The sequence below is a fragment of the Narcine bancroftii genome, chromosome 13 (genome assembly GCF_036971445.1).
Source record: "Narcine bancroftii isolate sNarBan1 chromosome 13, sNarBan1.hap1, whole genome shotgun sequence".
NCBI lineage: Eukaryota > Metazoa > Chordata > Chondrichthyes > Torpediniformes > Narcinidae > Narcine > Narcine bancroftii.
In genome coordinates, this window is record NC_091481.1 from 90,913,606 (window position 1) to 90,984,073 (window position 70,468).

Consider the following 70,468-nt stretch of genomic DNA (forward strand, 5'->3'; position numbering starts at 1 on the left):
ATTCCCCGCCTCAGATTCCCCGGCTCTGATTCCCTGCCTCAGATTCCCCGCCTCAGATTTCCCGCCTCAGATTCCCCTCCTCAGATTCCCCGCCTCTGATTCCCCGCCTCTTATTCCCCGCCTCTGATTCCTCGCCTCTGATTCCCCGCCTCTGATTCCCTGCCTCTGTTTCCCCGCCTCTGATTCCCTGCCTCTGATTCCCCGCCTCAGATTCCCCGCCTCAGATTCCCTGCCTCAGATTCCCCGCCTCAGATTTCCCGCCTCAGATTCCCCTCCTCAGATTCCCCGCCTCAGATTCCCCGCCTCAGATTCCCCGCCTCAGATTCCCCGCCTCAGATTCCCCGCCTCAGATTCCCCGCCTCAGATTCCCCGCCTCAGATTCCCCGCCTCAGATTCCCCACCTCAGATTCCCCGCCTCAGATTCCCCGTCTCAGATTCACTGCCTCTGATTCCCTGCCTCTGATTCCCTGCCTCTGATTCCCTGCCTCTGATTCCGCGCCTCTGATTCCACGCCTCTCTTTCCGTATCTCTGATTCCCCGCCTCTGATTCCCTGCCTCTGATTCCGCGCTTCTGATTCCACGCCTCTCTTTCCGTATCTCTGATTCCCCGCCTCTGATTCCCTGCCTCTGATACCCTGCCTCTCTTTGCCTGCCTATATTTCGGTGCCTCTTTCTCTGCATCTTGTTTCCCACATCTCATTTGCCCCCTCTGATAACCCGCCTCTGATTCCATGCCTCTGATTACCCGCCTCTGATTCTCCGCCTCTGATTCCCCGCCTCAGATTCCCCGCCTCTGATTCCCTGCCTCAGATTCCCTGCCTCAGATTGCCTGCCTCAGATTCCCTGCCTCTGATTCCCGTCTCTGATTCCCCGCCTCTTATTATCCGCCTCTGATTCCCCGCGTCTGATTCCCCACCTCTGATTCCCTGACTCTGTTTCCCCGCCTCTGATTCCGCGCCTCTGATTCCCCGCCTCAGATTCCCCGGCTATGATTCCCTGCCTCAGATTCCCTGCCTCAGATTCCCCGCCTCAGATTCACTGCCTCAGATTCCCCGCCTCAGATTCCCTGCCTCAGATTCCCCGCCTCAGAATCCCCGCCTCAGATTCCCAGCCTCTGATTCCCTGCCTCAGATTCCCTGCCTCAGACTCCCTGCCTCAGATTCCCTGCCTCTGATTCCCTGCCTCTGATTCCCCGCCTCTTATTCCCCACCTCTGATTCCCTGCCTCTGATTCCCTGCCTCTGATTCCCTGCCTCTGATTCCCTGCCTCTGATTCCGCGCCTCTGATTCCACGCCTCTCTTTCCGTATCTCTGATTCCCCGCCTCTAATTCCCTGCCTCTGATACCCTGCCTCTCTTTGCCTGCCTCTATTTTGGTGCCTCTTTCTCTGCATCTAGTTTCCCACATCTCATTTGCCCCCTCTGATAACCCGCCTCTGATTCCATGCCTCTGATTCCCCGCCTCTGATTCCCCGCCTCTGATTCCCTGCCTCTGATTCCCCGCGTCTGATTCCCTGCCTCAGATTCCCTTCCTCAGATTCCCTGCCTCAGATTCCCTGCCTCTGATTCCCCGCCTCTGATTCCCCGCCTCTTATTCCCCGCCTCTGATTCCCCGCCTCTGATTCCCCGCGTCTGATTCCCTCCCTCAGATTCCCCGGCTCTGATTCCCTGCATTAGATTCCCTGCCTAAGATTCCCTGCCTCTGATTCCCCGCCTCTGATTCCCCGCCTCAGATTCCCCGCCTCAGATTCCCTGCATCAGATTCCCCGCCTGAGATTCCCCACCTAAGATTCCCCGCCTCAGATTCCCCGCCTCAAATTCCCCGCATCAGATTCCCCGCCTCAGATTCCCCGCCTCAGATTCCCCGTCTCAGATTCCCCGCCTCAGATTCCCCGCCTCAGATTCCCCGCCTCAGATTCCCCGCCTCAGATTCCCCGTCTCAGATTCCCTGCCTCTGATTCCCTGCCTCTGATTCCCTGCCTCTGATTCCCTGCCTCTGATTCCCTGCCTCTGATTCCCTGCCTCTGATTCCCTGCCTCTGATTCCGCGCCTCTGATTCCACGCCTCTCTTTCCGTATCTCTGATTCCCCGCCTCTAATTCCCTGCCTCTGATACCCTGCCTCTCTTTGCCTGCCTCTATTTTGGTGCCTCTTTCTCTGCATCTAGTTTCCCACATCTCATTTGCCCCCTCTGATAACCCGCCTCTGATTCCATGCCTCTGATTCCCCGCCTCTGATTCCCCACCTCTGATTCCCTGCCTCTGATTCCCCGCGTCTGATTCCCTGCCTCAGATTCCCTTCCTCAGATTCCCTGCCTCAGATTCCCTGCCTCTGATTCCCCGCCTCTGATTCCCCGCCTCTTATTCCCCGCCTCTGATTCCCCGTCTCTGATTCCCCGCGTCTGATTCCCTCCCTCAGATTCCCCGGCTCTGATTCCCTGCATTAGATTCCCTGCCTAAGATTCCCTGCCTCTGATTCCCCGCCTCTGATTCCCCGCCTCAGATTCCCCGCCTCAGATTCCCTGCATCAGATTCCCCGCCTGAGATTCCCCACCTCAGATTCCCCGCCTCAGATTCCCCGCCTCAAATTCCCCGCATCAGATTCCCCGCCTCAGATTCCCCGCCTCAGATTCCCCGCCTCAGATTCCCCGCCTCAGATTTCCCGCCTCAGATTCCCCGCCTCCGATTCCCCGCCTCAGATTCCCCGCCTCAGATTCCCCGCCTCAGATTCCCCGCCTCAGATTCCCCACCTCAGATTCCCCGCCTCAGATTCCCCGCCTCAGATTCCCTGCCTCTGATTGCCTGCCTCTGATTCCCTGCCTCTGATTCCCTGCCTCTGATTCCCTGCCTCTGATTCCCTGCCTCTGATTCCGCGCCTCTGATTCCACGCCTCTCTTTCCATATCTCTGATTCCCCGCCTCTGATTCCATGCCTCTGATAACCTGCCTCTCTTTGCCTGCCTCTATTTCGGTGCCTCTTTCTCTGCATCTAGTTTCCCACATCTCATTTGCCCCCTCTGATAACCCGCCTCTGATTCCATGCCTCTGATTCCCCGCCTCTGATTCCCGGCCTCTGATTCCCCGCCTCTGATTCCCCGCCTCTGATTCCCTGCCTCAGATTCCCTGCCTCAGATTCCCTGCCTCAGATTCCCTGCATCTGATTCCCCGCCTCTGATTCCCCGCCTCTTATTCCCCGCCTTTGATTCCCTGCCTCTGATTCCCCACCTCTGATTCCCTGCCTCTGTTTCCCCGCCTCTGATTCCCCGCCTCTGATTCCCCGCCTCAGATTCCCCGCCTCAGACTCCCCGCCTCAGATTCCCCGCCTCAGATTCCCCGCCTCAGATTCCCCGCCTCAGATTCCCTCCCTCAGATTCCCCGCCTCAGATTCCCCGCCTCAGATTCCCCGCCTCAGATTCCCCGCCTCAGATTCCCCGCCTCAGATTCCCCGCCTCAGATTCCCCGCCTCAGATTCCCCGCCTCAGATTCCCCGTCTCAGATACCCTGCCTCTGATTCCCTGCCTCTGATTCCCTGCCTCTGATTCCCTGCCTCTGATTCCCTGCCTCTGATTCCGCGCCTCTGATTCCACGCCTCTCTTTCCGTATCTCTGATTCCCCGCCTCTAATTCCCTGCCTCTGATACCCTGCCTCTCTTTGCCTGCCTCTATTTCGGTGCCTCTTTCTCTGCATCTAGTTTCCCACATCTCATTTGCCCCCTCTGATAACCCGCCTCTGATTCCATGCCTCTGATTCCCCGCCTCTGATTCCCCGCCTCTGATTCCCTGCCTCTGATTCCCCGCATCTGATTCCCTGCCTCAGATTCCCCTTCTCAGATTCCCTGCCTCAGATTCCCTGCCTCTGATTCCCCGCCTCTGATTCCCCGCCTCTTGTTCCCCACCTCTGATTCCCCGCCTCTGATTCCCCGCGTCTGATTCCCTCCCTCAGATTCCCCGGCTCTGATTCCCTGCATTAGATTCCCTGCCTCAGATTCCCTGCCTCTGATTCCCCGCCTCTGATTCCCCGCCTCAGATTCCCCGCCTCAGATTCCCTGCATCAGATTCCCCGCCTGAGATTCCCCACCTCAGATTCCCCGCCTCAGATTCCCCGCCTCAAATTACCCGCATCAGATTCCCCGCCTCAGATTCCCCGCCTCAGATTCCCCGCCTCAGATACCCCGCCTCAGATTTCCCGCCTCAGATTCCCCGCCTCCGATTCTCCGCCTCAGATTCCCCGCCTCAGATTCCCCGCCTCAGATTCCCCGCCTCAGATTCCCCGCCTCAGATTCCCCGCCTCAGATTCCCCGCCTCAGATTCCCCGCCTCAGATTCCCCGCCTCAGATTCCCCGCCTCTGATTCCCCGCCTCTGATTCCCCGCCTCTTATTCCCCGCCTCTGATTCCCCGCCTCTGATTCCCCGCCTCAGATTCCCCACCTCAGATTCCCCGCCTCAGATTCCCTGCCTCTGATTCCCTGCCTCTGATTCCCTGCCTCTGATTCCCTGCCTCTGATTCCCTGCCTCTGATTCCCTGCCTCTGATTCCCTGCCTCTGATTCCGTGCCTCTGATTCCACGCCTCTCCTTCCGTATCTCTGATTCCCCGCCTCTAATTCCCTGCCTCTGATACCCTGCCTCTCTTTGCCTGCCTCTATTTCGGTGCCTCTTTCTCTGCATCTAGTTTCCCACATCTCATTTGCCCCCTCTGATAACCCGCCTCTGATTCCATGCCTCTGATTTCCCGCCTCTGATTCCCCGCCTCTGATTCCCCGCCTCTGATTCCCCGCCTCTGATTCCCTGCCTCTGATTCCCCGCCTCTGATTCCCTGCCTCAGATTCCCTGCCTCAGATTCCCCGCCTCAGATTCCCTGCCTCAGATTCCCCGCCTCAGATTCCCTGCCTCTGATTCCCCGACTCTGATTCCCCACCTCTTATTCCCAGCCTCTGATTCCCCTCCTCTGATTCCCTGCCTCTGATACCCTGCCTCTCTTTGCCTGCCTCTATTTCGGTGCCTCTTTCTCTGCATCTAGTTTCCCACATCTAATTTACCCCCTCTGATAACCCGCCTCTGATTCCATGCCTCTGATTCCCCGCCTCTGATACCCCGCCTCTGATTCCCTGCCTCTGATTCCCCGCCTCTGATTCCCTGACTCAGATTCTCTGCCTCAGATTCCCCGCCTCAGATTCCCTGCCTCAGATTCCCCGCTTCAGATTCCCTGCCTCTGATTCCCCGACTCTGATTCCCCGACTCTTATTCCCCGCCTCTGATTCCCCGCCTCTGATTCCCCGCCTCTGATTCCCTGCCTCTGATTCCCCACCTCTGATTCCCTGCCTCAGATTCCCTGCCTCTGATTCCCCGACTCTGATTCCCCGCCTCTTATTCCCCACCTCTGATTCCCCGCCTCTGATTCCCCGCCTCTGATTCCCTGCCTCTGTTTCCCCACCTCTGATTCCCCGCCTCTGATTACCCGCCTCAGATTCCCCGGCTCTGATTCCCTGCCTCAGATTCCCTGCCTAAGATTCCCCGCCTCAGATTCCCTGCCTCAGATTCCCCGCCTCAGATTTCCCGCCTCAGATTCCCCTCCTCAGAATCCCCGCCTCAGATTCCCCGCCTCAGATTCCCCGCCTCAGATTCCCCGCCTCAGATTCCCCGCCTCAGATTCCCCGCCTCAGATTCCCCGCCTCAGATTCCCCGCCTCAAATTCCCCGCCTCAGATTCCCCGTCTCAGATTCCCTGCCTCTGATTCCCTGCCTCTGATTCCCTGCCTCTGATTCCCTGCCTCTGATTCCCTGCCTCTGATTCCGCGCCTCTGATTCCACGCCTCAGATTCCCTTCCTCAGATTCCCTGCCTCAGATTCCCTGCCTCTGATTCCCCGCATCTGATTCCCCGCCTCTTATTCCCCGCCTCTGATTCCCCGCCTCTGATTCCCCGCATCTGATTCCCTCCCTCAGATTCCCCGGCTCTGATTCCCTGCATTAGATTCCCTGCCTAAGATTCCCTGCCTCTGATTCCACGCCTCTGATTCCCCGCCTCAGATTCCCCGCCTCAGATTTTCTGCATCAGATTCCCCGCCTGAGATTCCCCACCTAAGATTCCCCGCCTCAGATTCCCCGCCTCAAATTCCCCGCATCAGATTCCCCGCCTCAGATTCCCCGCCTCAGATTCCCCGCTTCAGATTCCCCGCCTCAGATTTCCCGCCTCAGATTCCCCGCCTCCGATTCCCCGCCTCAGATTCCCCGCCTCAGATTCCCCGCCTCAGATTCCCCGCCTCAGATTTCCCACCTCAGATTCCCCGCCTCAGATTCCCCGCCTCAGATTCCCTGCCTCTGATTGCCTGCCTCTGATTCCCTGCCTCTGATTCCCTGCCTCTGATTCCCTGCCTCTGATTCCCTGCCTCTGATACCCTGCCTCTCTTTGCATGCCTCTATTTCGGTGCCTCTTTCTCTGCATCTAGTTTCCCACATCTCATTTGCCCCCTCTGATAACCCGCCTCTGATTCCATGCCTCTGATTCCCCGCCTCTGATTCCCGGCCTCTGATTCTCCGCCTCTGATTCCCCGCCTCTGATTCCCTGCCTCAGATTCCCTGCCTCAGATTCCCTGCCTCAGATTCCCTGCATCTGATTCCCCGCCTCTGATTCCCCGCCTCTTATTCCCCGCCTTTGATTCCCCGCCTCTGATTCCCCGCCTCTGATTCCCTGCCTCTGTTTCCCCGCCTCTGATTCCCCGCCTCTGATTCCCCGCCTCAGATTCCCCGGCTCTGATTCCCTGCCTCAGATTCCCCGCCTCAGATTTCCCGCCTCAGATTCCCCTCCTCAGATTCCCCGCCTCTGATTCCCCGCCTCTTATTCCCCGCCTCTGATTCCTCGCCTCTGATTCCCCGCCTCTGATTCCCTGCCTCTGTTTCCCCGCCTCTGATTCCCTGCCTCTGATTCCCCGCCTCAGATTCCCCGCCTCTTATTCCCCTCCTCTCTTTCCCTGCCTTTATTTGTGCCCCTCTTTCTCTTCCTCTCTTTCCCCACTTCTCTTTACCCCCCTCTGATTCCCCACCACTGAATCCGCGCCTCTGATTCCCAACCTCAGATTCCCCGCCTCAGATTCCCCGCCTCAGATTCCCTACATCAGATACTCTGCCCCAGATTCCCTGCCTCAGATTCCCTGCCTCAGACTCCCTGCCTCAGATTCCCTGCCTATGATTTCCTGCCTCTGATTCCCCGCCTCAGATTCCCCGCCTCAGATTCCCCGCCTCAGATTCCCCGCCTCAGATTCCCCGCCTCAGATTCCCCGCCTCAGATTCCCCGCGTTAGATTCCCTGCCTCTTATTGCCTGCCTCTGATTCCCTTCCTCTGATTCCCTGCCTCTAAATCCCTGCCTCTGATTCCCTGCCTCTGATTCCCTGCCTCTGATTCCGCGCCTCTGATTCCCCTCCTCTCTTTCCGTGTCTCTGATTCCCCGCCTCAGATTCCCTGCCTCAGATACCCTGCCTCTCTTTGCCATCGTCCATTTCCGTGCCTCTTTCTCTGCATCTAGTTTCCCACATCTCATTTGCCCCCTCTGATAACCGGCCTCTGATTCCATGCCTCTGATTCCCCGCCTCTGATTCCCCGCCTCTGATTCCCCGCCTCTGATTCCCTGCCTCAGATTCCCTGCCTCAGATTCCTTGCCTCAGATTCCCTGCCTCTCATTCCCCGCCTCTGATTCCCCGCCTCTTATTCCCCGCCTCTCATTCCCCGCCTCTGATTCCCCGCCTCTGATTCCCTGCCTCTGTTTCGCCACCTCTGATTCCCCACATCTGATTCCCCGCCTCACATTCCCCGGCTCTGATTCCCTGCCTGAGTTTCCATGCCACAGATTCCCCGCCACAGATTCCATGCCTCAGATTCCCCGCCTCAGATTCCCCGCCTCAGATTCCCCGCCTCAGATTCCCCGCCTCAGATTCCCCGCCTCAGATTCCCCGCCTCAGATTCCCCGCCTCTGATTCCCCGCCTCTTATTCCCCACCTCTGATTCCCCGCCTCTGATTCCCCGCCTCTCATTCCCTGCCTCTGTTTCCCCGCCTCTGATTCCCCGCCTCTGATTCCCCGCCTCAGATTCCCCTGCTCTGATTCCCCGCCTCAGATTCCCTGCCTCAGATTCCCCGCCTCAGATTCCCCGCCTCAGATTCCCCGCCTCAGATTCCCCGCCTCAGATTCCCCGCCTCAGATTCCCCGCCTCAGATTCCCCGCCTCAGATTTCCCGCCTCAGATTCCCCGCCTCAGATTCCCCGCCTCAGATTCCCCGCCTCAGATTCCCCACCTCTGATTCCCCGCCTCTATTTCCCTGCCTCTAATTCCCAGCCTCTGATTCCAGCCCACTGATTCCGCGCCTCTGATTCCACGCCTCTCTTTCCGTGTCTCTGATTCCCCGCCTCAGATTCCCAGACTCTGATTCCCTGCCTCAGATTCCCTGCCTCAGATTCCCTGCCTCAGATTCCCTGCCTCTGATTCCCTGCCTCTGATTCCCCACCTCTTATTCCCCACCTCTGATTCCCCGCCTCTGATTCCCCGCCTCTCATTCCCTGCCTCTGTTTCCCCGCCTCTGATTCCCCGCCTCTGATTCCCCGCCTCAGATTCCCCGGCTCTGATTCCCCGCCTCAGATTCCCTGCCTCAGATTCCCCGCCTCAGATTCCCCGCCTCAGATTCCCTGCCTCAGATTCCCCGCCTCAGATTCCCTGCCTCTGATTCCCCGACTCTGATTCCCCGCCTCTTATTCCCCGCCTCTGATTCCCCGCCTCTGATTCCCTGCCTCTGATACCCTGCCTCTCTTTGCCTGCCTCTATTTCGGTGCCTCTTTCTCTGCATCCAGTTTCCCACATCTCATTTGCCCCCTCTGATAACCCGCCTCTGATTCCATGCCTCTGATTCCCCGCCTCTGTTACCCCGCCTCTGATTCCCTGCCTCTGATTCCCCGCCTCTGATTCCCTGACTCAGATTCCCTGCCTCAGTTTCCCCGCCTCAGATTCCCTGCCTCAGATTCCCCGCCTCAGATTCCCTGCCTCTGATTCCCCGACTCTGATTCCCCGCCTCTTATTCCCCGCCTCTGACTCCCCGCCTCTGATTCCCCACCTCTGATTCCCTGCCTCTGATTCCCCACCTCTGAATCCCTGCCTCAGATTCCCTGCCTCAGATTCCCTGCCTCAGATTCCCTGCCTCTGATTCCCCGACTCTGATTCCCCGCCTCTTATTCCCCACCTCTGATTCCCCGCCTCAGATTCCCCGCCTCAGATTCCCTGCATCAGATTCCCCGCCTGAGATTCCCCACCTAAGATTCCCCGCCTCAGATTCCCCGCCTCAAATTCCCCGCATCAGATTCCCCGCCTCAGATTCCCCGCCTCAGATTCCCCGCTTCAGATTCCCCGCCTCAGATTTCCCGCCTCAGATTCCCCGCCTCCGATTCCCCGCCTCAGATTCCCCGCCTCAGATTCCCCGCCTCAGATTCCCCGCCTCAGATTTCCCACCTCAGATTCCCCGCCTCAGATTCCCCGCCTCAGATTCCCTGCCTCTGATTGCCTGCCTCTGATTCCCTGCCTCTGATTCCCTGCCTCTGATTCCCTGCCTCTGATTCCCTGCCTCTGATTCCCTGCCTCTGATTCCCTGCCTCTGATTCCCTGCCTCTGATTCCGCGCCTCTGATTCCACGCCTCTCTTTCCGTATCTCTGATTCCCCGCCTCTGATTCCCTGCCTCTGATACCCTGCCTCTCTTTGCATGCCTCTATTTCGGTGCCTCTTTCTCTGCATCTAGTTTCCCACATCTCATTTGCCCCCTCTGATAACCCGCCTCTGATTCCATGCCTCTGATTCCCCGCCTCTGATTCCCGGCCTCTGATTCCCCGCCTCTGATTCCCCGCCTCTGATTCCCTGCCTCAGATTCCCTGCCTCAGATTCCCTGCCTCAGATTCCCTGCATCTGATTCCCCGCCTCTGATTCCCCGCCTCTTATTCCCCGCCTTTGATTCCCCGCCTCTGATTCCCCGCCTCTGATTCCCTGCCTCTGTTTCCCCGCCTCTGATTCCCCGCCTCTGATTCCCCGCCTCAGATTCCCCGGCTCTGATTCCCTGCCTCAGATTCCCCGCCTCAGATTTCCCGCCTCACATTCCCCTCCTCAGATTCCCCGCCTCTGATTCCCCGCCTCTTATTCCCCGCCTCTGATTCCTCGCCTCTGATTCCCCGCCTCTGATTCCCTGCCTCTGTTTCCCCGCCTCTGATTCCCTGCCTCTGATTCCCCGCCTCAGATTCCCCGCCTCAGATTCCCTGCCTCAGATTCACCGCCTCAGATTTCCCGCCTCAGATTCCCCTCCTCAGATTCCCCGCCTCAGATTCCCCGCCTCAGATTCCCCGCCTCAGATTCCCCGCCTCAGATTCCCCGCCTCAGATTCCCCGCCTCAGATTCCCCGCCTCAGATTCCCCGCCTCAGATTCCCCACCTCAGATTCCACGCCTCAGATTCCCCGTCTCAGATTCACTGCCTCTGATTCCCTGCCTCTGATTCCCTGCCTCTGATTCCCTGCCTCTGATTCCCTGCCTCTGATTCCCTGCCTCTGATTCCCTGCCTCTGATTCCGCGCCTCTGATTCCACGCCTCTCTTTCCGTATCTCTGATTCCCCGCCTCTGATTCCCTGCCTCTGATTCCGCGCTTCTGATTCCACGCCTCTCTTTCCGTATCTCTGATTCCCCGCCTCTGATTCCCTGCCTCTGATACCCTGCCTCTGATTCTCCGCCTCTGATTCCCCGCCTCAGATTCCCCGCCTCTGATTCCCTGCCTCAGATTCCCTGCCTCAGATTGCCTGCCTCAGATTCCCTGCCTCTGATTCCCGTCTCTGATTCCCCGCCTCTTATTATCCGCCTCTGATTCCCCGCGTCTGATTCCCCACCTCTGATTCCCTGACTCTGTTTCCCCGCCTCTGATTCCGCGCCTCTGATTCCCCGCCTCAGATTCCCCGGCTATGATTCCCTGCCTCAGATTCCCTGCCTCAGATTCCCCGCCTCAGATTCACTGCCTCAGATTCCCCGCCTCAGATTCCCTGCCTCAGATTCCCCGCCTCAGAATCCCCGCCTCAGATTCCCAGCCTCTGATTCCCTGCCTCAGATTCCCTGCCTCAGACTCCCTGCCTCAGATTCCCTGCCTCTGATTCCCTGCCTCTGATTCCCCGCCTCTTATTCCCCACCTCTGATTCCCTGCCTCTGATTCCCTGCCTCTGATTCCCTGCCTCTGATTCTGTGCCTCAGATTCCCCGCGTCTGATTCCCTGCCTCAGATTCCCTTCCTCAGATTCCCTGCCTCAGATTCCCTGCCTCTGATTCCCCGCCTCTGATTCCCCGCCTCTTATTCCCCGCCTCTGATTCCCCGCCTCTGATTCCCCGCGTCTGATTCCCTCCCTCAGATTCCCCGGCTCTGATTCCCTGCATTAGATTCCCTGCCTAAGATTCCCTGCCTCTGATTCCCCGCCTCTGATTCCCCGCCTCAGATTCCCCGCCTCAGATTCCCTGCATCAGATTCCCCGCCTGAGATTCCCCACCTAAGATTCCCCGCCTCAGATTCCCCGCCTCAAATTCCCCGCATCAGATTCCCCGCCTCAGATTCCCCGCCTCAGATTCCCCGTCTCAGATTCCCCGCCTCAGATTCCCCGCCTCAGATTCCCCGCCTCAGATTCCCCGCCTCAGATTCCCCGTCTCAGATTCCCTGCCTCTGATTCCCTGCCTCTGATTCCCTGCCTCTGATTCCCTGCCTCTGATTCCCTGCCTCTGATTCCCTGCCTCTGATTCCCTGCCTCTGATTCCGCGCCTCTGATTCCACGCCTCTCTTTCCGTATCTCTGATTCCCCGCCTCTAATTCCCTGCCTCTGATACCCTGCCTCTCTTTGCCTGCCTCTATTTCGGTGCCTCTTTCTCTGCATCTAGTTTCCCACATCTCATTTGCCCCCTCTGATAACCCGCCTCTGATTCCATGCCTCTGATTCCCCGCCTCTGATTCCCCACCTCTGATTCCCTGCCTCTGATTCCCCGCGTCTGATTCCCTGCCTCAGATTCCCTTCCTCAGATTCCCTGCCTCAGATTCCCTGCCTCTGATTCCCCGCCTCTGATTCCCCGCCTCTTATTCCCCGCCTCTGATTCCCCGTCTCTGATTCCCCGCGTCTGATTCCCTCCCTCAGATTCCCCGGCTCTGATTCCCTGCATTAGATTCCCTGCCTAAGATTCCCTGCCTCTGATTCCCCGCCTCTGATTCCCCGCCTCAGATTCCCCGCCTCAGATTCCCTGCATCAGATTCCCCGCCTGAGATTCCCCACCTCAGATTCCCCGCCTCAGATTCCCCGCCTCAAATTCCCCGCATCAGATTCCCCGCCTCAGATTCCCCGCCTCAGATTCCCCGCCTCAGATTCCCCGCCTCAGATTTCCCGCCTCAGATTCCCCGCCTCCGATTCCCCGCCTCAGATTCCCCGCCTCAGATTCCCCGCCTCAGATTCCCCGCCTCAGATTCCCCACCTCAGATTCCCCGCCTCAGATTCCCCGCCTCAGATTCCCTGCCTCTGATTGCCTGCCTCTGATTCCCTGCCTCTGATTCCCTGCCTCTGATTCCCTGCCTCTGATTCCCTGCCTCTGATTCCGCGCCTCTGATTCCACGCCTCTCTTTCCATATCTCTGATTCCCCGCCTCTGATTCCATGCCTCTGATAACCTGCCTCTCTTTGCCTGCCTCTATTTCGGTGCCTCTTTCTCTGCATCTAGTTTCCCACATCTCATTTGCCCCCTCTGATAACCCGCCTCTGATTCCATGCCTCTGATTCCCCGCCTCTGATTCCCGGCCTCTGATTCCCCGCCTCTGATTCCCCGCCTCTGATTCCCTGCCTCAGATTCCCTGCCTCAGATTCCCTGCCTCAGATTCCCTGCATCTGATTCCCCGCCTCTGATTCCCCGCCTCTTATTCCCCGCCTTTGATTCCCTGCCTCTGATTCCCCACCTCTGATTCCCTGCCTCTGTTTCCCCGCCTCTGATTCCCCGCCTCTGATTCCCCGCCTCAGATTCCCCGCCTCAGACTCCCCGCCTCAGATTCCCCGCCTCAGATTCCCCGCCTCAGATTCCCCGCCTCAGATTCCCTCCCTCAGATTCCCCGCCTCAGATTCCCCGCCTCAGATTCCCCGCCTCAGATTCCCCGCCTCAGATTCCCCGCCTCAGATTCCCCGCCTCAGATTCCCCGCCTCAGATTCCCCGCCTCAGATTCCCCGTCTCAGATACCCTGCCTCTGATTCCCTGCCTCTGATTCCCTGCCTCTGATTCCCTGCCTCTGATTCCCTGCCTCTGATTCCGCGCCTCTGATTCCACGCCTCTCTTTCCGTATCTCTGATTCCCCGCCTCTAATTCCCTGCCTCTGATACCCTGCCTCTCTTTGCCTGCCTCTATTTCGGTGCCTCTTTCTCTGCATCTAGTTTCCCACATCTCATTTGCCCCCTCTGATAACCCGCCTCTGATTCCATGCCTCTGATTCCCCGCCTCTGATTCCCCGCCTCTGATTCCCTGCCTCTGATTCCCCGCATCTGATTCCCTGCCTCAGATTCCCTTTCTCAGATTCCCTGCCTCAGATTCCCTGCCTCTGATTCCCCGCCTCTGATTCCCCGCCTCTTGTTCCCCACCTCTGATTCCCCGCCTCTGATTCCCCGCGTCTGATTCCCTCCCTCAGATTCCCCGGCTCTGATTCCCTGCATTAGATTCCCTGCCTCAGATTCCCTGCCTCTGATTCCCCGCCTCTGATTCCCCGCCTCAGATTCCCCGCCTCAGATTCCCTGCATCAGATTCCCCGCCTGAGATTCCCCACCTCAGATTCCCCGCCTCAGATTCCCCGCCTCAAATTACCCGCATCAGATTCCCCGCCTCAGATTCCCCGCCTCAGATTCCCCGCCTCAGATACCCCGCCTCAGATTTCCCGCCTCAGATTCCCCGCCTCCGATTCTCCGCCTCAGATTCCCCGCCTCAGATTCCCCGCCTCAGATTCCCCGCCTCAGATTCCCCGCCTCAGATTCCCCGCCTCAGATTCCCCGCCTCAGATTCCCCGCCTCAGATTCCCCGCCTCAGATTCCCCGCCTCTGATTCCCCGCCTCTGATTCCCCGCCTCTTATTCCCCGCCTCTGATTCCCCGCCTCTGATTCCCCGCCTCAGATTCCCCACCTCAGATTCCCCGCCTCAGATTCCCTGCCTCTGATTCCCTGCCTCTGATTCCCTGCCTCTGATTCCCTGCCTCTGATTCCCTGCCTCTGATTCCCTGCCTCTGATTCCCTGCCTCTGATTCCGTGCCTCTGATTCCACGCCTCTCCTTCCGTATCTCTGATTCCCCGCCTCTAATTCCCTGCCTCTGATACCCTGCCTCTCTTTGCCTGCCTCTATTTCGGTGCCTCTTTCTCTGCATCTAGTTTCCCACATCTCATTTGCCCCCTCTGATAACCCGCCTCTGATTCCATGCCTCTGATTTCCCGCCTCTGATTCCCCGCCTCTGATTCCCCGCCTCTGATTCCCCGCCTCTGATTCCCTGCCTCTGATTCCCCGCCTCTGATTCCCTGCCTCAGATTCCCTGCCTCAGATTCCCCGCCTCAGATTCCCTGCCTCAGATTCCCCGCCTCAGATTCCCTGCCTCTGATTCCCCGACTCTGATTCCCCACCTCTTATTCCCAGCCTCTGATTCCCCTCCTCTGATTCCCTGCCTCTGATACCCTGCCTCTCTTTGCCTGCCTCTATTTCGGTGCCTCTTTCTCTGCATCTAGTTTCCCACATCTAATTTACCCCCTCTGATAACCCGCCTCTGATTCCATGCCTCTGATTCCCCGCCTCTGATACCCCGCCTCTGATTCCCTGCCTCTGATTCCCCGCCTCTGATTCCCTGACTCAGATTCTCTGCCTCAGATTCCCCGCCTCAGATTCCCTGCCTCAGATTCCCCGCTTCAGATTCCCTGCCTCTGATTCCCCGACTCTGATTCCCCGACTCTTATTCCCCGCCTCTGATTCCCCGCCTCTGATTCCCCGCCTCTGATTCCCTGCCTCTGATTCCCCACCTCTGATTCCCTGCCTCAGATTCCCTGCCTCTGATTCCCCGACTCTGATTCCCCGCCTCTTATTCCCCACCTCTGATTCCCCGCCTCTGATTCCCCGCCTCTGATTCCCTGCCTCTGTTTCCCCACCTCTGATTCCCCGCCTCTGATTACCCGCCTCAGATTCCCCGGCTCTGATTCCCTGCCTCAGATTCCCTGCCTAAGATTCCCCGCCTCAGATTCCCTGCCTCAGATTCCCCGCCTCAGATTTCCCGCCTCAGATTCCCCTCCTCAGAATCCCCGCCTCAGATTCCCCGCCTCAGATTCCCCGCCTCAGATTCCCCGCCTCAGATTCCCCGCCTCAGATTCCCCGCCTCAGATTCCCCGCCTCAGATTCCCCGCCTCAAATTCCCCGCCTCAGATTCCCCGTCTCAGATTCCCTGCCTCTGATTCCCTGCCTCTGATTCCCTGCCTCTGATTCCCTGCCTCTGATTCCCTGCCTCTGATTCCGCGCCTCTGATTCCACGCCTCAGATTCCCTTCCTCAGATTCCCTGCCTCAGATTCCCTGCCTCTGATTCCCCGCATCTGATTCCCCGCCTCTTATTCCCCGCCTCTGATTCCCCGCCTCTGATTCCCCGCATCTGATTCCCTCCCTCAGATTCCCCGGCTCTGATTCCCTGCATTAGATTCCCTGCCTAAGATTCCCTGCCTCTGATTCCACGCCTCTGATTCCCCGCCTCAGATTCCCCGCCTCAGATTTTCTGCATCAGATTCCCCGCCTGAGATTCCCCACCTAAGATTCCCCGCCTCAGATTCCCCGCCTCAAATTCCCCGCATCAGATTCCCCGCCTCAGATTCCCCGCCTCAGATTCCCCGCTTCAGATTCCCCGCCTCAGATTTCCCGCCTCAGATTCCCCGCCTCCGATTCCCCGCCTCAGATTCCCCGCCTCAGATTCCCCGCCTCAGATTCCCCGCCTCAGATTTCCCACCTCAGATTCCCCGCCTCAGATTCCCCGCCTCAGATTCCCTGCCTCTGATTGCCTGCCTCTGATTCCCTGCCTCTGATTCCCTGCCTCTGATTCCCTGCCTCTGATTCCCTGCCTCTGATACCCTGCCTCTCTTTGCATGCCTCTATTTCGGTGCCTCTTTCTCTGCATCTAGTTTCCCACATCTCATTTGCCCCCTCTGATAACCCGCCTCTGATTCCATGCCTCTGATTCCCCGCCTCTGATTCCCGGCCTCTGATTCTCCGCCTCTGATTCCCCGCCTCTGATTCCCTGCCTCAGATTCCCTGCCTCAGATTCCCTGCCTCAGATTCCCTGCATCTGATTCCCCGCCTCTGATTCCCCGCCTCTTATTCCCCGCCTTTGATTCCCCGCCTCTGATTCCCCGCCTCTGATTCCCTGCCTCTGTTTCCCCGCCTCTGATTCCCCGCCTCTGATTCCCCGCCTCAGATTCCCCGGCTCTGATTCCCTGCCTCAGATTCCCCGCCTCAGATTTCCCGCCTCAGATTCCCCTCCTCAGATTCCCCGCCTCTGATTCCCCGCCTCTTATTCCCCGCCTCTGATTCCTCGCCTCTGATTCCCCGCCTCTGATTCCCTGCCTCTGTTTCCCCGCCTCTGATTCCCTGCCTCTGATTCCCCGCCTCAGATTCCCCGCCTCAGATTCCCTGCCTCAGATTCCCCGCCTCAGATTTCCCGCCTCAGATTCCCCTCCTCAGATTCCCCGCCTCAGATTCCCCGCCTCAGATTCCCCGCCTCAGATTCCCCACCTCAGATTCCCCGCCTCAGATTCCCCGCCTCAGATTCCCCGCCTCAGATTCCCCGCCTCAGATTCCCCGCCTCAGATTCCCCGCCTCAGATTCCCCGTCTCAGATTCCCTGCCTCTGATTCCCTGCCTCTGATTCCCTGCCTCTGATTCCCTGCCTCTGATTCCCTGCCTCTGATTCCCTGCCTCTGATTCCCTGCCTCTGATTCCCTGCCTCTGATTCCCCGCCTCTAATTCCCTGCCTCTGAAACCCTGCCTCTCTTTGCCTGCCTCTATTTCGGTGCCTCTTTCTCTGCATCTAGTTTCCCACATCTCATTTGCCCCCTCTGATAACCCGCCTCTGATTCCATGCCTCTGATTCCCCGCCTCTGATTCCCCGCCTCTGATTCCCTGCCTCTGATTCCCCGCGTCTGATTCCCTGCCTCAGATTCCCTTCCTCAGATTCCCTGCCTCAGATTCCCTGCCTCTGATTCCCCGCCTCTGATTCCCCGCATCTTATTCCCCGCCTCTGATTCCCCGCCTCAGATTCCCCGCCTCTGATTCCCTGCCTCTGTTTCCCCGCCTCTGATTCCCCGCCTCTGATTCCCCGCCTCAGATTCCCTGGCTCTGATTCCCTGCCTCAGATTCCCCGCCTCAGATTCCCCACCTCAGATTCCTCGCCACAGATTCCCCGCCTCAGATTCCCCGCCTCAGATTCCCCGCCTCAGATTCCCCGCCTCAGATTCCCCGCCTCAGATTCCCCGCCTCAGATTCCCCGCCTCAGATTCCCCGCCTCAGATTCCCTGCCTCAGATTCCCTGCCTCAGATTCCTTGCCTCAGATTCCCTGCCTCTGATTCCCCGCCTCTGATTCCCCGCCTCTGATTCCCTGCTTCAGATTCCCTGCCTCAGATTCCTTGCCTCAGATTCCCTGCCTCTGATTCCCCGCCTCTGATTCCCCGCCTCTTATTCCCCGCCACTGATTCCCCGCCTCTGATTCCCCGCCTCTGATTCCCTGCCTCTGTTTCCCCGCCTCTGACTCCCCGCGTCTGAATCCCCGCCTCAGATTCCCCGGCTCTGATTCCCTGCCTGAGATTCCATGCCTCAGATTCCCCGCCTCAGATTCCCTGCCTCACATTCCCCGCCTCAGATTCCCAGCCTCTGATTCCCTGCCTCAGATTCCCTGCCTCAGACACCCTGCCTCAGATTCCCTGCCTCTGATTCCCTGCCTCAGATTCCCTGCCTCTGATTCCGCGCCTCTGATTCCATGCCTCTCTTTCCGTGTCTCTGATTCCCCGCCTCTGATTCCCTGCCTCTGATACCCTGCCTCAGATTCCCTGCCACAGATTCCCCGCCTCTGATTCCCCGCCTCTGATTCCCCGCCTCTGATTCCCTGCCTCTGATTCCCCGCCTCTGATTCCCCGCCTCTGATTCCCCACCTCTGATTCCCCGCCTCTGAATCACCGCCTCTGATTCCCCTCCTCTGATTCCCAGGCTCTGATTCCCCGGCTCTGATTCCCTGCCTCAGATTCCCCGCCTCTGATTCCCCGCCTCTGATTCGCCGCCTCTGATTCCCCGCCTCTGATTCCCCGCATCCCTTTCCGTGCAACTTTCCCGGCCTCCGTTTCCCCACATCTCTTACCCCGCCTCTGATTCCACGCCTCTGATTCCCCGCCTCTGATTCCCCGCCTCTGTCTCTGCGCCTCTCTTTCACCTCCAATCTTTCCACTCCACTCTTTCCGTGCCTCTCTTTACCTCCCTCAATTTCAACAACTCTGTTTGATCTGTTTTGTGTACCTCATTTTGAACACAAGTTCCAACCACTATGTTTTGCCCACCTCTTTCCCCGCCTCTATTTATCCACCAATGTTTACCTGCCTCTGTTCACCCGCCTGTTTCCCCGCCTCTGATTCTCCACCTTTGATTCCCCGCCTCTCTTTCCCTGCCTCAATTTCCTCGCCTCTTTCTCTGCCTCTCATTCCCCACATCTCTATTCCCCCCTCTGATTCCCCGCATCTGAATCCGCGCCTCTGATTCCCCACCTCAGATTCCCCGCCTCTGATTCCCCTCCTCTCTTTCCCTGCCTTTCTTTGTGCACCTCTTTCTCTGCCTCTCTTTCCCCACTTCTCTTTACCCCCCTCTGATTCCCCACCACTGAATCCGCGCCTCTGATTCCCAACCTCAGATTCCCCACCTCAGATTCCCCGCCTCAGATTCCATACCTCAGATACCATGCCTCAGATTCCCTGCCTCAGATTCCCTGCCTCAGACTCCCTGCCTCAGATTCCCTGCCTATGATTTCCTGCCTCTGATTCCCTGCCTCAGATTCCCTGGCTCTGATTCCCTGCCTGAGATTTACTGCCTCAGATTCCCCTCCTCAGATTCCCTGCCTCAGATTCCCCGCCTCAGATTCCCCGCCTCAGATTCCCCGCCTCAGATTCCCCGCCTCAGATTCCCCGCCTCAGATTCCCCGCCTCAGATTCCCCGCCTCAGATTCCCCGCCTCACATTCCCCGCCTCACATTCCCTGCCTCTGATTGCCTGCCTCTGATTCCCTGCCTCTGATTCCCTGCCTCTAAATCCCTGCCTCTGATTCCCTGCCTCTGATTCCCTGCCTCTGATTCCGCGCCTCTGATTCCCCGCCTCTCTTTCCGTTTCTCTGATTCCCCACCTCAGATTCCCTGCCTCAGATACCCTGCCTCTCTTTGCCTGCGTCTATTTCCGTGCCTCTTTCTCTGCATCTAGTTTCCCACATCTCATTTGCCCCCTCTGATAACCCGCCTCTGATTCCATGCCTCTGATTCCCCGCCTCTGATTCCCCACCTCTGATTCCCCACCTCTGATTCCCTGCCTCAGATTCCCTGCCTCAGATTCCTTGCCTCAGATTCCCTGCCTCTGATTACCCGCCTCTGATTCCCCGCCTCTTATTCCCCGCCTCTGATTCCCCGCCTCTGATTCCCCGCCTCTGATTCCCTGCCTCTGTTTCCCCGCCTTTGATTCCCCGCGTCTGATTCCCTGCCTCAGATTCCCCGGCTCTGATTCCATGCCTGAGATTCCATGCCTCAGATTCCCCGCCTCAGATTCCCTGCCTCAGATTCCCCACCTCAGATACCCAGCCTCTGATTCCCTGCCTCAGATTCCCTGCCTCAGATTCCCTGCCTCAGATTCCCTGCCTCTGATTCCCTGCCTCTGATTCCCCGCCTCTGATTCCCCGCCTCAGATTCCCTGTCTCTGATTCCCTGCCTTAGATTCCCCGCCTCAGATTCCCCGCCTCAGATTCCCCACCTCAGATTCCCCACCTCAGATTCCCCGCCTCAGATTCCCCGCCTCAGATTCCCCGCCTCAGATTCCCCGCCTCAGATTCCCCGCCTCAGATTCCCCGCCTCAGATTCCCCGCCTCAGATTCCCCGCCTCAGATTCCCTGCCTCTGTTTCCCTGCCTCTGATTCCCTGCCTCTGATTCCCCGCCTCTAATTCCCTGCCTCTAATTCCCTGCCTCTGATTCCAGCCCTCTGATTCCCCGCCTCTGATTCCCAGCCTCTGATTCCCTGCCTCTGTTTCCCCGCCTCTGACTCCCCGCGTCTGATTCCCCGACTCAGATTCGCCGGCTCTGATTCCCTGCCTGAGATTCCATGCCTCAGATTCCCCGCCTCAGATTCCCTGCATCAGATTCCCCACCTCAGATTCCCAGCCTCTGATTCCCTGCCTCAGATTCCCTGCCTCAGACTCCCTGCCTCAGATTCCCTGCCTCTGATTCCCTGCCTCTGATTCCCCTCCACTTATTCCCAACCTCTGATTCCCCGACTCTGATTACATGCCTCTGATTCCCTTCCTCTGTTTCCCCGCCTCTGATTCCCCGCCTCTGAATCCCCGCCTCTGATTCCCCGGCTCTGATTCCCTGCCTCAGATTCCCCGCCTCTGATTCCCCGCCTCTGATTCACCGCCTCTGATTCCCCGACTCTGATTCCCCGCATCCCTTTCCGTGCAACTTTCCCGGCCTCCGTGTCCCCACATCTCTTTCCCCGCCTCTGATTCCACGCCTCTGATTCCCCGCTTCTGATTCCCCGCCTCTGTCTCTGCGCCTCTCTTTCACCTCCAATCTTTCCCCTCCACTCTTACCGCGCCTCTCTTTCCCTCCCTCAATTTCAACAACTCTGTATGATCTGTTTTGTGTACCTCATTTTGAACACAAGTTCCAACCACTATGTTTTGCCCACCTCTTTCCCCGCCTCTATTTATCTGCTTATGTTTACCTGCCTCTGTTTACCCGCCTGTTTCCCCGCCTCTGATTCTCCACCTTTGATTACCCGCCTCTCTTTCCCTGCCTCTATTTCCGCGCCTCTTTCTCTGCCTCTCATTCCCCACATCTCTATTCCCCCCTCTGATTCCCCGCATCTGAATCCGCGCCTCTGATTCCCCACCTCAGATTCCCCGCCTCTTATTCCCCTCCTCTCTTTCCCTGCCTTTATTTGTGCCCCTCTTTCTCTTCCTCTCTTTCCCCACTTCTCTTTACCCCCCTCTGATTCCCCACCACTGAATCCGCGCCTCTGATTCCAACCTCAGATTCCCCGCCTCAGATTCCCCGCCTCAGATTCCCTACATCAGATACCCTGCCCCAGATTCCCTGCCTCAGATTCCCTGCCTCAGACTCCCTGCCTCAGATTCCCTGCCTATGATTTCCTGCCTCTGATTCCCCGCCTCAGATTCCCCGCCTCAGATTCCCCGCCTCAGATTCCCCGCCTCAGATTCCCCGCCTCAGATTCCCCGCCTCAGATTCCCCGCGTTAGATTCCCTGCCTCTTATTGCCTGCCTCTGATTCCCTTCCTCTGATTCCCTGCCTCTAAATCCCTGCCTCTGATTCCCTGCCTCTGATTCCCTGCCTCTGATTCCGCGCCTCTGATTCCCCTCCTCTCTTTCCGTGTCTCTGATTCCCCGCCTCAGATTCCCTGCCTCAGATACCCTGCCTCTCTTTGCCATCGTCTATTTCCGTGCCTCTTTCTCTGCATCTAGTTTCCCACATCTCATTTGCCCCCTCTGATAACCGGCCTCTGATTCCATGCCTCTGATTCCCCGCCTCTGATTCCCCGCCTCTGATTCCCCGCCTCTGATTCCCTGCCTCAGATTCCCTGCCTCAGATTCCTTGCCTCAGATTCCCTGCCTCTCATTCCCCGCCTCTGATTCCCCGCCTCTTATTCCCCGCCTCTCATTCCCCGCCTCTGATTCCCCGCCTCTGATTCCCTGCCTCTGTTTCGCCACCTCTGATTCCCCACGTCTGATTCCCCGCCTCACATTCCCCGGCTCTGATTCCCTGCCTGAGTTTCCATGCCACAGATTCCCCGCCACAGATTCCATGCCTCAGATTCCCCGCCTCAGATTCCCCGCCTCAGATTCCCAGACTCTGATTCCCTGCCTCAGATTCCCTGCCTCAGATTCCCTGCCTCTGATTCCCCACCTCTTATTCCCCACCTCTGATTCCCCGCCTCTGATTCCCCGCCTCTCATTCCCTGCCTCTGTTTCCCCGCCTCTGATTCCCCGCCTCTGATTCCCCGCCTCAGATTCCCCTGCTCTGATTCCCCGCCTCAGATTCCCTGCCTCAGATTCCCCGCCTCAGATTCCCCGCCTCAGATTCCCCGCCTCAGATTCCCCGCCTCAGATTCCCCGCCTCAGATTCCCCGCCTCAGATTCCCCGCCTCAGATTTCCCGCCTCAGATTCCCCGCCTCAGATTCCCCGCCTCAGATTCCCCGCCTCAGATTCCCCACCTCAGATTCCCTGCCTCTGTTTGCCTGCCTCTGATTCCCTGCCTCTGATTCCCCGCCTCTATTTCCCTGCCTCTAATTCCCAGCCTCTGATTCCAGCCCACTGATTCCGCGCCTCTGATTCCACGCCTCTCTTTCCGTGTCTCTGATTCCCCGCCTCAGATTCCCAGACTCTGATTCCCTGCCTCAGATTCCCTGCCTCAGATTCCCTGCCTCAGATTCCCTGCCTCTGATTCCCTGCCTCTGATTCCCCACCTCTTATTCCCCACCTCTGATTCCCCGCCTCTGATTCCCCGCCTCTCATTCCCTGCCTCTGTTTCCCCGCCTCTGATTCCCCGCCTCTGATTCCCCGCCTCAGATTCCCCGGCTCTGATTCCCCGCCTCAGATTCCCTGCCTCAGATTCCCCGCCTCAGATTCCCCGCCTCAGATTCCCTGCCTCAGATTCCCCGCCTCAGATTCCCTGCCTCTGATTCCCCGACTCTGATTCCCCGCCTCTGATTCCCCGCCTCTGATTCCCTGCCTCTGATACCCTGCCTCTCTTTGCCTGCCTCTATTTCGGTGCCTCTTTCTCTGCATCCAGTTTCCCACATCTCATTTGCCCCCTCTGATAACCCGCCTCTGATTCCATGCCTCTGATTCCCCGCCTCTGTTACCCCGCCTCTGATTCCCTGCCTCTGATTCCCCGCCTCTGATTCCCTGACTCAGATTCCCTGCCTCAGTTTCCCCGCCTCAGATTCCCTGCCTCAGATTCCCCGCCTCAGATTCCCTGCCTCTGATTCCCCGACTCTGATTCCCCGCCTCTTATTCCCCGCCTCTGACTCCCCGCCTCTGATTCCCCACCTCTGATTCCCTGCCTCTGATTCCCCACCTCTGAATCCCTGCCTCAGATTCCCTGCCTCAGATTCCCTGCCTCAGATTCCCTGCCTCTGATTCCCCGACTCTGATTCCCCGCCTCTTATTCCACACCTCTGATTCCCCGCCTCTGATTCCCCGCCTCTGATTCCCTGCCTCTGTTTCCCCACCTCTGATTCCCCACCTCTGATTGCCCGCCTCAGATTCCCCGGCTCTGATTCCCTGCCTCAGATTCCCTGCCTAAGATTCCCCGCCTCAGATTCCCTGCCTCAGATTCCCCACCTCAGATTTCCCGCCTCAGATTCCCCTCCTCAGATTCCCCGCCTCAGATACCCCGCCTCAGATTCCCCGCCTCAGATTCCCCGCCTCAGATTCCCCGCCTCAGATTCCCCGCCTCAGATTCCCCGCCTCAGATTCCCCGCCTCAGATTCCCCGCCTCAGATTCCCCGCCTCGGATTCCCCGCCTCAGATTCCCCGTCTCAGATTCCCCGCCTCAGATTCCCCGCCTCAGATTCCCCGCCTCAGATTCCCCGCCTCAGATTCCCCGCCTCAGATTCCCTGCCTCAGATTCCCTGTCTCAGATTCCCTGCCTCAGATTCCCTTCATCTGATTCCCTTCATCTGATTCCCTGCCTCTGATTCCCTGCCTCTGATTCCCCGCCTCTGATTCCCCGCCTCTGATTCCCCGCCTCTGATTCCCTGCCTCAGATTCCCTGTCTCTGATTCCCTGCCTTAGATTCCCCGCCTCAGATTCCCCGCCTCAGATTCCCCACCTCAGATTCCCCGCCTCAGATTCCCCGCCTCAGATTCCCCGCCTCAGATTCCCCGCCTCAGATTCCCCGCCTCAGATTCCCCGCCTCAGATTCCCCGCCTCAGATTCCCCGCCTCAGATTCCCCGCCTCAGATTCCCTGCCTCTGTTTGCCTGCCTCTGATTCCCTGCCTCTGATTCCCCGCCACTAATTCCCTGCCTCTAATTCCCTGCCTCTGATTCCAGCCCTCTGATTCCCCGCCTCTGATTCCCAGCCTCTGATTCCCTGCCTCTGTTTCCCTGCCTCTGATTCCCCGCGTCTGATTCCCCGACTCAGATTCGCCGGCTCTGATTCCCTGCCTGAGATTCCATGCCTCAGATTCCCCGCCTCAGATTCCCTGCATCAGATTCCCCACCTCAGATTCCCAGCGTCTGATTCCCTGCCTCAGATTCCCTGCCTCAGACTCCCTGCCTCAGATTCCCTGCCTCTGATTCCCTGCCTCTGATTCCCCTCCTCTTATTCCCAACCTCTGATTCCCCGACTCTGATTACCTGCCTCTGATTCCCTGCCTCTGATTCCCTGCCTCTGATTCCGCGCCTCTGATTCCCCGCCTCCCTTTCCGTGTCTCTGATTCCCCGCCTCAGATTCCCCGCCTCAGATTCCCCGCCTCAGATTCCCCGCCTCAGATTCCCCGCCTCAGATTCCCCGCGTTAGATTCCCTGCCTCTTATTGCCTGCCTCTGATTCCCTTCCTCTGATTCCCTGCCTCTAAATCCCTGCCTCTGATTCCATGCCTCTGATTCCCCGACTCTGATTCCCCGCCTCATATTCCCCGCCTCTGATTCCCCGCCTCTGATTCCCCGCCTCTGATTCCCTGCCTCTGATTCCCCACCTCTGATTCCCTGCCTCAGATTCCCTGCCTCAGATTCCCTGCCTCAGATTCCCTGCCTCTGATTCCCCGACTCTGATTCCCCGCCTCTTAATCCCCACCTCTGATTCCCCGCCTCTGATTCCCCGCCTCTGATTCCCTGCCTCTGTTTCCCCACCTCTGATTCCCCGCCTCTGATTCCCCGCCTCAGATTTCCCGGCTCTGATTCCCTGCCTCAGATTCCCTGCCTAAGATTCCCCGCCTCAAATTCCCTGCCTCAGATTCCCCACCTCAGATTTCCCGCCTCAGATTCCCCTCCTCAGATTCCCCGCCTCAGATACCCCGCCTCAGATTCCCCGCCTCAGATTCCCCGCCTCAGATTCCCCGCCTCAGATTCCCCGCCTCAGATTCCCCACCTCAGATTCCCTGCCTCAGATTCCCCGCTTCGGATTCCCCGCCTCAGATTCCCCGTCTCAGATTCCCCGCCTCAGATTCCCCGCCTCAGATTCCCCGCCTCAGATTCCCCGCCTCAGATTCCCCGCCTCAGATTCCCTGCCTCAGATTCCCTGCCTCAGATTCCCTGTCTCAGATTCCCTGCCTCAGATTCCCTTCATCTGATTCCCTTCATCTGATTCCCTGCCTCTGATTCCCTGCCTCTGATTCCCCGCCTCTGATTCCCCGCCTCTGATTCCCCGCCTCAGATTCCCTGCCTCAGATTCCCTGCCTCAGATTCCCTGCCTCTGATTCCCTGCCTCAGATTCCCTGCCTCAGATTCCCTGCCTCAGATTCCCTGCCTCTGATTGCCTGCCTCTGATTGCCTGCCTCTGATTTCCTGCCTCTGATTCCCTGCCTCTGATTCCCTGCCTCTGATTCCCTGACTCTGATTCCCTGCCTCTGATTCCGCGCCTCTGATTCCACGCCTCTCTTTCCTTGTCTCTGATTCCCCGCCTCTGATTCCCTGCCTCTGATTCCCCGCCTCTTATTCCCCACCTCTGATTCCCCGCCTCTGATTCCCCGCCTCTGATTCCATGCCTCTGATTCACTGCCTCAGATTCCCTGCATCAGATTCCCCGACTCAGATTTACCGCCTCAGATTCCCCGCCTCAGATTCCCTGCCTCAGATTCCCTGCCTCAGATTCCCTGCCTCAGATTCCCTGCCTCAGATTCCCTTCATCTGATGCCCTTCATCAATTCCCTGCCTCTGATTCCCTGCCTCTGATTCCCAACCTCTGATTCCACGCCTCAGATTCCCTGGCTCTGATTCTCTGGCTCAGATTCCCTGCCTTAGATTCCCTGCCTCTGATTCCCCGCATCTGATTCCAGGCCTCTTATTCCCCACCTCTGATTCCCCGCCTCAGATTGCCTGCCACTGATTGCACGCCTCTGATTCCCCGCCTCTGATTCCCCGTCACTGATTCCCCACCTCTCTCAACGCCTCTCTTTCGCCTCCACTCTTTCCCCTCCACTCTTTCCGCGCCTCTCTTTCCCTCCCTCAATTTCAACAACTCTGATTGATCTGTTCTGTGTACCTCATTTTCAACACACAAGTTCCAACCACTATGTTTTGCCCGCCTCTTTCCCCGCCTCTATTTATCCACCTATGTTTACCTGCCACTGTTTACCCGCCTGTTTCCCCGCCTCTGATTCCCCACCTTTCATTCCCCGCCTCTCTTTCCCTGCCTCTATTTCCGTGCCTCTTTCTCTGCCTCTCTTTCCCCACATCTCTTTACCTCCCGCTGATTCCCCGCCTCTGATACCCCGCCTCTGATTCCCCAGCTCTGATTCCCTGCCTCAGATTCCCTGCCTCAGATTCCCCGCCTCAGATTCCCTGCCTCAGATTCCCCGCCTCAGATTCGCTGCCTCTGATTCCCCGACTCTGATTCCCCGCCTCTTATTCCCCACCTCTGATTCCCCGCCTCTGATTCCCCGCCTCTGATTCCCCGCCTCTGAATCCCCGCCTCTGATTCCCCGGCTCTGATTCCCTGCCTCAGATTCCCCGCCTCTGATTCCCTGCCTCTGATTCACCGCCTCTGATTCCCCGACTATGATTCCCCGCATCCCTTTCCGCGCAACTTTCCCGGCCTCCGTGTCCCCACATCTCTTTCCCCGCCTCTGATTCCACGCCTCTGATTCCCCGCTTCTGATTCCCCGCGTCTGTCTCTGCGCCTCTCTTTCACCTATAATCTTTCCCCTCCACTCTTACCGCGCCTCTCTTTCCCTCCCTCAATTTCAACAACTCTGTATGATCTGTTTTGTGTACCTCATTTTGAACACAAGTTCCAACCACTATGTTTTGCCCACCTCTTTCCCCGCCTCTATTTATCTGCTTATGTTTACCTGCCTCTGTTTACCCGCCTGTTTCCCCGCCTCTGATTCTCCACCTTTGATTACCCGACTCTCTTTCCCTGCCTCTATTTCCGCGCCTCTTTCTCTGCCTCTCATTCCCCACATCTCTATTCCCCCCTCTGATTCCCCGCATCTGAATCCGCGCCTCTGATTCCCCACCTCAGATTCCCCGCCTCTTATTCCCCTCCTCTCTTTCCCTGCCTTTATTTGTGCCCCTCTTTCTCTTCCTCTCTTTCCCCACTTCTCTTTACCCCCCTCTGATTCCCCACCACTGAATCCGCGCCTCTGATTCTCAACCTCAGATTCCCCACCTCAGATTCCCCGCCTCAGATTCCCTACATCAGATACCCTGCCCCAGATTCCCTGCCTCAGATTCCCTGCCTCAGACTCCCTGCCTCAGATTCCCTGCCTATGATTTCCTGCCTCTGATTCCCAGCCTCAGATTCCCCGCCTCAGATTCCCCGCCTCAGATTCCCCGCCTCAGATTCCCCGCCTCAGATTCCCCGCCTCAGATTCCCCGCGTTAGATTCCCTGCCTCTTATTGCCTGCCTCTGATTCCCTTCCTCTGATTCCCTTCCTCTGATTCCCTGCCTCTAAATCCCTGCCTCTGATTCCCTGCCTCTGATTCCCTGCCTCTGATTCCGCGCCTCTGATTCCCCGCCTCCCTTTCCGTGTCTCTGATTCCCCGCCTCAGATTCCCCGCCTCAGATTCCCCGCCTCAGATTCCCCGCCTCAGATTCCCCGCCTCAGATTCCCCGCGTTAGATTCCCTGCCTCTTATTGCCTGCCTCTGACTCCCTTCCTCTGATTCCCTGCCTCTAAATCCCTGCCTCTGATTCCCTGCCTCTGATTCCCCGACTCTGATTCCCCGCCTCATATTACCCGCCTCTGATTCCCCGCCTCTGATTCCCCGCCTCTGATTCCCTGCCTCTGATTCCCCACCTCTGATTCCCTGCCTCAGATTCCCTGCCTCAGATTCCCTGCCTCAGATTCCCTGCCTCTGATTCCCCGACTCTGATTCCCCGCCTCTTAATCCCCACCTCTGATTCCCCGCCTCTGATTCCCCGCCTCTGATTCCCTGCCTCTGTTTCCCCACCTCTGATTCCCCGCCTCTGATTCCCCGCCTCAGATTTCCCGGATCTGATTCCCTGCCTCAGATTCCCTGCCTAAGATTCCCCGCCTCAGATTCCCTGCCTCAGATTCCCCACCTCAGATTTCCCGCCTCAGATTCCCCTCCTCAGATTCCCCGCCTCAGATACCCCGCCTCAGATTCCCCGCCTCAGATTCCCCGCCTCAGATTCCCCACCTCAGATTCCCCGCCTCAGATTCCCCGCCTCGGATTCCCCGCCTCAGATTCCCCGTCTCAGATTCCCCGCCTCAGATTCCCCGCCTCAGATTCCCCGCCTCAGATTCCCCGCCTCAGATTCCCCGCCTCAGATTCCCTGCCTCAGATTCCCTGTCTCAGATTCCCTGCCTCAGATTCCCTTCATCTGATTCCCTTCATCTGATTCCCTGCCTCTGATTCCCTGCCTCTGATTCCCAGCCTCTGATTCCCCGCCTCTGATTCCCCGCCTCAGATTCCCTGCCTCAGATTCCCTGCCTCAGATTCCCTGCCTCTGATTCCCTGCCTCAGATTCCCTGCCTCAGATTCCCTGCCTCAGATTCCCTGCCTCTGATTGCCTGCCTCTGATTGCCTGCCTCTGATTTCCTGCCTCTGATTCCCTGCCTCTGATTGCCTGCCTCTGATTGCCTGCCTCTGATTTCCTGCCTCTGATTCCCTGCCTCTGATTCCCTGCCTCTGATTCCCCGCCTCTGATTCCCTGCCTCTGATTCCCCGCCTCTTATTCCCCACCTCTGATTCCCCGCCTCTGATTCCCCGCCTCTGATTCCCCGCCTCTGAATCCCCGCCTCTGATTCCCCGGCTCTGATTCCCTGCCTCAGATTCCCCGCCTCTGATTCCCCGCCTCTGATTCACCGCCTCTGATTCCCCGACTATGATTCCCCGCATCCCTTTCCGCGCAACTTTCCCGGCCTCCGTGTCCCCACATCTCTTTCCCCGCCTCTGATTCCACGCCTCTGATTCCCCGCTTCTGATTCCCCGCCTCTGTCTCTGCGCCTCTCTTTCACCTCCAATCTTTCCCCTCCACTCTTACCGCACCTCTCTTTCCCTCCCTCAATTTCAACAACTCTGTATGATCTTTTTTGTGTACCTCATTTTGAACACAAGTTCCAACCACTATGTTTTGCCCACCTCTTTCCCCGCCTCTATTTATCTGCTTATGTTTACCTGCCTCTGTTTACCCGCCTGTTTCCCCGCCTATGATTCTCATCCTTTGATTACCCGCCTCTCTTTCCCTGCCTCTATTTCTGCGCCTCTTTCTCTGCCTCTCATTCCCTACATCTCTATTCCCCCCTCTGATTCCCCGCATCTGAATCCGCGCCTCTGATTCCCCACCTCAGATTCCCCGCCTCTTATTCCCCTCCTCTCTTTCCCTGCCTTTATTTGTGCCCCTCTTTCTCTTCCTCTCTTTCCCCACTTCTCTTTACCCCCCTCTGATTCCCCACCACTGAATCCGCGCCTCTGATTCCCAACCTCAGATTCCCCACCTCAGATTCCCCGCCTCAGATTCCCTACATCAGATACCCTGCCCCAGATTCCCTGCCTCAGATTCCCTGCCTCAGACTCCCTGCCTCAGATTCCCTGCCTATGATTTCCTGCCTCTGATTCCCCGCCTCAGATTCCCCGCCTCAGATTCCCCGCCTCAGATTCCCCGCCTCAGATTCCCCGCCTCAGATTCCCCGCCTCAGATTCTCCGCGTTAGATTCCCTGCCTCTTATTGCCTGCCTCTGATTCCCTTCCTCTGATTCCCTTCCTCTGATTCCCTGCCTCTAAATCCCTGCCTCTGATTCCCTGCCTCTGATTCCCTGCCTCTGATTCCGCGCCTCTGATTCCCTGCCTCTCTTTCCGTGTCTCTGATTCCCCGCCTCAGATTCCCCGCCTCAGATTCCCCGCCTCAGATTCCCCGCCTCAGATTCCCCGCGTTAGATTCCCTGCCTCTTATTGCCTGCCTCTGATTCCCTTCCTCTGATTCCCTGCCTCTAAATCCCTGCCTCTGATTCCCTGCCTCTGATTCCCCGACTCTGATTCCCCGCCTCTGATTCCCCGCCTCTGATTCCCCGCCTCTGATTCCCCGCCTCTGATTCCCTGCCTCTGATTCCCCACCTCTGATTCCCTGCCTCAGATTCCCTGCCTCAGATTCCCTGCCTCAGATTCTCTGCCTCTGATTCCCCGACTCTGATTCCCCGCCTCTTATTCCCCACCTCTGATTCCCCGCCTCTGATTCCCCGCCTCTGATTCCCTGCCTCTGTTTCCCCACCTCTGAATCCCCGCCTCTGATTCCCCGCCTCAGATTTCCCGGCTCTGATTCCCTGCCTCAGATTCCCTGCCTAAGATTCCCCGCCTCAGATTCCCTGCCTCAGATTCCCCACCTCAGATTTCCCGCCTCAGATTCCCCTCCTCAGATTCCCCGCCTCAGATACCCCGCCTCAGATTCCCCGCCTCAGATTCCCCGCCTCAGATTCCCCGCCTCAGATTCCCCGCCTCAGATTCCCCACCTCAGATTCCCCGCCTCAGATTCCCCGCCTCGGATTCCCCGCCTCAGATTCCCCGTCTCAGATTCCCCGCCTCAGATTCCCCGCCTCAGATTCCCCGCCTCAGATTCCCCGCCTCAGATTCCCCGCCTCAGATTCCCTGCCTCAGATTCCCTGTCTCAGATTCCCTGCCTCAGATTCCCTTCATCTGATTCCCTTCATCTGATTCCCTGCCTCTGATTCCCTGCCTCTGATTCCCCGCATCTGATTCCCCGCCTCTGATTCCCCGCCTCAGATTCCCTGCCTCAGATTCCCTGCCTCAGATTCCCTGCCTCTGATTCCCTGCCTCAGATTCCCTGCCTCAGATTCCCTGCCTCAGATTCCCTGCCTCTGATTTCCTGCCTCTGATTGCCTGCCTCTGATATTCTGCCTCTGATTCCCTGCCTCTGATTCCCTGCCTCTGATTCCCTGACTCTGATTCCCTGCCTCTGATTCCGCGCCTCTGATTCCACGCCTCTCTTTCCTTGTCTCTGATTCCCCGCGTCTGATTCCCTGCCTCTGATTCCCCGTCTCTGATTCCCCACCTCTCTCAACGCCTCTCTTTCGCCTCCACTCTTTCCCCTCCACTCTTTCCGCGCCTCTCTTTCCCTCCCTCAATTTCAACAACTCTGATTGATCTGTTCTGTGTACCTCATTTTCAACACACAAGTTCCAACCACTATGTTTTACCCATCTCTTTCCCCGCCTCTATTTATCCGCCTATGTTTACCCGCCTCTGTTTACCCACCTGTTTCACCGCCTCTGATTCCCCGCCTCTGATTCCCCACCTCTGTCTCTACGCCTCTCTTTCGCCTCCACTCTTTCCCCTCCACTCTTTCAGTGCCTGTCTTTCCCTCCCTCAATTTCAACAAAACTGTTTGATCTGTTTTGTGTACCTCATTTTAAACACACAAGTTCCAACCACTATGTTTTGCCCGCCTCTTTCCCCGCCTCTATTTATCCACCTATGTTTACCTGCCACTGTTTACCCGCCTGTTTCCCCGCCTCTGATTCCCCACCTTTCATTCCCCGCCTCTCTTTCCCTGCCTCTATTTCCGTGCCTCTTTCTCTGCCTCTCTTTCCCCACATCTCTTTACCTCCCGCTGATTCCCCGCCTCTGATACCCCGCCTCTGATTCCCCGCCTCTGATTCCCTGCCTCAGATTCCCTGCCTCAGATTCCCTGCCTCAGATTCCCTGCCTCTGATTCCCCGCCTCTGATTCCCCGCCTCTTATTCCCCGCCTCTGATTCCACGCCTCTGATTCTCCGCCTTTGATTCCCTTCCTCTGTTTCCCCGCCTCTGATTCCCCGCCTCTGATTCCCCGCCTCAGATTCCCCAGCTCTGATTCCCTGCCTCAGATTCCCTGCCTCAGATTCCCCGCCTCAGATTCCCTGCCTCAGATTCCCCACCTCAGATTCGCTGCCTCTGATTCCCCGACTCTGATTCCCCGCCTCTTATTCCCCACCTCTGATTCCCCGCCTCTGATTCCCCGCCTCTGATTCCCCGCCTCTGAATCCCCGCCTCTGATTCCCCGGCTCTGATTCCCTGCCTCAGATTCCCCGCCTCTGATTCCCCGCCTCTGAATCCCCGCCTCTGATTCCCCGACTCTGATTCCCCGCCTCTTATTCCCCACCTCTGATTCCCCGCCTCTGATTCCCCGCCTCTGATTCCACGCCTCTGATTCCCCGCTTCTGATTCCCCGCCTCTGTCTCTGCGCCTCTCTTTCACCTCCAATCTTTCCCCTCCACTCTTACCGCGCCTCTCTTTCCCTCCCTCAATTTCAACAACTCTGTATGATCTGTTTTGTGTACCTCATTTTGAACACAAGTTCCAACCACTATGTTTTGCCCACCTCTTTCCCCACCTCTATTTATCTGCTTATGTTTACCTGCCTCTGTTTACCCGCCTGTTTCCCCGCCTCTGATTCTCCACCTTTGATTACCCGCCTCTCTTTCCCTGCCTCTATTTCCGCACCTCTTTCTCTGCCTCTCATTCCCCACATCTCTATTCCCCCCTCTGATTCCCCGCATCTGAATCGGCGCCTCTGATTCCCCACCTCAGATTCCCCGCCTCTTATTCCCCTCCTCTCTTTCCCTGCCTTTATTTGTGCCCCTCATTCTCTTCCTCTCTTTCCCCACTTCTCTTTACCCCCCTCTGATTCCCCACCACTGAATCCGCGCCTCTGATTCCCAACCTCAGATTCCCCGCCTCAGATTCCCCGCCTCAGATTCCCTACATCAGATACCCTGCCCCAGATTCCCTGCCTCAGATTCCCTGCCTCAGACTCCCTGCCTCAGATTCCCTGCCTCTGATTCCCTTCCTCTGATTCCCTGCCTCTAAATCCCTGCCTCTGATTCCCTGCCTCTGATTCCCTGCCTCTGATTCCGCGCCTCTGATTCCCCGCCTCTCTTTCCGTGTCTCTGATTCCCCGCCTCAGATTCCCTGCCTCAGATACCCTGCCTCTCTTTGCCTGCGTCTATTTCCGTGCCTCTTTCTCTGCATCTAGTTTCCCACATCTCATTTGTCCCCTCTGATAACCGGCCTCTGATTCCATGCCTCTGATTCCCCGCCTCTGATTCCCCACCTCTGATTCCCCGCCTCTGATTCCCTGCCTCAGATTCCCTGCCTCAGATTCCTTGCCTCAGATTCCCTGCCTCTCATTCCCCGCCTCTGATTCCCCGCCTCTTATTCCCCGCCTCTCATTCCCCGCCTCTGATTCCCCGCCTCTGATTCCCTGCCTCTGTTTCGCCGCCTCTGATTCCCCACGTCTGATTCCCCGCCTCACATTCCCCGGCTCTGATTCCCTGCCTGAGATTCCATGCCACAGATTCCCCGCCACAGATTCCATGCCTCAGATTCCCCGCCTCAGATTCCCCGCCTCAGATTCCCAGACTCTGATTCCCTGCCTCAGATTCCCTGCCTCAGATTCCCTGCCTCTGATTCCCTGCCTCTGATTCCCCACCTCTTATTCCCCACCTCTGATTCCCCGCCTCTGATTCCCCGCCTCTCATTCCCTGCCTCTGTTTCCCCGCCTCTGATTCCCCGCCTCTGATTCCCCGCCTCAGATTCCCCGGCTCTGATTCCCCGCCTCAGATTCCCTGCCTCAGATTCCCCGCCTCAGATTCCCCGCCTCAGATTCCCCGCCTCAGATTCCCCGCCTCAGATTCCCCGCCTCAGATTCCCCGCCTCAGATTCCCCGCCTCACATTTCCCGCCTCAGATTCCCCGCCTCAGATTCCCCGCCTCAGATTCCCCGCCTCAGATTCCCCACCTCAGATTCCCTGCCTCTGATTCCCCGCCTCTAATACCCTGCCTCTAATTCCCAGCCTCTGATTCCAGCCCACTGATTCCGCGCCTCTGATTCCACGCCTCTCTTTCCGTGTCTCTGATTCCCCGCCTCAGATTCCCAGACTCTGATTCCCTGCCTCAGATTCCCTGCCTCAGATTCCCTGCCTCAGATTCCCTGCCTCTGATTCCCTGCCTCTGATTCCCCACCTCTTATTCCCCACCTCTGATTCCCCGCCTCTTATTCCCCGCCTCTCATTCCCTGCCTCTGTTTCCCCGCCTCTGATTCCCCGCCTCTGATTCCCCGCCTCAGATTCCCCGGCTCTGATTCCCCGCCTCAGATTCCCTGCCTCAGATTCCCCGCCTCTGATTCCCTGACTCAGATTCCCTGCCTCAGTTTCCCCGCCTCAGATTCCCTGCCTCAGATTCCCCGCCTCAGATTCCCTGCCTCTGATTCCCCGACTCTGATTCCCCGCCTCTTATTCCCCGCCTCTGATTCCCCGCCCCTGATTCCCCGCCTCTGATTCCCTGCCTTTGATTCCCCACCTCTGATTCCCTGCCTCAGATTCCCTGCCTCAGATTCCCTGCCTCAGATTCCCTGCCTCTGATTCCCCGACACTGATTCCCCGCCTCTTATTCCCCACCTCTGATTCCCCGCCTCTGATTCCCCGCCTCTGATTCCCTGCCTCTGTTTCCCCACCTCTGATTCCCCGCCTCTGATTCCCCGCCTCAGATTCCCCGGCTCTGATTCCCTGCCTCAGATTCCCTGCCTAAGATTCCCCGCCTCAGATTCCCTGCCTCAGATTCCCCACCTCAGATTTCCCGCCTCAGATTACCCTCCTCAGATTCCCCGCCTCAGATACCCCGCCTCAGATTCCCCGCCTCAGATTCCCCGCCTCAGATTCCCTGCCTCAGATTCCCTGCCTCAGATTCCCTGCCTCAGATTCCCTGCCTCTGATTCCCTGCCTCTGATTCCCCACCTCTTATTCCCCACCTCTGATTCCCCGCCTCTGATTCCCCGCCTCTCATTCCCTGCCTCTGTTTCCCCACCTCTGATTCCCCGCCTCTGATTCCCCGCCTCAGATTCCCCGGCTCTGATTCCCCGCCTCAGATTCCCTGCCTCAGATTCCCCGCCTCAGATTCCCCGCCTCAGATTCCCTGCCTCTGATTCCCCGACTCTGATTCCCCGCCTCTTATTCCCCGCCCCTGATTCCCCGCCTCTGATTCCCTGCCTCTGATACCCTGCCTCTCTTTGCCTGCCTCTATTTCGGTGCCTCTTTCTCTGCATCCAGTTTCCCACATCTCATTTGCCCCCTCTGATAACCCGCCTCTGATTCCATGCCTCTGATTCCCCGCCTCTGATACCCCGCCTCTGATTCCCTGCCTCTGATTCCCCGCCTCTGATTCCCTGACTCAGATTCCCTGCCTCAGTTTCCCCGCCTCAGATTCCCTGCCTCAGATTCCCCGCCTCAGATTCCCTGCCTCTGATTCCCCGACTCTGATTCCCCGCCTCTTATTCCCCGCCTCTGATTCCCCGCCTCTGATTCCCCGCCTCTGATTCCCTGCCTCTGATTCCCCACCTCTGATTCCCTGCCTCAGATTCCCTGCCTCAGATTCCCTGCCTCAGATTCCCTGCCTCTGATTCCCCGACTCTGATTCCCCGCCTCTTATTCCCCACCTCTGATTCCCCGCCTCTGATTCCCCGCCTCTGATTCCCTGCCTCTGTTTCCCCACCTCTGATTCCCCGCCTCTGATTCCCCGCCTCAGATTCCCCGGCTCTGATTCCCTGCCTCAGATTCCCTGCCTAAGATTCCCCGCCTGAGATTCCCTGCCTCAGATTCCCCACCTCAGATTTCCCGCCTCAGATTCCCCTCCTCAGATTCCCCGCCTCAGATACCCCGCCTCAGATTCCCCGCCTCAGATTCCCCGCCTCAGATTCCCCACCTCAGATTCCCCGCCTCAGATTCCCCGCCTCAGATTCCCCACCTCGGATTCCCCGCCTCAGATTCCCCGTCTCAGATTCCCCGCCTCAGATTCCCCGCCTCAGATTCCCCGCCTCAGATTCCCCGCCTCAGATTCCCCGCCTCAGATTCCCTGCCTCAGATTCCCTGTCTCAGATTCCCTGCCTCAGATTCCCTTCATCTGATTCCCTTCATCTGATTCCCTGCCTCTGATTCCCTGCCTCTGATTCCCCGCCTCTGATTCCCCGCCTCTGATTCCCCGCCTCAGATTCCCTGCCTCAGATTCCCTGCCTCAGATTCCCTGCCTCTGATTCCCTGCCTCAGATTCCCTGCCTCAGATTCCCTGCCTCAGATTCCCTGCCTCTGATTGCCTGCCTCTGATTGCCTGCCTCTGATTCCCTGCCTCTGATTCCCTGCCTCTGATTCCCTGCCTCTGATTCCCTGACTCTGATTCCCTGCCTCTGATTCCGCGCCTCTGATTCCACGCCTCTCTTTCCTTGTCTCTGATTCCCCGCCTCTGAGTCCCTGCCTCTGATACCCTGCCTCTCTTTGCCTGCCTCTATTTCCGTGCCTCTTTCACTGCATCTAGTTTCCCACTTCTCATTTGCCCCCTCTGATAACCCGCCTCTGATTCCATGCCTCTGATTCACTGCCTCAGATTCCCTGCATCAGATTCCCCGACTCAGATTTACCGCCTCAGATTCCCCGCCTCAGATTCCCTGCCTCAGATTCCCTGCCTCAGATTCCCTGCCTCAGATTCCCTGCCTCAGATTCCCTTCATCTGATGCCCTTCATCAATTCCCTGCCTCTGATTCCCTGCCTCTGATTCCCAACCTCTGATTCCCCGCCTCAGATTCCCTGGCTCTGATTCTCTGGCTCAGATTCCCTGCCTTAGATTCCCTGCCTCTGATTCCCCGCATCTGATTCCAGGCCTCTTATTCCCCACCTCTGATTCCCCGCCTCAGATTGCCTGCCACTGATTGCCCGCCTCTGATTCCCCGCCTCTGATTCCCCGTCTCTGATTCCCCACCTCTCTCAACGCCTCTCTTTCGCCTCCACTCTTTCCCCTCCACTCTTTCCGCGCCTCTCTTTCCCTCCCTCAATTTCAACAACTCTGATTGATCTGTTCTGTGTACCTCATTTTCAACACACAAGTTCCAACCACTATGTTTTGCCCGCCTCTTTCCCCGCCTCTATTTATCCACCTATGTTTACCTGCCACTGTTTACCCGCCTGTTTCCCCGCCTCTGATTCCCCACCTTTCATTCCCCGCCTCTCTTTCCCTGCCTCTATTTCCGTGCCTCTTTCTCTGCCTCTCTTTCCCCACATCTCTTTACCTCCCGCTGATTCCCCGCCTCTGATACCCCGCCTCTGATTCCCCAGCTCTGATTCCCTGCCTCAGATTCCCTGCCTCAGATTCCCCGCCTCAGATTCCCTGCCTCAGATTCCCCGCCTCAGATTCGCTGCCTCTGATTCCCCGACTCTGATTCCCCGCCTCTTATTCCCCACCTCTGATTCCCCGCCTCTGATTCCCCGCCTCTGATTCCCCGCCTCTGAATCCCCGCCTCTGATTCCCCGGCTCTGATTCCCTGCCTCAGATTCCCCGCCTCTGATTCCCCGCCTCTGATTCACCGCCTCTGATTCCCCGACTATGATTCCCCGCATCCCTTTCCGCGCAACTTTCCCGGCCTCCGTGTCCCCACATCTCTTTCCCCGCCTCTGATTCCACGCCTCTGATTCCCCGCTTCTGATTCCCCGCCTCTGTCTCTGCGCCTCTCTTTCACCTCCAATCTTTCCCCTCCACTCTTACCGCGCCTCTCTTTCCCTCCCTCAATTTCAACAACTCTGTATGATCTGTTTTGTGTACCTCATTTTGAACACAAGTTCCAACCACTATGTTTTGCCCACCTCTTTCCCCGCCTCTATTTATCTGCTTATGTTTACCTGCCTCTGTTTACCCGCCTGTTTCCCCGCCTCTGATTCTCCACCTTTGATTACCCGCCTCTCTTTCCCTGCCTCTATTTCCGCGCCTCTTTCTCTGCCTCTCATTCCCCACATCTCTATTCCTCCCTCTGATTCCCCGCATCTGAATCCGCGCCTCTGATTCCCCACCTCAGATTCCCCGCCTCTTATTCCCCTCCTCTCTTTCCCTGCCTTTATTTGTGCCCCTCTTTCTCTTCCTCTCTTTCCCCACTTCTCTTTACCCCCCTCTGATTCCCCACCACTGAATCCGCGCCTCTGATTCCCAACCTCAGATTCCCCACCTCAGATTCCCCGCCTCAGATTCCCTACATCAGATACCCTGCCCCAGATTCCCTGCCTCAGATTCCCTGCCTCAGACTCCCTGCCTCAGATTCCCTGCCTATGATTTCCTGCCTCTGATTCCCCGCCTCAGATTCCCCGCCTCAGATTCCCCGCCTCAGATTCCCCGCCTCAGATTCCCCGCCTCAGATTCCCCGCCTCAGATTCCCCGCGTTAGATTCCCTGCCTCTTATTGCCTGCCTCTGATTCCCTTCCTCTGATTCCCATCCTCTGATTCCCTGCCTCTAAATCCCTGCCTCTGATTCCCTGACTCTGATTCCCTGCCTCTGATTCCGCGCCTCTGATTCCCCGCCTCCCTTTCCGTGTCTCTGATTCCCCGCCTCAGATTCCCCGCCACAGATTCCCCGCCTCAGATTCCCCGCCTCAGATTCCCCGCCTCAGATTCCCCGCGTTAGATTCCCTGCCTCTTATTGCCTGCCTCTGATTCACTTCCTCTGATTCCCTGCCTCTAAATCCCTGCCTCTGATTCCCTGCCTCTGATTCCCCGACTCTGATTCCCCGCCTCTTATTCCCCGCCTCTGATTCCCCGCCTCTGATTCCCCGCCTCTGATTCCCTGCCTCTGATTCCCCACCTCTGATTCCCTGCCTCAGATTCCCTGCCTCAGATTCCCTGCCTCAGATTCCCTGCCTCTGATTCCCCGACTCTGATTCCCCGCCTCTTAATCCCCACCTCTGATTCCCCGCCTCTGATTCCCCGCCTCTGATTCCCTGCCTCTGTTTCCCCACCTCTGATTCCCCGCCTCTGATTCCCCGCCTCAGATTTCCCGGCTCTGATTCCCTGCCTCAGATTCCCTGCCTAAGATTCCCCGCCTCAGATTCCCTGCCTCAGATTCCCCACCTCAGATTTCCCGCCTCAGATTCCCCTCCTCAGATTCCCCGCCTCAGATACCCCGCCTCAGAATCCCCGCCTCAGATTCCCCGCCTCAGATTCCCCGCCTCAGATTCCCCGCCTCAGAATCCCCGCCTCAGATTCCCCGCCTCAGATTCCCCACCTCAGATTCCCCGCCTCAGATTCCCCGCCTCGGATTCCCCGCCTCAGATTCCCCGTCTCAGATTCCCCGCCTCAGATTCCCCGCCTCAGATTCCCCGCCTCAGATTCCCCGCCTCAGATTCCCCGCCTCAGATTCCCTGCCTCAGATTCCCTGTCTCAGATTCCCTGCCTCAGATTCCCTTCATCTGATTCCCTTCATCTGATTCCCTGCCTCTGATTCCCTGCCTCTGATTCCCCGCCTCTGATTCCCCGCCTCTGATTCCCCGCCTCAGATTCCCTGCCTCAGATTCCCTGCCTCAGATTCCCTGCCTCTGATTCCCTGCCTCAGATTCCCTGCCTCAGATTCCCTGCCTCAGATTCCCTGCCTCTGATTGCCTGCCTCTGATTGCCTGCCTCTGATTTCCTGCCTCTGATTCCCTGCCTCTGATTCCCTGCCTCTGATTCCCTGACTCTGATTCCCTGCCTCTGATTCCGCGCCTCTGATTCCACGCCTCTCTTTCCTTGTCTCTGATTCCCCGCCTCTGATTCCCTGCCTCTGATTCCCCGCCTCTTATTCCCCACCTCTGATTCCCCGCCTCTGATTCCCCGCTTCTGATTCCCCGCCTCTGAATCCCCGCCTCTGATTCCCCGGCTATGATTCCCTGCCTCAGATTCCCCGCCTCTGATTCCCCGCCTCTGATTCCCCGCCTCAGATTCCCCGCCTCAGATTCCCTACATCAGATACCCTGCCCCAGATTCCCTGCCTCAGATTCCCTGCCTCAGACTCCCTGCCTCAGATTCCCTGCCTATGATTTCCTGCCTCTGATTCCCCGCCTCAGATTCCCCGCCTCAGATTCCCCGCCTCAGATTCCCCGCCTCAGATTCCCCGCCTCAGATTCCCCGCCTCAGATTCCCCGCGTTAGATTCCCTGCCTCTTATTGCCTGCCTCTGATTCCCTTCCTCTGATTCCCTTCCTCTGATTCCCTGCCTCTAAATCCCTGCCTCTGATTCCCTGCCTCTGATTCCCTGCCTCTGATTCCGCGCCTCTGATTCCCTGCCTCTCTTTCCGTGTCTCTGATTCCCCGCCTCAGATTCCCCGCCTCAGATTCCCCGCCTCAGATTCCCCGCCTCAGATTCCCCGCGTTAGATTCCCTGCCTCTTATTGCCTGCCTCTGATTCCCTTCCTCTGATTCCCTGCCTCTAAATCCCTGCCTCTGATTCCCTGCCTCTGATTCCCCGACTCTGATTCCCCGCCTCTTATTCCCCGCCTCTGATTCCCCGCCTCTGATTCCCCGCCTCTGATTCCCTTCCTCTGATTCCCCACCTCTGATTCCCTGCCTCAGATTCCCTGCCTCAGATTCCCTGCCTCAGATTCCCTGCCTCTGATTCCCCGACTCTGATTCCCCGCCTCTTATTCCCCACCTCTGATTCCCCGCCTCTGATTCCCCGCCTCTGATTCCCTGCCTCTGTTTCCCCACCTCTGATTCCCCGCCTCTGATTCCCCGCCTCAGATTTCCCGGCTCTGATTCCCTGCCTCAGATTCCCTGCCTAAGATTCCCCGCCTCAGATTCCCTGCCTCAGATTCCCCACCTCAGATTTCCCGCCTCAGATTCCCCTCCTCAGATTCCCCGCCTCAGATACCCCGCCTCAGATTCCCCGCCTCAGATTCCCCGCCTCAGATTCCCCGCCTCAGATTCCCCGCCTCAGATTCCCCACCTCAGATTCCCCGCCTCAGATTCCCCGCCTCGGATTCCCCGCCTCAGATTCCCCGTCTCAGATTCCCCGCCTCAGATTCCCCGCCTCAGATTCCCCGCCTCAGATTCCCCGCCTCAGATTCCCCGCCTCAGATTCCCTGCCTCAGATTCCCTGTCTCAGATTCCCTGCCTCAGATTCCCTTCATCTGATTCCCTTCATCTGATTCCCTGCCTCTGATTCCCTGCCTCTGATTCCCCGCCTCTGATTCCCCGCCTCTGATTCCCCGCCTCAGATTCCCTGCCTCAGATTCCCTGCCTCAGATTCCCTGCCTCTGATTCCCTGCCTCAGATTCCCTGCCTCAGATTCCCTGCCTCAGATTCCCTGCCTCTGATTGCCTGCCTCTGATTGCCTGCCTCTGATTCCCTGCCTCTGATTCCCTGCCTCTGATTCCCTGCCTCTGATTCCCTGACTCTGATTCCCTGCCTCTGATTCCGCGCCTCTGATTCCACGCCTCTCTTTCCTTGTCTCTGATTCCCCGCCTCTGATTCCCTGCCTCTGATTCCCCACCTCTGTCTCTACGCCTCTCTTTCGCCTCCACTCTTTCCCCTCCACTCTTTCAGTGCCTGTCTTTCCCTCCCTCAATTTCAACAACACTGTTTGATCTGTTTTGTGTACCTCATTTTAAACACACAAGTTCCAACCACTATGTTTTGCCCGCCTCTTTCCCCGCCTCTATTTATCCACCTATGTTTACCTGCCACTGTTTACCCGCCTGTTTCCCCGCCTCTGATTCCCCACCTTTCATTCCCCGCCTCTCTTTCCCTGCCTCTATTTCCGTGCCTCTATCTCTGCCTCTCTTTCCCCACATCTCTTTACCTCCCGCTGATTCCCCGCCTCTGATACCCCGCCTCTGATTCCCCGCCTCTGATTCCCTGCCTCAGATTCCCTGCCTCAGATTCCCTGCCTCAGATTCCCTGCCTCTGATTCCCCGCCTCTGATTCCCCGCCTCTTATTCCCCGCCTCTGATTCCACGCCTCTGATTCTCCGCCTTTGATTCCCTTCCTCTGTTTCCCCGCCTCTGATTCCCCGCCTCTGATTCCCCGCCTCAGATTCCCCAGCTCTGATTCCCTGCCTCAGATTCCCTGCCTCAGATTCCCCGCCTCAGATTCCCTGCCTCAGATTCCCCGCCTCAGATTCGCTGCCTCTGATTCCCCGACTCTGATTCCCCGCCTCTTATTCCCCACCTCTGATTCCCCGCCTCTGATTCCCCGCCTCTGATTCCCCGCCTCTGAATCCCCGCCTCTGATTCCCCGGCTCTGATTCCCTGCCTCAGATTCCCCGCCTCTGATTCCCCGCCTCTGATTCACCGCCTCTGATTCCCCAACTCTGATTCCCCGCATCCCTTTCCGCGCAACTTTCCCGGCCTCCGTGTCCCCACATCTCTTTCCCCGCCTCTGATTCCACGCCTCTGATTCCCCGCTTCTGATTCCCCGCCTCTGTCTCTGCGCCTCTCTTTCACCTCCAATCTTTCCCCTCCACTCTTACCGCGCCTCTCTTTCCCTCCCTCAATTTCAACAACTCTGTATGATCTGTTTTGTGTACCTCATTTTGAACACAAGTTTCAACCACTATGTTTTGCCCACCTCTTTCCCCGCCTCTATTTATCTGCTTATGTTTACCTGCCTCTGTTTACCCGCCTGTTTCCCCGCCTCTGATTCTCCACCTTTGATTACCCGCCTCTCTTTCCCTGCCTCTATTTCCGCGCCTCTTTCTCTGCCTCTCATTCTCCACATCTCTATTCCCCCCTCTGATTCCCCGCATCTGAATCCGCGCCTCTGATTCCCCACCTCAGATTCCCCGCCTCTTATTCCCCTCCTCTCTTTCCCTGCCTTTATTTGTGCCCCTCATTCTCTTCGTCTCTTTCCCCACTTCTCTTTACCCCCCTCTGATTCCCCACCACTGAATCCGCGCCTCTGATTCCCAACCTCAGATTCCCCGCCTCAGATTCCCCGCCTCAGATTCCCTACATCAGATACCCTGCCCCAGATTCCCTGCCTCAGATTCCCTGCCTCAGACTCCCTGCCTCAGATTCCCTGCCTCTGATTCCCTTCCTCTGATTCCCTGCCTCTAAATCCCTGCCTCTGATTCCCTGCCTCTGATTCCCTGCCTCTGATTCCGCGCCTCTGATTCCCCGCCTCTCTTTCCGTGTCTCTGATTCCCCGCCTCAGATTCCCTGCCTCAGATACCCTGCCTCTCTTTGCCTGCGTCTATTTCCGTGCCTCTTTCTCTGCATCTAGTTTCCCACATCTCATTTGCCCCCTCTGATAACCGGCCTCTGATTCCATGCCTCTGATTCCCCGCCTCTGATTCCCCACCTCTGATTCCCCGCCTCTGATTCCCTGCCTCAGATTCCCTGCCTCAGATTCCTTGCCTCAGATTCCCTGCCTCTCATTCCCCGCCTCTGATTCCCCGCCTCTTATTCCCCGCCTCTCATTCCCCGCCTCTGATTCCCCGCCTCTGATTCCCTGCCTCTGTTTCGCCGCCTCTGATTCCCCACGTCTGATTCCCCGCCTCACATTCCCCGGCTCTGATTCCCTGCCTGAGATTCCATGCCACAGATTCCCCGCCACAGATTCCATGCCTCAGATTCCCCGCCTCAGATTCCCCGCCTCAGATTCCCAGACTCTGATTCCCTGCCTCAGATTCCCTGCCTCAGATTCCCTGCCTCTGATTCCCTGCCTCTGATTCCCCACCTCTTATTCCCCACCTCTGATTCCCCGACTCTGATTCCCCGCCTCTCATTCCCTGCCTCTGTTTCCCCGCCTCTGATTCCCCGCCTCTGATTCCCCGCCTCAGATTCCCCGGCTCTGATTCCCCGCCTCAGATTCCCTGCCTCAGATTCCCCGCCTCAGATTCCATGCCTCAGATTCCCCGCCTCAGATTCCCCGCCTCAGATTCCCCGCCTCAGATTCCCCGCCTCAGATTCCCCGCCTCAGATTTCCCGCCTCAGATTCCCCGCCTCAGATTCCCCGCCTCAGATTCCCCGCCTCAGATTCCCCACCTCAGATTCCCTGCCTCTGATTCCCCGCCTCTAATTCCCTGCCTCTAATTCCCAGCCTCTGATTCCAGCCCACTGATTCCGCGCCTCTGATTCCACGCCTCTCTTTCCGTGTCTCTGATTCCCCGCCTCAGATTCCCAGACTCTGATTCCCTGCCTCAGATTCCCTCCCTCAGATTCCCTGCCTCAGATTCCCTGCCTCTGATTCCCTGCCTCTGATTCCCCACCTCTTATTCCCCACCTCTGATTCCCCGCCTCTTATTCCCCGCCTCTCATTCCCTGCCTCTGTTTCCCCGCCTCTGATTCCCCGCCTCTGATTCCCCGCCTCAGATTCCCCGGCTCTGATTCCCCGCCTCAGATTCCCTGCCTCAGATTCCCCGCCTCAGATTCCCCGCCTCAGATTCCCTGCCTCAGATTCCCCGCCTCAGATTCCCTGCCTCTGATTCCCCGACTCTGATTCCCCGCCTCTTATTCCCCGCCTCTGATTCCCCGCCTCTGATTCCCTGCCTCTGATACCCTGCCTCTCTTTGCCTGCCTCTATTTCGGTGCCTCTTTCTCTGCATCCAGTTTCCCACATCTCATTTGCCCCCTCTGATAACCCGCCTCTGATTCCATGCCTCTGATTCCCCGCCTCTGATACCCCGCCTCTGATTCCCTGCCTCTGATTCCCTGCCTCTGATTCCCTGACTCAGATTCACTGCCTCAGTTTCCCCGCCTCAGATTCCGTGCCTCAGATTCCCCGCCTCAGATTCCCTGCCTCTGATTCCCCGACGCTGATTCCCCGCCTCTTATTCCCCGCCTCTGATTCCCCGCCTCTGATTCCCCGCCTCTGATTCCCTGCCTCTGATTCCCCACCTCTGATTCCCTGCCTCAGATTCCCTGCCTCAGATTCCCTGCCTCAGATTCCCTGCCTCTGATTCCCCGACTCTGATTCCCCGCCTCTTATTCCCCACCTCTGATTCCCCGCCTCTGATTCCCTGCCTCTGATTCCCTGCCTCTGTTTCCCCACCTCTGATTCCCCGCCTCTGATTCCCCGCCTCAGATTCCCCGGCTCTGATTCCCTGCCTCAGATTCCCTGCCTAAGATTCCACGCCTCAGATTCCCTGCCTCAGATTCCCCACCTCAGATTTCCCGCCTAAGATTCCCCTCCTCAGATTCCCTGCCTCAGATACCCCGCCTCAGATTCCCCGCCTCAGATTCCCCGCCTCAGATTCCCCGCCTCAGATTCCCCGCCTCAGATTCCCCGCCTCAGATTCCCCGCCTCGGATTCCCCGCCTCAGATTCCCCGTCTCAGATTCCCCGCCTCAGATTCCCCGCCTCAGATTCCCCGCCTCAGATTCCCCGCCTCAGATTCCCTGCCTCAGATTCCCTGTCTCAGATTCCCTGCCTCAGATTCCCTTCATCTGATTCCCTTCATCTGATTCCCTGCCTCTGATTCCCTGCCTCTGATTCCCCGCCTCTGATTCCCCGCCTCTGATTCCCCACCTCAGATTCCCTGCCTCAGATTCCCTGCCTCAGATTCCCTGCCTCTGATTCCCTGCCTCAGATTCCCTGCCTCAGATTCCCTGCCTCAGATTCCCTGCCTCTGATTGCCTGCCTCTGATTGCCTGCCTCTGATTCCCTGCCTCTGATTCCCTGCCTCTGATTCCCTGACTCTGATTCCACGCCTCTCTTTCCTTGTCTCTGATTCCCCGCCTCTGAGTCCCTGCCTCTGATACCCTACCTCTCTTTGCCTGCCTCTATTTCCGTGCCTCTTTCACTGCATCTAGTTTCCCACTTCTCATTTGCCCCCTCTGATAACCCGCCTCTGATTCCATGCCTCTGATTCACTGCCTCAGATTCCCTGCATCAGATTCCCCGACTCAGATTTACCGCCTCAGATTCCCCGCCTCAGATTCCCTGCCTCAGATTCCCTGCCTCAGATTCCCTGCCTCAGATTCCCTGCCTCAGATTCCCTTCATCTGATGCCCTTCATCAATTCCCTGCCTCTGATTCCCTGCCTCTGATTCCCCACCTCTGATTCCCCGCCTCAGATTCCCTGGCTCTGATTCTCTGGCTCAGATTCCCTGCCTTAGATTCCCTGCCTCTGATTCCCCGCATCTGATTCCAGGCCTCTTATTCCCCACCTCTGATTCCCCGCCTCTGATTGCCTGCCACTGATTGCCCGCCTCTGATTCCCCGCCTCTGATTCCCCGTCTCTGATTCCCCACCTCTCTCAACGCCTCTCTTTCGCCTCCACTCTTTCCCCTCCACTCTTTCCGCGCCTCTCTTTCCCTCCCTCAATTTCAACAACTCTGATTGATCTGTTCTGTGTACCTCATTTTCAACACACAAGTTCCAACCACTATGTTTTGCCCGCCTCTTTCCCCGCCTCTATTTATCCACCTATGTTTACCTGCCACTGTTTACCCGCCTGTTTCCCCGCCTCTGATTCCCCACCTTTCATTCCCCGCCTCTCTTTCCCTGCCTCTATTTCCGTGCCTCTTTCTCTGCCTCTCTTTCCCCACATCTCTTTACCTCCCGCTGATTCCCCGCCTCTGATACCCCGCCTCTGATTCCCCAGCTCTGATTCCCTGCCTCAGATTCCCTGCCTCAGATTCCCCGCCTCAGATTCCCTGCCTCAGATTCCCCGCCTCAGATTCGCTGCCTCTGATTCCCCGACTCTGATTCCCCGCCTCTTATTCCCCACCTCTGATTCCCCGCCTCTGATTCCCCGCCTCTGATTCCCCGCCTCTGAATCCCCGCCTCTGATTCCCCGGCTCTGATTCCCTGCCTCAGATTCCCCGCCTCTGATTCCCCGCCTCTGATTCACCGCCTCTGATTCCCCGACTATGATTCCCCGCATCCCTTTCCGCGCAACTTTCCCGGCCTCCGTGTCCCCACATCTCTTTCCCCGCCTCTGATTCCACGCCTCTGATTCCCCGCTTCTGATTCCCCGCCTCTGTCTCTGCGCCTCTCTTTCACCTCCAATCTTTCCCCTCCACTCTTACCGCGCCTCTCTTTCCCTCCCTCAATTTCAACAACTCTGTATGATCTGTTTTGTGTACCTCATTTTGAACACAAGTTCCAACCACTATGTTTTGCCCACCTCTTTCCCCGCCTCTATTTATCTGCTTATGTTTACCTGCCTCTGTTTACCCGCCTGTTTCCCCGCCTCTGATTCTCCACCTTTGATTACCCGCCTCTCTTTCCCTGCCTCTATTTCCGCGCCTCTTTCTCTGCCTCTCATTCCCCACATCTCTATTCCTCCCTCTGATTCCCCGCATCTGAATCCGCGCCTCTGATTCCCCACCTCAGATTCCCCGCCTCTTATTCCCCTCCTCTCTTTCCCTGCCTTTATTTGTGCCCCTCTTTCTCTTCCTCTCTTTCCCCACTTCTCTTTACCCCCCTCTGATTCCCCACCACTGAATCCGCGCCTCTGATTCCCAACCTCAGATTCCCCACCTCAGATTCCCCGCCTCAGATTCCCTACATCAGATACCCTGCCCCAGATTCCCTGCCTCAGATTCCCTGCCTCAGACTCCCTGCCTCAGATTCCCTGCCTATGATTTCCTGCCTCTGATTCCCCGCCTCAGATTCCCCGCCTCAGATTCCCCGCCTCAGATTCCCCGCCTCAGATTCCCCGCCTCAGATTCCCCGCCTCAGATTCCCCGCCTCAGATTCCCCGCGTTAGATTCCCTGCCTCTTATTGCCTGCCTCTGATTCCCTTCCTCTGATTCCCATCCTCTGATTCCCTGCCTCTAAATCCCTGCCTCTGATTCCCTGCCTCTGATTCCCTGCCTCTGATTCCGCGCCTCTGATTCCCCGCCTCCCTTTCCGTGTCTCTGATTCCCCGCCTCAGATTCCCCGCCACAGATTCCCCGCCTCAGATTCCCCGCCTCAGATTCCCCGCCTCAGATTCCCCGCGTTAGATTCCCTGCCTCTTATTGCCTGCCTCTGATTCACTTCCTCTGATTCCCTGCCTCTAAATCCCTGCCTCTGATTCCCTGCCTCTGATTCCCCGACTCTGATTCCCCGCCTCTTATTCCCCGCCTCTGATTCCCCGCCTCTGATTCCCCGCCTCTGATTCCCTGCCTCTGATTCCCCACCTCTGATTCCCTGCCTCAGATTCCCTGCCTCAGATTCCCTGCCTCAGATTCCCTGCCTCTGATTCCCCGACTCTGATTCCCCGCCTCTTAATCCCCACCTCTGATTCCCCGCCTCTGATTCCCCGCCTCTGATTCCCTGCCTCTGTTTCCCCACCTCTGATTCCCCGCCTCTGATTCCCCGCCTCAGATTTCCCGGCTCTGATTCCCTGCCTCAGATTCCCTGCCTAAGATTCCCCGCCTCAGATTCCCTGCCTCAGATTCCCCACCTCAGATTTCCCGCCTCAGATTCCCCTCCTCAGATTCCCCGCCTCAGATACCCCGCCTCAGATTCCCCGCCTCAGATTCCCCGCCTCAGAATCCCCGCCTCAGATTCCCCGCCTCAGATTCCCCACCTCAGATTCCCCGCCTCAGATTCCCCGCCTCGGATTCCCCGCCTCAGATTCCCCGTCTCAGATTCCCCGCCTCAGATTCCCCGCCTCAGATTCCCCGCCTCAGATTCCCCGCCTCAGATTCCCCGCCTCAGATTCCCTGCCTCAGATTCCCTGTCTCAGATTCCCTGCCTCAGATTCCCTTCATCTGATTCCCTTCATCTGATTCCCTGCCTCTGATTCCCTGCCTCTGATTCCCCGCCTCTGATTCCCCGCCTCTGATTCCCCGCCTCAGATTCCCTGCCTCAGATTCCCTGCCTCAGATTCCCTGCCTCTGATTCCCTGCCTCAGATTCCCTGCCTCAGATTCCCTGCCTCAGATTCCCTGCCTCTGATTGCCTGCCTCTGATTGCCTGCCTCTGATTTCCTGCCTCTGATTCCCTGCCTCTGATTCCCTGCCTCTGATTCCCTGACTCTGATTCCCTGCCTCTGATTCCGCGCCTCTGATTCCACGCCTCTCTTTCCTTGTCTCTGATTCCCCGCCTCTGATTCCCTGCCTCTGATTCCCCGCCTCTTATTCCCCACCTCTGATTCCCCGCCTCTGATTCCCCGCTTCTGATTCCCCGCCTCTGAATCCCCGCCTCTGATTCCCCGGCTATGATTCCCTGCCTCAGATTCCCCGCCTCTGATTCCCCGCCTCTGATTCCCCGCCTCAGATTCCCCGCCTCAGATTCCCTACATCAGATACCCTGCCCCAGATTCCCTGCCTCAGATTCCCTGCCTCAGACTCCCTGCCTCAGATTCCCTGCCTATGATTTCCTGCCTCTGATTCCCCGCCTCAGATTCCCCGCCTCAGATTCCCCGCCTCAGATTCCCCGCCTCAGATTCCCCGCCTCAGATTCCCCGCCTCAGATTCCCCGCGTTAGATTCCCTGCCTCTTATTGCCTGCCTCTGATTCCCTTCCTCTGATTCCCTTCCTCTGATTCCCTGCCTCTAAATCCCTGCCTCTGATTCCCTGCCTCTGATTCCCTGCCTCTGATTCCGCGCCTCTGATTCCCTGCCTCTCTTTCCGTGTCTCTGATTCCCCGCCTCAGATTCCCCGCCTCAGATTCCCCGCCTCAGATTCCCCGCCTCAGATTCCCCGCGTTAGATTCCCTGCCTCTTATTGCCTGCCTCTGATTCCCTTCCTCTGATTCCCTGCCTCTAAATCCCTGCCTCTGATTCCCTGCCTCTGATTCCCCGACTCTGATTCCCCGCCTCTTATTCCCCGCCTCTGATTCCCCGCCTCTGATTCCCCGCCTCTGATTCCCTTCCTCTGATTCCCCACCTCTGATTCCCTGCCTCAGATTCCCTGCCTCAGATTCCCTGCCTCAGATTCCCTGCCTCTGATTCCCCGACTCTGATTCCCCGCCTCTTATTCCCCACCTCTGATTCCCCGCCTCTGATTCCCCGCCTCTGATTCCCTGCCTCTGTTTCCCCACCTCTGATTCCCCGCCTCTGATTCCCCGCCTCAGATTTCCCGGCTCTGATTCCCTGCCTCAGATTCCCTGCCTAAGATTCCCCGCCTCAGATTCCCTGCCTCAGATTCCCCACCTCAGATTTCCCGCCTCAGATTCCCCTCCTCAGATTCCCCGCCTCAGATACCCCGCCTCAGATTCCCCGCCTCAGATTCCCCGCCTCAGATTCCCCGCCTCAGATTCCCCGCCTCAGATTCCCCACCTCAGATTCCCCGCCTCAGATTCCCCGCCTCGGATTCCCCGCCTCAGATTCCCCGTCTCAGATTCCCCGCCTCAGATTCCCCGCCTCAGATTCCCCGCCTCAGATTCCCCGCCTCAGATTCCCCGCCTCAGATTCCCTGCCTCAGATTCCCTGTCTCAGATTCCCTGCCTCAGATTCCCTTCATCTGATTCCCTTCATCTGATTCCCTGCCTCTGATTCCCTGCCTCTGATTCCCCGCCTCTGATTCCCCGCCTCTGATTCCCCGCCTCAGATTCCCTGCCTCAGATTCCCTGCCTCAGATTCCCTGCCTCTGATTCCCTGCCTCAGATTCCCTGCCTCAGATTCCCTGCCTCAGATTCCCTGCCTCTGATTGCCTGCCTCTGATTGCCTGCCTCTGATTCCCTGCCTCTGATTCCCTGCCTCTGATTCCCTGCCTCTGATTCCCTGACTCTGATTCCCTGCCTCTGATTCCGCGCCTCTGATTCCACGCCTCTCTTTCCTTGTCTCTGATTCCCCGCCTCTGATTCCCTGCCTCTGATTCCCCACCTCTGTCTCTACGCCTCTCTTTCGCCTCCACTCTTTCCCCTCCACTCTTTCAGTGCCTGTCTTTCCCTCCCTCAATTTCAACAACACTGTTTGATCTGTTTTGTGTACCTCATTTTAAACACACAAGTTCCAACCACTATGTTTTGCCCGCCTCTTTCCCCGCCTCTATTTATCCACCTATGTTTACCTGCCACTGTTTACCCGCCTGTTTCCCCGCCTCTGATTCCCCACCTTTCATTCCCCGCCTCTCTTTCCCTGCCTCTATTTCCGTGCCTCTATCTCTGCCTCTCTTTCCCCACATCTCTTTACCTCCCGCTGATTCCCCGCCTCTGATACCCCGCCTCTGATTCCCCGCCTCTGATTCCCTGCCTCAGATTCCCTGCCTCAGATTCCCTGCCTCAGATTCCCTGCCTCTGATTCCCCGCCTCTGATTCCCCGCCTCTTATTCCCCGCCTCTGATTCCACGCCTCTGATTCTCCGCCTTTGATTCCCTTCCTCTGTTTCCCCGCCTCTGATTCCCCGCCTCTGATTCCCCGCCTCAGATTCCCCAGCTCTGATTCCCTGCCTCAGATTCCCTGCCTCAGATTCCCCGCCTCAGATTCCCTGCCTCAGATTCCCCGCCTCAGATTCGCTGCCTCTGATTCCCCGACTCTGATTCCCCGCCTCTTATTCCCCACCTCTGATTCCCCGCCTCTGATTCCCCGCCTCTGATTCCCCGCCTCTGAATCCCCGCCTCTGATTCCCCGGCTCTGATTCCCTGCCTCAGATTCCCCGCCTCTGATTCCCCGCCTCTGATTCACCGCCTCTGATTCCCCAACTCTGATTCCCCGCATCCCTTTCCGCGCAACTTTCCCGGCCTCCGTGTCCCCACATCTCTTTCCCCGCCTCTGATTCCACGCCTCTGATTCCCCGCTTCTGATTCCCCGCCTCTGTCTCTGCGCCTCTCTTTCACCTCCAATCTTTCCCCTCCACTCTTACCGCGCCTCTCTTTCCCTCCCTCAATTTCAACAACTCTGTATGATCTGTTTTGTGTACCTCATTTTGAACACAAGTTTCAACCACTATGTTTTGCCCACCTCTTTCCCCGCCTCTATTTATCTGCTTATGTTTACCTGCCTCTGTTTACCCGCCTGTTTCCCCGCCTCTGATTCTCCACCTTTGATTACCCGCCTCTCTTTCCCTGCCTCTATTTCCGCGCCTCTTTCTCTGCCTCTCATTCTCCACATCTCTATTCCCCCCTCTGATTCCCCGCATCTGAATCCGCGCCTCTGATTCCCCACCTCAGATTCCCCGCCTCTTATTCCCCTCCTCTCTTTCCCTGCCTTTATTTGTGCCCCTCATTCTCTTCGTCTCTTTCCCCACTTCTCTTTACCCCCCTCTGATTCCCCACCACTGAATCCGCGCCTCTGATTCCCAACCTCAGATTCCCCGCCTCAGATTCCCCGCCTCAGATTCCCTACATCAGATACCCTGCCCCAGATTCCCTGCCTCAGATTCCCTGCCTCAGACTCCCTGCCTCAGATTCCCTGCCTCTGATTCCCTTCCTCTGATTCCCTGCCTCTAAATCCCTGCCTCTGATTCCCTGCCTCTGATTCCCTGCCTCTGATTCCGCGCCTCTGATTCCCCGCCTCTCTTTCCGTGTCTCTGATTCCCCGCCTCAGATTCCCTGCCTCAGATACCCTGCCTCTCTTTGCCTGCGTCTATTTCCGTGCCTCTTTCTCTGCATCTAGTTTCCCACATCTCATTTGCCCCCTCTGATAACCGGCCTCTGATTCCATGCCTCTGATTCCCCGCCTCTGATTCCCCACCTCTGATTCCCCGCCTCTGATTCCCTGCCTCAGATTCCCTGCCTCAGATTCCTTGCCTCAGATTCCCTGCCTCTCATTCCCCGCCTCTGATTCCCCGCCTCTTATTCCCCGCCTCTCATTCCCCGCCTCTGATTCCCCGCCTCTGATTCCCTGCCTCTGTTTCGCCGCCTCTGATTCCCCACGTCTGATTCCCCGCCTCACATTCCCCGGCTCTGATTCCCTGCCTGAGATTCCATGCCACAGATTCCCCGCCACAGATTCCATGCCTCATATTCCCCGCCTCAGATTCCCCGCCTCAGATTCCCAGACTCTGATTCCCTGCCTCAGATTCCCTGCCTCAGATTCCCTGCCTCTGATTCCCTGCCTCTGATTCCCCACCTCTTATTCCCCACCTCTGATTCCCCGCCTCTGATTCCCCGCCTCTCATTCCCTGCCTCTGTTTCCCCGCCTCTGATTCCCCGCCTCTGATTCCCCGCCTCAGATTCCCCGGCTCTGATTCCCCGCCTCAGATTCCCTGCCTCAGATTCCCCGCCTCAGATTCCATGCCTCAGATTCCCCGCCTCAGATTCCCCGCCTCAGATTCCCCGCCTCAGATTCCCCGCCTCAGATTCCCCGCCTCAGATTTCCCGCCTCAGATTCCCCGCCTCAGATTCCCCGCCTCAGATTCCCCGCCTCAGATTCCCCACCTCAGATTCCCTGCCTCTGATTCCCCGCCTCTAATTCCCTGCCTCTAATTCCCAGCCTCTGATTCCAGCCCACTGATTCCGCGCCTCTGATTCCACGCCTCTCTTTCCGTGTCTCTGATTCCCCGCCTCAGATTCCCAGACTCTGATTCCCTGCCTCAGATTCCCTCCCTCAGATTCCCTGCCTCAGATTCCCTGCCTCTGATTCCCTGCCTCTGATTCCCCACCTCTTATTCCCCACCTCTGATTCCCCGCCTCTTATTCCCCGCCTCTCATTCCCTGCCTCTGTTTCCCCGCCTCTGATTCCCCGCCTCTGATTCCCCGCCTCAGATTCCCCGGCTCTGATTCCCCGCCTCAGATTCCCTGCCTCAGATTCCCCGCCTCAGATTCCCCGCCTCAGATTCCCTGCCTCAGATTCCCCGCCTCAGATTCCCTGCCTCTGATTCCCCGACTCTGATTCCCCGCCTCTTATTCCCCGCCTCTGATTCCCCGCCTCTGATTCCCTGCCTCTGATACCCTGCCTCTCTTTGCCTGCCTCTATTTCGGTGCCTCTTTCTCTGCATCCAGTTTCCCACATCTCATTTGCCCCCTCTGATAACCCGCCTCTGATTCCATGCCTCTGATTCCCCGCCTCTGATACCCCGCCTCTGATTCCCTGCCTCTGATTCCCTGCCTCTGATTCCCTGACTCAGATTCACTGCCTCAGTTTCCCCGCCTCAGATTCCGTGCCTCAGATTCCCCGCCTCAGATTCCCTGCCTCTGATTCCCCGACGCTGATTCCCCGCCTCTTATTCCCCGCCTCTGATTCCCCGCCTCTGATTCCCCGCCTCTGATTCCCTGCCTCTGATTCCCCACCTCTGATTCCCTGCCTCAGATTCCCTGCCTCAGATTCCCTGCCTCAGATTCCCTGCCTCTGATTCCCCGACTCTGATTCCCCGCCTCTTATTCCCCACCTCTGATTCCCCGCCTCTGATTCCCTGCCTCTGATTCCCTGCCTCTGTTTCCCCACCTCTGATTCCCCGCCTCTGATTCCCCGCCTCAGATTCCCCGGCTCTGATTCCCTGCCTCAGATTCCCTGCCTAAGATTCCACGCCTCAGATTCCCTGCCTCAGATTCCCCACCTCAGATTTCCCGCCTAAGATTCCCCTCCTCAGATTCCCTGCCTCAGATACCCCGCCTCAGATTCCCCGCCTCAGATTCCCCGCCTCAGATTCCCCGCCTCAGATTCCCCGCCTCAGATTCCCCGCCTCAGATTCCCCGCCTCGGATTCCCCGCCTCAGATTCCCCGTCTCAGATTCCCCGCCTCAGATTCCCCGCCTCAGATTCCCCGCCTCAGATTCCCCGCCTCAGATTCCCCGCCTCAGATTCCCTGCCTCAGATTCCCTGTCTCAGATTCCCTGCCTCAGATTCCCTTCATCTGATTCCCTTCATCTGATTCCCTGCCTCTGATTCCCTGCCTCTGATTCCCCGCCTCTGATTCCCCGCCTCTGATTCCCCACCTCAGATTCCCTGCCTCAGATTCCCTGCCTCAGATTCCCTGCCTCTGATTCCCTGCCTCAGATTCCCTGCCTCAGATTCCCTGCCTCAGATTCCCTGCCTCTGATTGCCTGCCTCTGATTGCCTGCCTCTGATTCCCTGCCTCTGATTCCCTGCCTCTGATTCCCTGACTCTGATTCCACGCCTCTCTTTCCTTGTCTCTGATTCCCCGCCTCTGAGTCCCTGCCTCTGATACCCTACCTCTCTTTGCCTGCCTCTATTTCCGTGCCTCTTTCACTGCATCTAGTTTCCCACTTCTCATTTGCCCCCTCTGATAACCCGCCTCTGATTCCATGCCTCTGATTCACTGCCTCAGATTCCCTGCATCAGATTCCCCGACTCAGATTTACCGCCTCAGATTCCCCGCCTCAGATTCCCTGCCTCAGATTCCCTGCCTCAGATTCCCTGCCTCAGATTCCCTGCCTCAGATTCCCTTCATCTGATGCCCTTCATCAATTCCCTGCCTCTGATTCCCTGCCTCTGATTCCCCACCTCTGATTCCCCGCCTCAGATTCCCTGGCTCTGATTCTCTGGCTCAGATTCCCTGCCTTAGATTCCCTGCCTCTGATTCCCCGCATCTGATTCCAGGCCTCTTATTCCCCACCTCTGATTCCCCGCCTCTGATTGCCTGCCACTGATTGCCCGCCTCTGATTCCCCGCCTCTGATTCCCCGTCTCTGATTCCCCACCTCTCTCTATGCCTCTCTTTCGCCTCCACTCTTTCCCCTCCACTCTTTCCGTGCCTCTCTTTCCCTCCCTCAATTTCAACAACTCTGATTGATCTGTTCTGTGTACCTCATTTTCAACACACAAGTTCCAACCACTATGTTTTACCCATCTCTTTCCCCGCCTCTATTTATCCGCCTATGTTTACCCACCTCTGTTTACCCACCTGTTTCCCCGCCTCTGATTCCCCACCTTTCATTCCCCGCCTCTCTTTCCCTGCCTCTATTTCCGTGCCTCTTTCTCTGCCTCTCTTTCCCCACATCTCTTTACCTCCCGCTGATTCCCCGCCTCTGATACCCCGCCTCTGATTCCCCGCCTCTGATTCCCTGCCTCAGATTCCCTGCCTCAGATTCCCTGCCTCAGATTCCCTGCCTCTGATTCCCCGCCTCTGATTCCCCGCCTCTTATTCCCCGCCTCTGATTCCACGCCTCTGATTCCCCGCCTTTGATTCCCTTCCTCTGTTTCCCCGCCTCTGATTCCCCGCCTCTGATTCCCCGCCTCAGATTCCCCAGCTCTGATTCCCTGCCTCAGATTCCCTGCCTCAGATTCCCCGCCTCAGATTCCCTGCCTCAGATTCCCCGCCTCAGATTCGCTGCCTCTGATTCCCCGACTCTGATTCCCCGCCTCTTATTCCCCACCTCTGATTCCCCGCCTCTGATTCCCCGCCTCTGATTCCCTGCCTCTGTTTCCCCACCTCTGATTCCCCGCCTCTGATTCCCCGCCTCAGATTCCCCGGCTCTGATTCCCTACCTCAGATTCCCTGCCTCAGATACCCCGCCTCAGATTCCCTGCCTCAGATTCCCTGCCTCAGATTTCCCGCCTCAGATTCCCCGCCTCAGATTCCCCGCCGCAGATTCCCCGCCTCAGATGCCCCGCCTCAGATTCCCCGCCTCAGATTCCCCGCCTCAGATTCCCCGCCTCAGATTCCCCGCCTCAGATTCCCCACCTCAGATTCCCCGCCTCAGATTCCCCGCCTCAGATTCCCCGCCTCTGATTCCCCGCCTCTGATTCCCTGCCTCTGATTCCCTGCCTCTGATTCCCTGCCTCTGATTCCCTGCCTCTGATTCCCTGCCTCTGATTCCGCGCCTCTGATTCCACGCCTCTCTTTCCGTATCTCTGATTCCCCGCCTCTAATTCCCTGCCTCTGATACCCTGCCTCTATTTGCCTGCCTCTATTTCCTTGCCTCTTTCTCTGCATCTAGTTTCCCACATGTCATTTGCCCCCTCTGATAACCTGCCTCTGATTCCATGCCTCTGATTCCCCGCCTCTGATTCCCCGCCTCTGATTCCCTGCCTCTGATTCCCCGCCTCTGATTCCCTGCCTCAGATTCCCTGCCTCAGATTCCCTGCCTCAGATTCCCTGCCTCTAATTCCCCGCCTCTTATTCCCCATCTCTGATTCCCCGCCTCTGATTCCCCGCGTCTGATTCCCTCCCTCAGATTCCCCGGCTCTGATTCCCTGCATTAGATTCCCTGCCTCAGATTCCCTGCCTCTGATTCCCCGCCTCTGATTCCCTGTCTCTGATTCCCCACCTCTGATTCCTGCCTCAGATTCCCTGCCTCTGATTCACTGCCTTTGATTCCCCGCCTCTTATTCCCCACCTCTGATTCCCAGCCTCTGATTCCCCGCCTCTGATTCCCTGCCTCTGTTTCCCCGCCTCTGATTCCCCGCCTCTGATTCCCCGCCTCAGATTCCCCGCCTCAGATTCCCTGCCTCAGATTCCCCGCCTGAGATTCCCCGCCTCAGATTCCCCGCCTGAGATTCCCCGCCTCAGATTCCCCGCCTCAGGTTCCCTGCCTCAGATTCCCCGCCTCAGATTCCCTGCCTCTGATTGCCTGCCTCTGATTCCCTGCCTCTGATTCCCTGCCTCTGATTCCCCGCCTCTGATTCCCCGCCTCAGATTCCCTGCCTCAGATTCCCTGCCTCAGATTCCCTGCCTCTGATTCCCTGCCTCAGATTCCCTGCCTCAGATTCCCTGCCTCAGACTCCCTGCCTCTGATTGCCTGCCTCTGTTTCCCTGCCTCTGATTCCCTGCCTCTGATTCCCTGCCTCTGATTCCCTGCCTCTGATTCCCTGCCTCTGATTCCCTGCCTCTGATTCCGTGCCTCTGATTCCACGCCTCTCTTTCCTTGTCTCTGATTCCCCGCGTCTGAGTCCCTGCCTCTAATACCCTGCCTCTCTTTGCCTGCCTCTATTTCCGTGCCTCTTTCACTGCATCTAGTTTCCCACATCTCATTTGCCCCCTCTGATAACCGGCCTCTGATTCCATGCCTCTGATTCACTGCCTCAGATTCCCTGCATCAGATTCCCCGACTCAGATTTACCGCCTCAGATTCCCCGCCTCAGATTCCCTGCCTCAGATTCCCCGACTCTGATACCCCGCCTCTTATTCCCCACCTCTGATTCCCCGACTCTGATTCCCCGCCTCTGATTCCCTGCCTCTGTTTCCCCACCTCTGATTCCCCGCCTCTGATTCCCCGCCTCAGATTCCCCGGCTCTGATTCCCTACCTCAGATTCCCTGCCTCAGATACCCCGCCTCAGATTCCCTGCCTCAGATTCCCTGCCTCAGATTTCCCGCCTCAGATTCCCCGCCTCAGATTCCCCGCCGCAGATTCCCCGCCTCAGATGCCCCGCCTCAGATTCCCCGCCTCAGATTCCCCGCCTCAGATTCCCCGCCTCAGATTCCCCGCCTCAGATTCCCCACCTCAGATTCCCCGCCTCAGATTCCCCGCCTCAGATTCCCCGCCTCTGATTCCCCGCCTCTGATTCCCTGCCTGTGATTCCCTGCCTCTGATTCCCTGCCTCTGATTCCCTGCCTCTGATTCCCTGCCTCTGATTCCGCGCCTCTGATTCCACGCCTCTCTTTCCGTATCTCTGATTCCCCGCCTCTAATTCCCTGCCTCTGATACCCTGCCTCTATTTGCCTGCCTCTATTTCCTTGCCTCTTTCTCTGCATCTAGTTTCCCACATGTCATTTGCCCCCTCTGATAACCTGCCTCTGATTCCATGCCTCTGATTCCCCGCCTCTGATTCCCCGCCTCTGATTCCCTGCCTCTGATTCCCCGCCTCTGATTCCCTGCCTCAGATTCCCTGCCTCAGATTCCCTGCCTCAGATTCCCTGCCTCTAATTCCCCGCCTCTTATTCCCCATCTCTGATTCCCCGCCTCTGATTCCCCGCGTCTGATTCCCTCCCTCAGATTCCCCGGCTCTGATTCCCTGCATTAGATTCCCTGCCTCAGATTCCCTGCCTCTGATTCCCCGCCTCTGATTCCCTGTCTCTGATTCCCCACCTCTGATTCCTGCCTCAGATTCCCTGCCTCAGATTCCCTGCCTCTGATTCACTGCCTTTGATTCCCCGCCTCTTATTCCCCACCTCTGATTCCCAGCCTCTGATTCCCCGCCTCTGATTCCCTGCCTCTGTTTCCCCGCCTCTGATTCCCCGCCTCTGATTCCCCGCCTCAGATTCCCCGCCTCAGATTCCCTGCCTCAGATTCCCCGCCTGAGATTCCCCGCCTCAGATTCCCCGCCTGAGATTCCCCGCCTCAGATTCCCCGCCTCAGATTCCCTGCCTCAGATTCCCCGCCTCAGATTCCCTGCCTCTGATTGCCTGCCTCTGATTCCCTGCCTCTGATTCCCTGCCTCTGATTCCCCGCCTCTGATTCCCCGCCTCAGATTCCCTGCCTCAGATTCCCTGCCTCAGATTCCCTGTCTCTGATTCCCTGCCTCAGATTCCCTGCCTCAGATTCCCTGCCTCAGACTCCCTGCCTCTGATTGCCTGCCTCTGTTTCCCTGCCTCTGATTCCCTGCATCTGATTCCCTGCCTCTGATTCCCTGCCTCTGATTCCCTGCCTCAGATTCCCTGTCTCTGATTCCCTGCCTCAGATTCCCTGCCTCAGATTCCCTGCCTCAGACTCCCTGCCTCTGATTGCCTGCCTCTGTTTCCCTGCCTCTGATTCCCTGCCTCTGATTCCCTGCCTCTGATTCCCTGCCTCTGATTCCCTGCCTCTGATTCCCTGCCTCTGATTCCGTGCCTCTGATTCCACGCCTCTCTTTCCTTGTCTCTGATTCCCCGCCTCTGAGTCCCTGCCTCTAATACCCTGCCTCTCTTTGCCTGCCTCTATTTCCGTGCCTCTTTCACTGCATCTAGTTTCCCATATCTCATTTGCCCCCTCTGATAACCGGCCTCTGATTCCATGCCTCTGATTCACTGCCTCAGATTCCCTGCATCAGATTCCCCGACTCAGATTTACCGCCTCAGATTCCCCGCCTCAGATTCCCTGCCTCAGATTCCCCGACTCTGATACCCCGCCTCTTATTCCCCACCTCTGATTCCCCGCCTCTGATTCCCCGCCTCTGATTCCCTGCCTCTGTTTCCCCACCTCTGATTCCCCGCCTCTGATTCCCCGCCTCAGATTCCCCGGCTCTGATTCCCTGCCTCAGATTCCCTGCCTAAGATTCCCCGCCTCAGATTCCCTGCCTCAGATTCCCCACCTCAGATTTACCGCCTCAGATTCCCCTCCTCAGATTCCCCGCCTCAGATACCCCGCCTCAGATTCCCCGCCTCAGATTCCCCGCCTCAGATTCCCCGCCTCAGATTCCCCGCCTCAGATTCCCCGCCTCAGATTCCCCGCCTCAGATTCCCCGCCTCAGATTCCCCGCCTCAGATTCCCCGCCTCAGATTCCCTGCCTCAGATTCCCTGTCTCAGATTCCCTGCCTCTGATTCCCTGCCTCAGATTCCCTGCCTCAGATTCCCTGCCTCTGATTGCCTGCCTCTGATTCCCTGCCTCTGATTCCCCGCCTCTGATTCCCCGCCTCAGATTCCCTGCCTCAGATTCCCTGCCTCAGATTCCCTGCCTCAGATTCCCTGCCTCTGATTGCCTGCCTCTGATTCCCTGCCTCTGATTCCCTGCCTCTGATTCCCCGCCTCTGATTCCCCGCCTCTGATTCCCCGCCTCTGATTCCCCGCCTCAGATTCCCTGCCTCAGATTCCCTGCCTCAGATTCCCTGCCTCTGATTCCCTGCCTCAGATTCCCTGCCTCAGATTCCCTGCCTCAGATTCCCTGCCTCTGATTGCCTGCCTCTGATTCCCTGCCTCTGATTCCCTGCCTCTGATTCCCTGCCTCTGATTCCCTGCCTCTGATTCCCTGCCTCTGATTCCGCACCTCTGATTCCACGCCTCTCTTTCTTTGTCTCTGATTCCCCGCCTCTGAGTCCCTGCCTCTGATACCCTGCCTCTCTTTGCCTGCCTCTATTTCCGTGCCTCTTTCACTGCATCTAGTTTCCCACTTCTCATTTGCCCCCTCTGATAACCCGCCTCTGATTCCATGCCTCTGATTCACTGCCTCAGATTCCCTGCATCAGATTCCCCGACTCAGATTTACCGCCTCAGATTCCCCGCCTCAGATTCCCTGCCTCAGATTCCCTGCCTCAGATTCCCTGCCTCAGATTCCCTGCCTCAGATTCCCTTCATCTGATGCCCTTCATCAATTCCCTGCCTCTGATTCCCTGCCTCTGATTCCCCACCTCTGATTCCCCGCCTCAGATTCCCTGGCTCTGATTCTCTGGCTCAGATTCCCTGCCTTAGATTCCCTGCCTCTGATTCCCCGCATCTGATTCCAGGCCTCTTATTCCCCACCTCTGATTCCCCGCCTCTGATTGCCTGCCACTGATTGTCCGCCTCTGATTCCCCGCCTCTGATTCCGCGTCTCTGATTCCCCACCTCTCTCTACGCCTCTCTTTCGCCTCCACTCTTTCCCCTCCACTCTTTCCGCGCCTCTCTTTCCCTCCCTCAATTTCAACAACTCTGATTGATCTGTTCTGTGTACTTCATTTTCAACACACAAGTTCCAACCACTATGTTTTACCCATCTCTTTCCCCGCCTCTATTTATCCGCCTATGTTTACCCGCCTCTGTTTACCCACCTGTTTCCCCGCCTCTGATTCCCCACCTTTCATTCCCCGCCTCTCTTTCCCTGCCTCTATTTCCGTGCCTCTTTCTCTGCCTCTCTTTCCCCACATCTCTTTACCTCCCGCTGATTCCCCGCCTTTGATTCCCTTCCTCTGTTTCCCCGCCTCTGATTCCCCGCCTCTGATTCCCCGCCTCAGATTCCCCAGCTCTGATTCCCTGCCTCAGATTCCCTGCCTCAGATTCCCCGCCTCAGATTCCCTGCCTCAGATTCCCCGCCTCAGATTCGCTGCCTCTGATTCCCCGACTCTGATTCCCCGCCTCTTATTCCCCACCTCTGATTCCCCGCCTCTGATTCCCCGCCTCTGATTCCCCGCCTCAGATTCCCCGGCTCTGATTCCCTACCTCAGATTCCCTGCCTCAGATACCCCGCCTCAGATTCCCTGCCTCAGATTCCCTGCCTCAGATTTCCCGCCTCAGATTCCCAGCCTCAGATTCCCCGCCGCAGATTCCCCGCCTCAGATGCCCCGCCTCAGATTCCCCGCCTCAGATTCCCCGCCTCAGATTCCCCGCCTCAGATTCCCCGCCTCAGATTCCCCACCTCAGATTCCCCGCCTCAGATTCCCCGCCTCAGATTCCCCGCCTCTGATTCCCCGCCTCTGATTCCCCGCCTCTGATTCCCTGCCTCTGATTCCCTGCCTCTGATTCCCTGCCTCTGATTCCCTGCCTCTGATTCCGCGCCTCTGATTCCACGCCTCTCTTTCCGTATCTCTGATTCACCGCCTCTAATTCCCTGCCTCTGATACCCTGCCTCTATTTGCCTGCCTCTATTTCCTTGCCTCTTTCTCTGCATCTAGTTTCCCACATGTCATTTGCCCCCTCTGATAACCTGCCTCTGATTCCATGCCTCTGATTCCCCGCCTCTGATTCCCCGCCTCTGATTCCCTGCCTCTGATTCCCCGCCTCTGATTCCCTGCCTCAGATTCCCTGCCTCAGATTCCCTGCCTCAGATTCCCTGCCTCTAATTCCCCGCCTCTTATTCCCCGTCTCTGATTCCCCGCCTCTGATTCCCCGCGTCTGATTCCCTCCCTCAGATTCCCCGGCTCTGATTCCCTGCATTAGATTGCCTGCCTCAGATTCCCTGCCTCTGATTCCCCGCCTCTGATTCCCTGTCTCTGATTCCCCACCTCTGATTCCTGCCTCAGATTCCCTGCCTCAGATTCCCTGCCTCAGATTCCCTGCCTCTGATTCACTGCCTTTGATTCCCCGCCTCTTATTCCCCACCTCTGATTCCCAGCCTCTGATTCCCCGCCTCTGATTCCCTGCCTCTGTTTCCCCACCTCTGATTCCTCGCCTCTGATTCCCCGCCTCAGATTCCCCGCCTCAGATTCCCTGCCTCAGATTCCCCGCCTGAGATTCCTCGCCTCAGATTCCCCGCCTGAGATTCCCCGCCTCAGATTCCCCGCCTCAGATTCCCTGCCTCAGATTCCCCGCCTCAGATTCCCTGCCTCTGATTGCCTGCCTCTGATTCCCTGCCTCTGATTCCCTGCCTCTGATTCCCCGCCTCTGATTCCCCGCCTCAGATTCCCTGCCTCAGATTCCCTGCCTCAGATTCCCTGCCTCTGATTCCCTGCCTCAGATTCCCTGCCTCAGATTCCCTGCCTCAGATTCCCTGCCTCTGATTGCCTGCCTCTGTTTCCCTGCCTCTGATTCCCTGCCTCTGATTCCCTGCCTCTGATTCCCTGCCTCTGATTCCCTGCCTCTGATTCCCTGCCTCTTATTCCGTGCCTCTGATTCCACGCCTCTCTTTCCTTGTCTCTGATTCCCCGCCTCTGAGTCCCTGCCTCTAATACCCTGCCTCTCTTTGCCTGCCTCTATTTCCGTGCCTCTTTCACTGCATCTAGTTTCCCACATCTCATTTGCCCCCTCTGATAACCGGCCTCTGATTCCATGCCTCTGATTCACTGCCTCAGATTCCCTGCATCAGATTCCCCGACTCAGATTTACCACCTCAGATTCCCCGCCTCAGATTCCCTGCCTCAGATTCCCCGACTCTGATTCCCCGCCTCTGATTCCCTGCCTCTGATTCCCCGCCTCAGATTCCCCGGCTCTGATTCCCTGCCTCAGATTCCCTGCCTAAGATTCCCCGCCTCAGATTCCCCGGCTCTGATTCCCTGCCTCAGATTCCCTGCCTAAGATTCCCCGCCTCAGATTCCCTGCCTCTGATTCCCCGCCTCTGTTTCCCCGCCTCTGATTCTCCACCTTTGATTACCCGCCTCTCTTTCCCTGCCTCTATTTCCGCGCCTCTTTCTCTGCCTCTCATTCCCCACATCTCTATTCCCCCCTCTGATTCCCCGCATCTGAATCCGCGCCTCTGATTCCCCACCTCAGATTCCCCGCCTCTTATTCCCCTCCTCTCTTTCCCTGCCTTTATTTGTGCCCCTCTTTCTCTTCCTCTCTTTCCCCACTTCTCTTTACCCCCCTCTGATTCCCCACCACTGAATCCGCGCCTCTGATTCCCAACCTCAGATTCCCCACCTCAGATTCCCCGCCTCAGATTCCCTACATCAGATACCCTGCCCCAGATTCCCTGCCTCAGATTCCCTGCCTCAGACTCCCTGCCTCAGATTCCCTGCCTATGATTTCCTGCCTCTGATTCCCCGCCTCAGATTCCCCGCCTCAGATTCCCCGCCTCAGATTCCCCGCCTCAGATTCCCCGCCTCAGATTCCCCGCCTCAGATTCCCCGCGTTAGATTCCCTGCCTCTTATTGCCTGCCTCTGATTCCCTTCCTCTGATTCCCTTCCTCTGATTTCCTGCCTCTAAATCCCTGCCTCTGATTCCCTGCCTCTGATTCCCTGCCTCTGATTCCGCGCCTCTGATTCCCCGCCTCCCTTTCCGTGTCTCTGATTCCCCGCCTCAGATTCCCCGCCTCAGATTCCCCGCCTCAGATTCCCCGCCTCAGATTTCCCGCCTCAGATTCCCCGCGTTAGATTCCCTGCCTCTTATTGCCTGCCTCTGATTCCCTTCCTCTGATTCCCTGCCTCTAAATCCCTGCCTCTGATTCCCTGCCTCTGATTCCCCGACTCTGATTCCCCGCCTCTTATTCCCCGCCTCTGATTCCCCGCCTCTGATTCCCCGCCTCTGATTCCCTGCCTCTGATTCCCCACCTCTGATTCCCTGCCTCAGATTCCCTGCCTCAGATTCCCTGCCTCAGATTCCCTGCCTCTGATTCCCCGACTCTGATTCCCCGCCTCTTAATCCCCACCTCTGATTCCCCGCCTCTGATTCCCCGCCTCTGATTCCATGCCTCTGTTTCCCCACCTCTGATTCCCCGCCTCTGATTCCCCGCCTCAGATTTCCCGGCTCTGATTCCCTGCCTCAGATTCCCTGCCTAAGATTCCCCGCCTCAGATTCCCTGCCTCAGATTCCCCACCTCAGATTTCCCGCCTCAGATTCCCCTCCTCAGATTCCCCGCCTCAGATACCCCGCCTCAGATTCCCCGCCTCAGATTCCCCGCCTCAGATTCCCCGCCTCAGATTCCCCGCCTCAGATTCCCCACCTCAGATTCCCCGCCTCAGATTCCCCGCCTCGGATTCCCCGCCTCAGATTCCCCGTCTCAGATTCCCCGCCTCAGATTCCCCGCCTCAGATTCCCCGCCTCAGATTCCCCGCCTCAGATTCCCCGCCTCAGATTCCCTGCCTCAGATTCCCTGTCTCAGATTCCCTGCCTCAGATTCCCTTCATCTGATTCCCTTCATCTGATTCCCTGCCTCTGATTCCCTGCCTCTGATTCCCCGCCTCTGATTCCCCGCCTCTGATTCCCCGCCTCAGATTCCCTGCCTCAGATTCCCTGCCTCAGATTCCCTGCCTCTGATTCCCTGCCTCAGATTCCCTGCCTCAGATTCCCTGCCTCAGATTCCCTGCCTCTGATTGCCTGCCTCTGATTGCCTGCCTCTGATTTCCTGCCTCTGATTCCCTGCCTCTGATTCCCTGCCTCTGATTCCCTGACTCTGATTCCCTGCCTCTGATTCCGCGCCTCTGATTCCACGCCTCTCTTTCCTTGTCTCTGATTCCCCGCCTCTGATTCCCTGCCTCTGATTCCCCGCCTCTTATTCCCCACCTCTGATTCCCCGCCTCTGATTCCCCGCTTCTGATTCCCCGCCTCTGAATCCCCGCCTCTGATTCCCCGGCTATGATTCCCTGCCTCAGATTCCCCGCCTCTGATTCCCCGCCTCTGATTCCCCGCCTCTGAATCCCCGCCTCTGATTCCCCGGCTATGATTCCCTGCCTCTGATTCACCGCCTCTGATTCCCCGCCTCTGATTCCCCGCCTCTGATTCCCTGCCTCTGATTCCCCACCTCTGATTCCCTGCCTCAGATTCCCTGCCTCAGATTCCCTGCCTCAGATTCCCTGCCTCTGATTCCCCGACTCTGATTCCCCGCCTCTTATTCCCCACCTCTGATTCCCCGCCTCTGATTCCCTGCCTCTGATTCCCTGCCTCTGTTTCCCCACCTCTGATTCCCCGCCTCAGATTCCCCGCCTCAGATTCCCCGGCTCTGATTCCCTGCCTCAGATTCCCTGCCTAAGATTCCCCGCCTCAGATTCCCTGCCTCAGATTCCCCACCTCAGATTTCCCGCCTCAGATTCCCCTCCTCAGATTCCCTGCCTCAGATACCCCGCCTCAGATTCCCCGCCTCAGATTCCCCGCCTCAGATTCCCCGCCTCAGATTCCCCGCCTCAGATTCCCCGCCTCAGATTCCCCGCCTCGGATTCCCCGCCTCAGATTCCCCGTCTCAGATTCCCCGCCTCAGATTCCCCGCCTCAGATTCCCCGCCTCAGATTCCCCGCCTCAGATTCCCCGCCTCAGATTCCCTGCCTCAGATTCCCTGTCTCAGATTCCCTGCCTCAGATTCCCTTCATCTGATTCCCTTCATCTGATTCCCTGCCTCTGATTCCCTGCCTCTGATTCCCCGCCTCTGATTCCCCGCCTCTGATTCCCCACCTCAGATTCCCTGCCTCAGATTCCCTGCCTCAGATTCCCTGCCTCTGATTCCCTGCCTCAGATTCCCTGCCTCAGATTCCCTCCCTCAGATTCCCTGCCTCTGATTGCCTGCCTCTGATTGCCTGCCTCTGATTCCCTGCCTCTGATTCCCTGCCTCTGATTCCCTGACTCTGATTCCACGCCTCTCTTTCCTTGTCTCTGATTCCCCGCCTCTGAGTCCCTGCCTCTGATACCCTACCTCTCTTTGCCTGCCTCTATTTCCGTGCCTCTTTCACTGCATCTAGTTTCCCACTTCTCATTTGCCCCCTCTGATAACCCGCCTCTGATTCCATGCCTCTGATTCACTGCCTCAGATTCCCTGCATCAGATTCCCCGACTCAGATTTACCGCCTCAGATTCCCCGCCTCAGATTCCCTGCCTCAGATTCCCTGCCTCAGATTCCCTGCCTCAGATTCCCTGCCTCAGATTCCCTTCATCTGATGCCCTTCATCAATTCCCTGCCTCTGATTCCCTGCCTCTGATTCCCCACCTCTGATTCCCCGCCTCAGATTCCCTGGCTCTGATTCTCTGGCTCAGATTCCCTGCCTTAGATTCCCTGCCTCTGATTCCCCGCATCTGATTCCAGGCCTTTTATTCCCCACCTCTGATTCCCCGCCTCTGATTGCCTGCCACTGATTGCCCGCCTCTGATTCCCCGCCTCTGATTCCCCGTCTCTGATTCCCCAACTCTCTCTATGCCTCTCTTTCGCCTCCACTCTTTCCCCTCCACTCTTTCCGTGCCTCTCTTTCCCTCCCTCAATTTCAACAACTCTGATTGATCTGTTCTGTGTACCTCATTTTCAACACACAAGTTCCAACCACTATGTTTTACCCATCTCTTTCCCCGCCTCTATTTATCTGCCTATGTTTACCCACCTCTGTTTACCCACCTGTTTCCCCGCCTCTGATTCCCCACCTTTCATTCCCCGCCTCTCTTTCCCTGCCTCTATTTCCGTGCCTCTTTCTCTGCCTCTCTTTCCCCACATCTCTTTACCTCCCGCTGATTCCCCGCCTCTGATACCCCGCCTCTGATTCCCCGCCTCTGATTCCCTGCCTCAGATTCCCTGCCTCAGATTCCCTGCCTCAGATTCCCTGCCTCTGATTCCCCGCCTCTGATTCCCCGCCTCTTATTCCCCGCCTCTGATTCCACGCCTCTGATTCCCCGCCTTTGATTCCCTTCCTCTGTTTCCCCGCCTCTGATTCCCCGCCTCTGATTCCCCGCCTCAGATTCCCCAGCTCTGATTCCCTGCCTCAGATTCCCTGCCTCAGATTCCCCGCCTCAGATTCCCTGCCTCAGATTCCCCGCCTCAGATTCACTGCCTCTGATTCCCCGACTCTGATTCCCCGCCTCTTATTCCCCACCTCTGATTCCCCGCCTCTGATTCCCCGCCTCTGATTCCCTGCCTCTGTTTCCCCACCTCTGATTCCCCGCCTCTGATTCCCCGCCTCAGATTCCCCGGCTCTGATTCCCTACCTCAGATTCCCTGCCTCAGATACCCCGCCTCAGATTCCCTGCCTCAGATTCCCTGCCTCAGATTTCCCGCCTCAGATTCCCCGCCTCAGATTCCCCGCCGCAGATTCCCCGCCTCAGATGCCCCGCCTCAGATTCCCCGCCTCAGATTCCCCGCCTCAGATTCCCCGCCTCAGATTCCCCGCCTCAGATTCCCCACCTCAGATTCCCCGCCTCAGATTCCCCGCCTCAGATTCCCCGCCTCTGATTCCCCGCCTCTGATTCCCTGCCTCTGATTCCCTGCCTCTGATTCCCTGCCTCTGATTCCCTGCCTCTGATTCCCTGCCTCTGATTCCGCGCCTCTGATTCCACGCCTCTCTTTCCGTATCTCTGATTCCCCGCCTCTAATTCCCTGCCTCTGATACCCTGCCTCTATTTGCCTGCCTCTATTTCCTTGCCTCTTTCTCTGCATCTAGTTTCCCACATGTCATTTGCCCCTCTGATAACCTGCCTCTGATTCCATGCCTCTGATTCCCCGCCTCTGATTCACCGCCTCTGATTCCCTGCCTCTGATTCCCCGCCTCTGATTCCCTGCCTCAGATTCCCTGCCTCAGATTCCCTGCCTCAGATTCCCTGCCTCTAATTTCCCGCCTCTTATTCCCCATCTCTGATTCCCCGCCTCTGATTCCCCGCGTCTGATTCCCTCCCTCAGATTCCCCGGATCTGATTCCCTGCATTAGATTCCCTGCCTCAGATTCCCTGCCTCTGATTCCCCGCCTCTGATTCCCTGTCTCTGATTCCCCACCTCTGATTCCTGCCTCAGATTCCCTGCCTCAGATTCCCTGCCTCAGATTCCCTGCCTCTGATTCACTGCCTTTGATTCCCCGCCTCTTATTCCCCACCTCTGATTCCCAGCCTCTGATTCCCCGCCTCTGATTCCCTGCCTCTGTTTCCCCGCCTCTGATTCCCCGCCTCTGATTCCCCGCCTCAGATTCCCCGCCTCAGATTCCCTGCCTCAGATTCCCCGCCTGAGATTCCCCGCCTCAGATTCCCCGCCTGAGATTCCCCGCCTCAGATTCCCCGCCTCAGATTCCCTGCCTCAGATTCCCCGCCTCAGATTCCCTGCCTCTGATTGCCTGCCTCTGATTCCCTGCCTCTGATTCCCTGCCTCTGATTCCCCGCCTCAGATTCCCTGCCTCAGATTCCCTGCCTCAGATTCCCTGCCTCTGATTCCCTGCCTCAGATTCCCTGCCTCAGATTCCCTGCCTCAGACTCCCTGCCTCTGATTGCCTGCCTCTGTTTCCCTGCCTCTGATTCCCTGCCTCAGATTCCCTGCATCAGATTCCCCGACTCAGATTTACCGCCTCAGATTCCCCGCCTCAGATTCCCTGCCTCAGATTCCCCGACTCTGATACCCCGCCTCTTATTCCCCACCTCTGATTCCCCGACTCTGATTCCCCGCCTCTGATTCCCTGCCTCTGTTTCCCCACCTCTGATTCCCCGCCTCTGATTCCCCGCCTCAGATTCCCCGGCTCTGATTCCCTACCTCAGATTCCCTGCCTCAGATACCCCGCCTCAGATTCCCTGCCTCAGATTCCCTGCCTCAGATTTCCCGCCTCAGATTCCCCGCCTCAGATTCCCCGCCGCAGATTCCCCGCCTCAGATGCCCCGCCTCAGATTCCCCGCCTCAGATTCCCCGCCTCAGATTCCCCGCCTCAGATTCCCCGCCTCAGATTCCCCACCTCAGATTCCCCGCCTCAGATTCCCCGCCTCAGATTCCCCGCCTCTGATTCCCCGCCTCTGATTCCCTGCCTCTGATTCCCTGCCTCTGATTCCCTGCCTCTGATTCCCTGCCTCTGATTCCCTGCCTCTGATTCCGCGCCTCTGATTCCACGCCTCTCTTTCCGTATCTCTGATTCCCCGCCTCTAATTCCCTGCCTCTGATACCCTGCCTCTATTTGCCTGCCTCTATTTCCTTGCCTCTTTCTCTGCATCTAGTTTCCCACATGTCATTTGCCCCCTCTGATAACCTGCCTCTGATTCCATGCCTCTGATTCCCCGCCTCTGATTCCCCGCCTCTGATTCCCTGCCTCTGATTCCCCGCCTCTGATTCCCTGCCTCAGATTCCCTGCCTCAGATTCCCTGCCTCAGATTCCCTGCCTCTAATTCCCCGCCTCTTATTCCCCATCTCTGATTCCCCGCCTCTGATTCCCCGCGTCTGATTCCTTCCCTCAGATTCCCCGGCTCTGATTCCCTGCATTAGATTCCCTGCCTCAGATTCCCTGCCTCTGATTCCCCGCCTCTGATTCCCTGTCTCTGATTCCCCACCTCTGATTCC